A 72,089-nucleotide genomic window follows, 5' to 3' on the forward strand; every position below is an offset into this window, starting at 1 on the left:
TCTGGATCTAATTCTGTACCTCTGCTGCTTGGCCATTACTGACTTCTGCCCGGCTGACCCCCCGAGACCCTGCATCTGTCTGCTCACCAGCTTGGTTGCTGTCTGCTGTCCTGCACCTGCTGCTGTGTACCTGCACCTGCCAGTCCACCAGTCTGCCTGCTGTTCTGCACCTGTTGGTGTGTATCCGCATCTGCCAGTTCACAATCCTGCCCACTGCTTGGCACCTGCTGCAAGTACTGTCTGTCCAGGATCTCCAACCAGGCACCCGTGCCACTCTGTGCCCTGTCATATCCTGTCACCACCTTCAGGAGAAACAGGACAGGAGGTATAAGGGAAAGCCCTCCCGTAAGCTCAGCCTTAACCAGCTACATAAGGCATACCAAAGCAGGGGACAGATACAGAGAGTTCACTCATATGTATCTGTAAACCTAGAATTAAACTCCAGACAAGTGGGTATACTGCCGCCCAACTCTGCTAACAGTTTTGTTTTAGGTCTATAGACCCCAATTGGGCGAACAGCAGACAAACCTCTGCTCCACCAATGAAAATGCACTAGGTTAAGATAGATAAAAACAGTGTAGCTACTTGAATGGGACTTTCAGTCAGCATGGTAGTCTGGAATAAAAAAATAGTTAACCCTTTAAAGACCACCTTCCACAGATACACTGCGGCAGGACAGCTCTATTGCGTGAAACGACATGCCCATACATGGTTTTTGTAATAGATACTGTGGGCACAGAGCGGGAGCGGCGGCCACGATGTCTGCCGGCCACCGGCGATCGCTCGACAGAGAGATAAACAAGGCAGATCCCCGTTCTAACAGGGGAGTACAGAGAGATCATTTGTTCCTAGTAATCAGGAACAGCAATCTCTCTGTACTCCCAGTCAGTCCATCAACTACACAGTTAGAAAGCACCTCCCTAGGACACACTTAGACTGAATAAATTTAAAATTTCTCATTATTTTTATCTGGTACCAGATAGAGTGAGAAAATTCCTGCCTACTAGTTCTTCTGATTGTTGGCGCATCTCGAGCCCACAAAATTTGGACCCTATGGCTAGTGGCTAGAGCACCCGAATACTGCCATGGAAACTTCAGTGTGAGTACTCCCCATGGAACCTCCTAGCTGTTTTTTAACCACTTGCCGACCATCTGCCGCAAGTTGTACTGCGGCAGAATGGCATAGGCAGGCGAATCTCCGTCATGTTACGTCGGGCGAAACGATCGGATTCGATCAGGAGCCGATCAATTCCCAGGCCCAGACTAATGAAATCTGACATGGACCTGATGATCGGTGATCGATCCTGACGGATGAGATCCTTCCCCTGTCGTGTAAGTGTAAACACTGACAGGGGAAGTGATGTCATCTCTCCTCGTATCGGTCTTTTTGTTCCGGACCAAGAGGAGAGAGCATCTAACAGTGAGATGCACCAACACTACACTGACACCAGGTCACATAATTCACCGCTCGATCGCCACCCCAGTTAACCCCTTCACCACCTGTCACTGTGTCACCCAGTGCAGCATTCAGATTTTTTTTATCGCTGCACTGGTGTCATTAGTGACACTAATCAGTGTTAGGGTAATTAGTATTAGGCTCATATAGGTCTAGGGACCCCCCCAACCCCCCAATAAAGGTTTAACCTCTTGATTACCCCCTGTCACCTGTGATCACTGTATAAGTGTCACGGGTGATGCAGTTTAGCTATATTTTTTTTTTATAGCATCAGGGCACCCGCCGTATTTTACCGAATAAAAGTTTAACCCCCTAATCACCTGATAAAAGTTAGGTTTAGCATCAGATAGGGTCTGTGTTGCCCCAGGCAGCGTCAGATTAGTGCCAGTACCGCTAACACCCACGCACGCACCATACGCCTCCCTTAGTAGTATAGTGTCTGAACTGATCGATATCTGATCTGATCAGATCTACACTAGCATCTCCAACAGTTTAGGGTTCCCAAAAACGCAGTGTTAGCGGGATCAGCCCAGCATTTAGCCCCTCCGCCCAGCCCAGCCCACCCAAGTGCAGTATCAATCGATCACTGTCACTTACAAAACACAACACACATAACTGCAGCGTTTGCAGAGTCAGGCCTAATCCCTGCGAATGCTAACAGTTTTTTTGGTAGCGTTTGAATCAGTTGCTAACAGTCAGGAGCTTTTTTACATGTGTGTCTCACTACTGTACCAGTAAATTTAATGCCCAAAATGGCAAATCGAAGGTACACTAGTGAAGAGGCCTACACATTTCTGAGCATGACAGAGAGTGAAGAGGAAGTCACTCATCTGTCAGATTCAGGCTCAGAATAGTATCCTGTACGCCGCTCGTGTGTGGGGGGCATTACAGGCCGGCTTCCCTGGCCATTCCGCCGCCGGCGGTTTAGGGTGCCCAAACCTGCTGTCCTGCTCAAGTTGGTAAGCCCGTGGTTTATCCTTGTGCGCTGAAGGTTTCTTTGCCGCTTAGGTCTGGGACATCAAGTCTGACCCGATGCCTTTCTCTTTTTACAGTGTAGCTTTACCGTGCCTTACATACTACCTACACTGACTGCATTTCTATAGCCCCAGGTTTTTGCTAATGGCAACAACTTCATCTCTTTATATGCCCTTATTTTTCCTCCTTTTTTCCCTTTAGTCACCATTCGTCTGTGATTTTTTTCAACATGAATATCAGCGTACTGGGCACCCTTACCTGTCTCTTGTTGTTTTTAATAGGACATACACTGTGAGTATTTTTGAGGCTTTGTTAGCCCGATGTCATTGCGGTTGAACACTCAATTTCTGGGTGCTCACCAAAATTATGTTATTTATATAATTTTCCTCTATCTTGCCAGGCCCTTTTTTCGCCCCCTGCAGCCACCTATTTGCGACATGGAGCTCTGAATTCACCCCGGGCAGCTGTATATGTTCACCCTTTTGTGACTTACTGGGAGGTAATTTACCATCGTTGGGACTGAGGTCTTTGGGGCTATCTGATGGGTGGGGAGGTGTCCCCCTGGCGGGTGTGGATTGGGGCGGTCGCCTGCCCCGGCTGTTCTTTATGTGGGGAAACCTTCGGCCATGTCTGGCAGCCTTTTAATATGCATTTAATATGTGCTTAATATGTGTTTATTCATTTCATTCCATCTTATTTTACGTGTTTTTGTCTGAGATATATATTGTTACAGTTTCCTTGACTATCTATTTCTCTATCTAGAATTCAGGAAATTAACACAGGTATAACCAACTGTCCCTGAGGAAGCCAATGTTGGCGAAACATGTAGGATTCTAATACCTGTTAACAAAACCCGCCGCCACGCTACTGGCTGGTTTTTGCTATATTGCTGCATATGTTGGTTTTGCACTTTTCCCCTCAGTGTTTGTCCACACCCTTGTCGAACATATCTATTGTATACTCCTTTTAATCTGTTTGTTAATAAAATATTATATTTTTTATAGTTATGTGTCAGTATACAGTACTCTAACAATTTTTTTTTTTTTGGGGCACCGTTATAACCCACTTACTCTCCTCCTATTATTGCTACCATACACTAGTTGAGTATCAGCACTGCACAAACTAGGCACACTTTCACAGGGTCTCCCAAGATGCCATCGCATTTTGAGAGACCCGAACCTGCAACCATTACAGTTACAACAGTTACAGTTACAAAAAAAAAGTAAAAAAAAAAAAAAAAAACACAAAAAATATAAAATAAGAAAAACAAAAATAGTTGTCGTTTTATTGTTCCCGCTTTCTCTATTATCTCCCTATTGTTCTGCTCTTTTTTACTGTATTCTATTCTGCAATGTTTTATTGTTATTATGTTTTATCATGTTTGCTTTTCAGGTAAGTAATTTTTTTATACTTTACTGTTTACTGTGTTTTATTGTTAACCATTTTTTTGTTTTCAGGTACGCCAGGTACGTGTGTTTTAGTGCATTAAAATTAAAAAAGTGTGTTTCTTCCCAAGAAAAATCCCTGCGCAAATACTGTGTGAAAAAAAAATATGAAACACCCACCATTTTAATCTGTAGGGCCTTTGCTTTAAAATAATATATAATGTTTGGGGGTTCAAAGTAATTTTCTTGCAAAAAAAAATTTTTTTTCATGTAAACAAAAAGTGCCAGAAAGGGCTTTGTCTTGACAAAAAAATATAAAAAAAAAAAAAAAATAGTTCTCGTTTTATTATTCTCACTCTCGCTATTCTCTTTCTATTGTTCTGCTCTTTTTTACTGTTTTCTATTTTGCAATGTTTTATTGTTATTATGTTTTATCATGTTTGCTTTTCAGGTATGCAATTTTTTTATACTTTACTGTTTACTGTGTTTTATTGTTAACCATTTTTTTGTTTTCAGGTACGCCATTCAGCTGCAGCACGGATTTATTTATCTTGACAGCAACAGCGTTTGCTCCCACGATACATAAAGCCGTGACTCCAGTGCTGTCGGAGGTGATTTCACCACCACCGTTAAAAAAAAGAGAATATATGCCGAAGCATCGGGGCAGTAGGGGTGGAGGAGCGATTTGCTCCTAACTTTTGCAGGCGGATGCCCCCATGCTTCGACATATATATATTTTAGGCACAGATTGGGTTAAAAAATATTTTATTTTTTACTATTTTTTTTTTGTATTTGCTTTGCAGGTATGGTATGTCTTACTGTTATACTGTAATGTTACTTTGTTTTATCGTTAACCATCATTTGCTTAGCAGGTACGCCATTCAGTTCCAGCGCGGATTTATTTATCTTGATAGCAACAGCGTTTGCTCCCACGATACATAAAGCCGTGACTCCAGTGCTGTAGGAGGTGATTTCACCACCACAGTTAAAAAAAGAGCATATATGATGAAGCATAGGGGCAGCAGGGGTGGAGGAGCGACTTGCTCCTAACTTTTGGGGCGGATGCCCCAATGCTTCGGCATATATAAATGGTGCATGTATGCCCATCATTAGAAGTGGGTGGATGAAGGGAGGTATTCTAATGGTGGGCATACCCACCGATCAATCTCTTTTTTTCGTTCAGCCCACAGGCTGCATGAAAAAAAAGATTACAATATATGCCCAACAAGGACCAGCAACGTACTGGTATGTTGCTGGACTTTGAGTGGTTATATCAGAAGGATGCTTTTCAGCCAGCGGTTGGCTTTCATGTAAAAGCAATCCTAGTGGCTAATTAGCCTCTAGACTGCTTTTACAAGCAGTGGGAGGGAATTATCCCCCACTGTCTTCCATATTTTTCTCTGGCTCTTCTGTCCCAACAGGGAACCTGAGAAAGCAGTCGGTGGTTCTGCCAGCTGACCATAGAGCTGATCAGAGACCAGAATGGCTCCAATCATCTCTATGGCCTAAGAAACCGGAAGCTACGAGCATTTCATGACTTCGATTTTGCCGGATGTAAACAGCGCCATTGGGAAAGCATTTTATCACACCGATCTTGGTGTGGTCAGATGCTTTGAGGGCAGAGGAGAGATCTAGGGTCTAATAGACCCAATTTTTTTTCAAAAAAGAGTACCTGTTACTACCTATTGCTATCATAGGGGATATTTACATTCCTGAGATAACAATAAAAATGATTAAAAAAAAATAATAAAAGGAACAGTTTAAAAATAAGATATAAAAGCAAAAAAAGTAATAAAGAAAAAAAAAAAGCACCCCTGTCCCCCCCTGCTCTCGCGCAAAGGCAAATGCAAGCGTTGGTCTGGCATCAAATGTAAAAAGCAATTGCACCATGCATGTGAGCTATCACCATGAAGGTCAGATCGAGGGCAGTAATTTTAGCAGTAGACCTCCTCTGTAAATCTTAAGTGGTAACCTGTAAAGGCTTTTAAAGGCTTTTAAAAATGTATGTAGTTTGTTGCTACTGCACGTTTGTGCGCAATTTTAAAGCATGTCATGTTTGGTATCTATGTACTCGGCCTAAGATCATCTTTTTTATTTCATCAAACATTTGGGCAATATAGTGTGTTTTAGTGCATTAAAATTTAAAAAACTGTTTCTTCCCAAAAAATGCATTTGAAAAATCGCTGCGCAAATACTGTGTGAAAAAAAATGAAACACCCACCATTTTAATCTGTAGGGCCTTTGCTTTAAAAAAATATATAATGTTTGGGGCTTCAAAGTAATTTTCTTGCAAAAAAAAATTATTTTTTCATTTAAACAAAAAGTGTCAGAAAGGGCTTTGTCTTCAAGTGGTTAGAAGAGTGGGTGATGTGTGACATAAGCTTCTAAATGTTGTGCATAAAATGCCAGGACAGTTCAACCCCCCCCAAATGACCCCATTTTGGAAAGTAGACACCACAAGCTATTTGCTGAGAGGTATGTCAAGTCCATGGAATATTTTATATTGTGACACAAGTTGCCGGAAAAAAGACACATTTTTTATTTATTTATTTATTTTTTTGCACAAAGTTGTCACTAAATGATATATTGTTCGAACATGCCATGGGCAAATGTGAAATTACACCCCAAAATACATTCTTTTTGGGAGCCTAGCTGCGTATGGGACCCCGAAAACCAAACACCACCTTCAGGCTTTCTAAGGGTGTAAATTTTTGATTTCACTCCTCACTGCCACTTTCCTCACAGTTTCGGAGGCCATGGAATGCCCAGATGGCACAACCCCCCCCCCAAATGACCCCATTTTGGAAAGTAGACACCCCAAGCTATTTGCTGAGAGGTATGGTGAGTATTTTGCAGACCAAGCTTTTTGTTACAAAGTTTTCAAAATTGAAAAAAGAGAAAAAAAAATTATTTTCTTCATTTTCAAAAACAAATGAGAGCTGCAAAATACTCACCATGCCTCTCAACAAATAGCTTGGGGTGTCTACTTTCCAAAATGGGGTCATTTGGGGCGGATTGTGCTATCTTGGCATTTTATGGCCTTTGAAACTGTGATAGGTAGTGAGGAGTGAAATCAAAAATTTACGCCCTTAGAAATCCTGAAGGCGGTGCTTGGTTTTCGGGGTCCCGTATGCGGCTAGGCTCCCAAAAAGTCCCACACATGTGGTATCCCTGTACTCAGGAGAAGCGGCAAAATGTATTTTGTGGTGTAATTTCACATATAACCATGTCATGTGTGAGCAATATATCATTTAGTGACAACTTTTTGTAATTTTTTTTTTTTGTCATTATTCAATCACTTTAGACAAAAAAATGAAATATTCAATGGGCTCAACATGCCTCTCAGCAATTTCCTTGGGGTGTCTACTTTCCAAAATGGGTCATTTGGGGGGGGGGGTGGTTTGTACTGTCCTGATAGGCAGTCATAAACTAAAAGCTGTGTAAATTCCAGAAAATGTACCCTAGTTTGTAGACACTATAACTTTTGCACAAACCAATAAATATACGCTTATTGACATTTTTTTTTTTTACCAAAGACATGTGGCTGAATACATTTTGGCCTAAATGTATGACTAAAATTGAGTTTATTGAATTTTTCTTATAACAAAAAGTAGAAAATATAATTTTTTTTCAAAGTTTTCAGTCTTTTTCCAATTATATCGCAAAAAATAAAAATCACAGAGGCAATCAAATACCATCAAAAGAAAGCTCTATTTGTGGGAAAAAAAGGATGCAAATTTCTTTTGGGTACAGCATTGCATGACCGCGCAATTAGCAATTAAAACAACGCAGTGCCAAATTGTAAAAAGTGCTCTGGTCAGAAAAGGGGTAAAACTTTCCGGGGCTGAAGTGGTTAATGATGCTGGGAGTCATTTAATCTGGAAGAGGAGCAGTGGCCAGGACCAGAGGAGAATCAACAGTGCAATATTTGAGCATGGAAAAGGTGAATACTGCTTTGAAACTTTTTTCAACAGGTGGGGGAAATGAAAAGAAATAATGAAGTTAGGCTTTAAAGCGGGGTTCTCATTTAAAAAAAAAAAATTAAAAGTCAGCAGCTACAAATTCTGTAGCTGCTGACTTTTAATTGGACACTTACCTGTCCCAGGGTCCAGCGATGCAGGGGGTCGAAGCCCCGCTCACCCCCCCTCCACTCGTCAGCGCCGGCATTTCAACTGTGGGCACCCGGCTGTGGCTTCACAGCTGGGCACCCACTGCGCACGCGCGAGCCGCGCCACATGCCGTCACTGGCCCCGCAATCATCTGGGACCAGTCACGTGTCCCATATGATTGACAAGAGGGAGGGTGGAGTGGCGATCTCCCTTCCTGCGCCGTGGGAAGTGACGTCAGGAGCCCAGGCACCGAAGGAGGCAGACTACGAGGGACCCCCTAGCAACAGACGTTTAGAGGTGAGTAAAAAAAAAATTTCTCCAAATGATTTTTTTTTTTTTTTTAAGAACATTACTAATTTTTTTGGGGGGGGGTGGAACTCCACTTTAAGGTGACTGATATCAGGAGAAACTTTTCAAAAGTGTCTTTAATAAAGACACTGTAATTGTAAAGAAAAATGTAAATAGACTTCAGCACCTGTCACAGCCAGAAACCAGTCAACATAGGTATTTAAAGGCAAAAAAATTAATAAAAAATGGTAGGTAGAGTATATGCATATCTGATCACTAAAACCTCATAAGCATTATAATGTTATTAATATTTCAAAAGTCATTTTTAATATGTTTAAATCTTTACTTTTAATTACACCAATAGCTAGTTTTCCTGCCATGAAGGTTCTTTTTGGGGCATTTCCTATAATAAGATCTCCAGTTGTTCTCTTCATTGTAATTTTTTCATATACTTTCCCAATGAGACTACAAGTGATCATATCTATGCCCATTGACCAGGCATTATCCACTGTTCTCACCATAAGGAGACCCACCCTGAGAAATCCTGCAGAGTTAAACCAAGTAACAATTTCTTACAGCTTTAGGGACTTTATCGGGAAGATCTTTGTATATGAGTTCCTGGGTCTGCACACCTGCTGTGACCATTGTGGGAGGTTTCCACCAAGTTTTTAATAATTTTTTTTATTAAGTAAATTGCTGCAGGGGATGCTGGAACATGCAGTGGTGGATGGGAACACCCAAAGCTGCAGGGAGCCAGGAACAGAGTGGAGAACTATGGCAGGGAGATCTCACTTTTGGAATATCCAGCACTGCCTGCCAGGCTCTACCTAAAACAAAATTATCTAATTTTTTAGGGCTAACCCTTTGGCAGAATTGTATGTGATAAGGAAATTTGCTCTTTAAAAATAAAATAATTTGAAATGATATCCTTGTAATGTACGAACATCAGTTATAACAGAGCTATAACAGAACTTCAGAAGCATATGTTCGATCACTGTTCCATTGTGATAAAATTTGCTGAGTCCTGTGACATAATAAGAGAGAAGAGGTTTCTACTCTGAATTGATCACTGTAGATCCACATAGACATTTTGCTTGGTTGTTCTTCTCCCCATCTCTGACAACAAGGCAAATCCACTGGACCATTTGTTACTGTCGTCTGCTGTGATTCATAATGAAATGCTAAATGTTTCATGGACTCGGCAAAAGGCAGGCATATTTGTCTTGGGTTGGCTGTGTAGACACACTGGCTTTAAACTTGCATGCAAGGGGGGCTGATGGATGAAAGGGGGAACGGGTGGATACCGTTTGAATGATGATAGCCTAATATCATCATCCTCTTGTCAGGCGTAATAGGCTTTTGCTCATAGAAATAATTCATAAAACCGCTGCATTATATTCCATGGCTGACAGGTGCCATCCATCCTTCCACCCAGCTGGATCACACAACTAATAAGGAAATATGTGGTGTGATAGCCCTGAAAAATTAAACAGGTAGTTTATGAACAATTTGTTGTGTCTCTGCAGTTTATGATATTTATTAAATATTGTTACCAGTGTTTCCCTTGTGGGTTGGAACACACAATTTTAAGCCAGGAAATTAAAATAGCATCTGATTTTCCTTGTATATGACTTTGCTGTTACAGTTTGTAAGTTCCTGCCCATGCCATTTAAATCAAACAATGCAGCTCCCATGCAAACATGCAGTTTGGTCTATGTAACATACATAATTCAGATATCCTTTGTTTTCCTAAATATTCATTTTGTTTTATTTCTCATTTACAAGACTGTCATGTTTATATCATATTATAGTTATTAAAGAAAAAACAATTTACAAAAAAAGTGTCTATTTAGAATAGGCCAGTAGTATCTGTTTTGCAATTAGAAATGCATAGAAAAAAAATTATAATTGTACATACAGAATATTCGGGGCTGAAATCTTTTTTTTAAATGGTTAGGCATTTTTTAAATAACAAACAGGTTTATACTTGCTCTGTGCAGTGGTTTTGCACAGAGCAGCCCCGATCCCCCTTTCCTCAGGCTCCCCTGGAAGCGCTCCTTGCTCCTCCCCCCTGTGTCTATTGACACAGACAGCAGGACTTGGCTCCGCCCCTGCTCCCTCACAGCAGGGGCCAATGACTTTCCGCTACTGTCTTCGAGCCAATGAGGAGGGAGAGAGCAGAGAGAGCCTCTGCTCTTGTGGAAATTGCTGGATTGAGATCTTGGTATAAGGGGAAACTGCACGCAGAAGGTTTTTTCCTTAATCTGAAGAATGCATTGAGGTAAAAAACCTTAAGCCTTTAGAACAACTTAAACGTAGATGTGGAAGTGAATGACAAAGCAACGTGAATCATGAACATTTTTAATAAAAAATAAAATAAAAAGATAACATTTATTACAGCATTTAAATAGCTACCTCATGCACATATTAGGGACAATTTAGACAGGAGCCAATTGACACCCCCAAAATGCATTGGTAATGGTATGGTATCTGCATTCTCCTGTGGTGGCCGACTTCAGTGAGAGCCACCCATGTTTCCCCATAGCCGTATGTGCAGCCGTTTCTCCCAGTAGCCAGTCTTCAGTGTATTAGATTGAATGTGCTGTACCTTTCCTGTGTAGTGCAGCTGAAGCAGCTTGGTAACCCAGTTTTGCCTGTGCTGTGGCTGAACCAGTGGCGGAACTACCGCCACAGCGATCCACGAGGGCACTATGGGGCCCGCAGCCGAGTGGGGCCCAGGGAGGATGAGGAATGCATACTGTACTTGACAACTTTTTTTTTTTTCCTTGCCACCGCTAGAGGTCCGCGGCACTCGTCATTTCTGTCTCTGTCGCCGTTTTACAGAAGACCAGTTAAGGAAGAACCAAGAGACGATGAAAGCGGCTGCAATAGAAATGTAGCGCCATTTCTATTGGCCGCTTTCTTGCCACCCAGGCTTCACCTCCTGGTTCTGTGAAAGGCGTGGAGACGAGCACAGTGAGTCCTGAGCGGCACAGAGGCCCGATGGAGAGTCTTGGGTCCCGGCTCCACGCTATCCTTGTCTGACTGAGACTTAGCTGTCTCTCTCACTGGCTCTCTCTCACATCGTGCCGCCCGGAGAGTTAGTGACAGTCTGAGCAAGTAACTCTCCGGGTGGCTGCATGCCCAGGTGCATGAATGGGGGGGCGGTACTCCTGGGCAGGGGGTGAATTGTCCTGGGGGGTCTGTACTCCTGGGGGGGTCTGTACTCCTGGGGGGTGAATTGTCTTGGGGGGGTCTGAACTCCTGGGGAGGGTGAATTGTCCTGGGGGGGTCTGTACCCCTGGGGGGGTGAATTGTCCTAGGGGGCTCTGTACTCCTGGAGGGGGTCTGTACAGATGGGGCTGGTTTGTCCAGGGGGGTCTGTACTGATGGAGGAGGGTCTATACTGATGGAGGAGGGTCTGTACTGAGGGAGGACTATGGGGGGGAGGGGGGTAACGCCATGTTTTTCTGCACCAGGTGACACCAACCCTAGTGACACCACTGGTAACTGGGGACAGCTGATGTAAGGAGGGACGCTACTGGGAATGCCTGATGTAAGGAGGGACTCTACTGGGGGCATCTGATGCAAGGAGGGACTCTACTGGGGGCACCTGATGTAAGGAGGGACTCTACTGGGGGCACCTGATGTAAGGAGGGACTCTACTGGGAATGCCTGATGTAAGGAGGGACTCTACTGGGAATGCCTGATGTAAGAAGGGACTCTACTGGGGGCACCTCATGTAAGGAGGGACTCTACTGGGAATGCCTGATGTAAGGAGGGACTCTACTGGGGGCACCTTATCTAAGGAGGGACTCTACTGGGGGCACCTGATGTAAGGAGGGACTCTACTGGGGGCACCTGATGTAAGGAGGGACTCTACTGGGGGCATCTGATGTAAGGAGGGACTCTACTGGGGGTACCTGATGTAAGGAGGGACTTTACTGGGAATGCCTGATGTAAGGAGGGACTCTACTGGGAATGCATGAAGTAAGGAGGGACTCTACTGGTGGCACCTGATGTAAGGAGGGACTCTACTGGGGACAGCTGATGTAAGGAGGGACTCTACTGGGAATGCCTGATGTAAGGAGGGACTCTACTGGGGGCACCTTATCTAAGGAGGGACTCTACTGGGGGCACCTGATGTAAGGAGGGACTCTACTGGGGGCACCTGATGTAAGGAGGGACTCTACTGGGGGCATCTGATGTAAGGAGGGACTCTACTGGGGGCACCTGATGTAAGCACAGGGTTCCCCTTAATATTTATACCAGACCCTAAGGGCCTGGTAATAGACGGGGGGGGGTCCCATGCTCTTTTTTTCAAGCATCTGTATCTATATTGCCGAGACCAGACAATTCATTACAGCCGCGATCAGAATTGACAATTTTTGCTTTAGAAATGAAAAAAAAAAATTTTTGCATTGATACATGTCCCCTGTGTTGTGGAAAATTTTATTTATGTATATTGTCAGATGCCCCCCAGTGTCTGTTTTGCTGCAATACTCTCATGTGAGGGTATTCGCACATACAGATGCTGGTGGAAGACCATTGGATGTGGAAACCTTCCCGTGGACACGGCGGATCTGTTTACCTTTTTAAGGATGTCTGTTTATGTCTCTCCAAGGAACTGGCCACTCCATGGCGACTGCATTTCAACTCCTAAGTAAACAAGTTTGCGTACCTTGGGAACCATAGTATAATCATACAATATTATGGCCCACTGGGCCATGGTATAGTACGGCTCGCATCACTGGTAGCAGTGGGAGTGTGCACACGGCTGTGTTCAAAGCCATGTGCTTGCTGCATGGTTTTGCACACCACCGTCTGCACTCGTCACTACTGCTTTTATATTTGATTATATGCATGTGTGTCATTGGTTCTTTTGAATGAATACAAGTGTCTGATTGGCTGATTCTGAAGTCAGCAGCCTCTTTTGTTATCCATGTGTTTAGTATAAATAAAAGCCACTTGGCTACCTGTTCAGGATTTTAGACGGAGCTTGAAGTGATACCAACGTCTGTTTGTGTTACTTGGAGAGATAAATGAGCGCGCTTTCCCGGCATTATATAAGAGAGCTTTTTGTGCTTTTAAGCGCAAAGAAATTATATGCTTATAGGGAGAAGCTTAGATTTTCCCCGACATTAATGGCGAGCCAGAAAGGAAGCCAACAGATCTTCTAAATTCAGCGGACCTCGAGGGGGAAGAGACCTCCAGAACCAGAACCAGCAAAGGCCGGCCTATGGTAAGACAACCATACTTCAAGTTTTTTGAACATTTTTGCTGTTCTGTGTTTGGGATCTTGATTCTCTGTCCGCTGTATGAGGTAAGATCTGCCAGGCAAAGAACCTTATGTTTTTGTTTTTTTGTCGCTCTCTGTATAATGACGGGACTTTTATTGTAGGTTATACTTTTGTCATTGTAAGTAGGTCTATTATTTGGGGAAGCACCTATATTTAAATCCTCTATAGGTCCCATTTAATACAAACCTAAAGTGAATGTTGTGTATGACTGAGCAGGCTGTGTAATTGTATGCTGTGTGATATGTTTGTGATGTATATGAGAAATAGAAATGGATGAATTGTGATTTTTACCTTTGTATGGGACCAAGTCACATGTCCCCATAAGTGTAAAAATATTTTTAAAGGGTTTGGTTTTAAGTTGAAATGCCTGTCGCATATCCAAGTGCCCATGTATTGTTGGGACATCACAATAGGAGCTGTTTACACCCTGTGGGGGGTCTCAGGTTTCTAGGTAATAACATGGGGGGAGTTTCTGTTGACTTTCTAACTCTCAGAATTAAATATTGTGTTATATTTGCGACAAGAGTGTATTGTTTAAGACTTTTTTCATGTTTTATGTAACTTTGGCGTTTTGGATATATTACATAATTGCATGGTTCGTGGGGTTTGAGTGGAGACATCAGTCCATCCTGAGTGTGGGTGTGTGTCTGCTGTTGTCCCTGTGCATTGTGTCTCATTGAGATGCTCATATTAGTTTAAAGGTACCCATATAGTGCCATCGGTTTGCGCAGGGCTCCACACGTGCATCGTATGCTCATGTCGGTCCCTGCCCTCGGGGAGCCCGCAGTCCGGGGTCCCCGGTTTGCATTCATGTACTAGGGCCAATTTTGGATGGAGGCCAATTGGCCTGCCAGCAAGTCTTTGGAGTGTGGGAGGAAACCCGAGTGCCCGGAGGAGACCCACGCAGGCGCAGGGAGGACATGCAGAGACCGGGCGGGTGGTGTCATGGTTGGAATTCAAGCCAGCTGCCCTTTTTGCTGCTGGGCGATGGTGCTAACCACTACACCACTGTGCCACCCAATATTGTTTCGTTAAATATACCTATATTTCAGTATAGGCCCTAATTGACATAGCCTAAAGTGTTTGTCTAGGGATAAGTGTTAATATTGGTGACTCAATTGGTGTTTCAATTGTATAGTCAGTTTTTGTAGGAAGAAATCCTGGTTTGTCTTGTCATTTGTTAATGTCGGCCATTTTTCTGTAGTCCGGGTTTCATTCACCATTTTGCCGTGGACCATTTTTCAATTGCTGCAACTGCCTTTTTGTTTCTGCTGATTTTAGTCTCGAGCGAAATATCTCTGGTTTTGTACTGAATTCCAGTTCCAGTAGAATCATTTAGTTTTTATTCCAGTTGTTTTAAAGAAGTTTATGTTTCTAGTGAAGAAATCTCGATTTTGGCAGGATCAACAACTAAATTTCATGTGTTAATGGTGCCATTTTTTTTGTGGCTGCCGTGGAAGGAAAAAGAACTCCTTCAGCCATCTTTTTGCAGGAGTTTCAGTTTTTGGCTTTTGTTACACTGTTGTGTGGTATTTCCGTCAAAACTTTTGGTTTTCCTAGGGGATATGAGAGTCAAGGGGGATTCCCTCCCATTTGCAATATGGGGGCTTATTCCACCCACTCCGGGACAAAGAGTTTTTATCTGTTGATGTTAGCCATAGATTTTTCTAATGTCTTGATAGACAAAATATGAAGCTATTTGAGGCTTCCCCTCCCCCTCCCTCTTCCTACTCAGGTATGCAACAGGAAGTTGGTGGGAGGGGCTTGGCATCTTTTGACTTGTGTTTGGAAAGACAAAATCATTTTTATTTTTAAATTAAATGAAGGTTTATACTGTAATACAGTTTTGGGTAGAGAGCAAACAGGAGGCATCCAAGTTATTGTAATATCTAGGTACAGACGGAAGCCATAAGATTGTTTTTGTTTTGAATAGCGAAGGATTTCATGGTGTTTTTGTAGTTGTCGGACGAACACGTTTAGAGGGCTGTATATCGTGAGACTGGTCGGGCCGTGTATAATAGTCGGAATTCCAGTTCGTGATTGTATTAGCATAAACGTGAGGAGTAGTACGCTAACAGCCCCGCTCAGGCCGTGTAGAATAATCGGAATGCGGGGGTCGATTATGGTGACAAAGGCGCAAACCATAATCGCTCCAAAAATAAAGCGCAGGGTTCTCTGGACGCAGAGTTCGCCAAAAAAAGCGATTTGAATCGTCATGGGCAATAGGTCGTCCATGCACCCCAGTCAGACAGCTACATAATACATGAAATCTGAGTTCTGAGGGAAAGGCCATTAAACCCCAGAAAGATTGACATAGGTGGTCCAAGGATACTATTTTGGGTATCCCTCTGGAGTTGATGTAGCGCGACTGCGGCTTCAGAAATCTGTAATGTTGAGTGAGTTGATGGGTGCGTAGTATACATTTGTGTGATTAAAAATACACAGGCCTGTTTTTGAACTTTGTGTGGCTGGTCCATGGAAAGATTTTGAAATGCTCTCGTGCCTTTTAAATTGTATTCTTTTCTATCGCTAAAAGAATGAAGGCAGCATTCCATCAGGTCGTTTTTATTTTTTTTCGTTTTTGGGAACTATAAAATATCTCCCCCACATTTGTATCTAAATGTTTGTCTTTGTTTCATTGTTTGTATGTGGTAACAAGATGTTTGAACCTACCGTGACAGCCCTCTTGCATGTCGCGGCTGTTGTATTTTAGGAAAAAAAAACACAAAAAAAACGTGAAAGTAAGATTTACAGAGGGTTTAGTTATTATCGGTTTTGTGGAATGTCAGTGACAATTTACCAATGTACACGAATGTTGTATTGTTTACCATTCTTTGAAGGATAGAGTAATAACCTTTGTTTATAAGTATCTTTTCAGGTCCAAAGAGTTTCTGGAAGTGTGTGTACAGGTGTATAAGAAGGTAAAAGTATCATAGGCTATTTCACTGTTTTATTCTGCACCATTCTAAACCCTGCATGTCTTCCTCCAGTTTGTAATGAGGAGGGAAGAAAAGGGGGGATGAGAGTGGTGAGAATAACACATTTTCAAACCAATAATACTAACCGCTCTAATTCTAACCAAGTTTGTGCCAAGACTGTCTTTCTTTGATGGAATTTGAATCAGCAAGCAGCAGTCTGGTGAAGGAGGCTCCCATCCCAGATGCTAAGAACCTTTTTGTCACTGGTTCCAGGTATTACACCCCGGATGGTAAGCCACGCACAGGTTATGCAATGACCACAGTCCTGATGTCTGGGTTATTGTCATATGAGGTTTGTTTGAAGGTCAACCAAAAACAGAATTGTACTTTCCTCATTAGCTGTCAACTACATTCTCAGCTGATGCGGTGGGTGCAATCACTGTAACATGAACTTCAAAAGGTCCACCACAGGGTTCACGAGTCCATCCTGGACCCTGACACAATAACCAGTTTACATTCTTCCCAACCAGGTGACTGGGTCATTGTAAAGAAGCTTGAGGGATGAGACCACGCCAGACACTGCAAGAAGCGGATCAACCACAAAAGAGTAGAGGAGTATCTTTGTTCATTTATATTTTTTTGTTTAATAAATTTTGGCAAGGGTAACGATGAAAAGCATCCCAACTAGCTAAGAAAGAGAACAGGACACATGGTCGGGTCTACTAGTGCCCCAGCGATGACGGCGGTACATGCTACGTGACATTCATATTGGTGTGAGGAGTTTTGACAGACTAGTAAAATCCAAACAGACACCTGTCAAAAGAACTTAACAGAACATTCATAGAGGGTAAAATTAATTATAATTTTAACAATAGCTCTGGTTCTTGCCAGCTTTGGTATCGGGATAACTAGGTAGCCCACAAGTGTGCTACAACTGAAGTTTGGTATTAATGCGGATCTACAGCTTATAAGGTAATTTCCCGTAAGGCAAGAGGTTCATGTGTGCTGATGAAACTCGTCCCAGCATCTTATGTCATGGCCGATCGTGAGGATCTGATGGCGCGAGAGAAGGTAAGAATGGCAGGGACAGCTGGAAGGGAATTGCTTGTACACGGTGGGGGCTTGAGCTTATGAAACGCTTGAACAATTTCTCATCCATTGAGGATGGGATGTTTCATGCAACGGTTGAAGCTACAAGGAAGTTCCCACAGTCCAAGGGGGTTTCTGGGAATTCATAAGTAAAGATTGTTATATCTGGATCAGGGATAGTAGTGACAAAGTTCAGGCCCATATGGATAAGGTTTAGATCCCTACAAGGCAAAGCCAGAGCTATAGCTGGTGAAGGTTGGAATCCTTTTAAGGGTTTGGGAAACTTGGGGGATTTTTTATTTTCCATCGGATCATGGTTGAAGGAAGTAGGGGTATATATACTCATGTTGTTTTTATTTCTATTCCTTCTATATGTCGTGATGAGGTGTTCCTGTTGCCTGATTGGACGCGTGACCAGAGCCAGAGCAGATGACCACATCTTCCTCACCGAGATGAGACGCCCCGAAGCCCAGCCCACGTACGAGACACAGAGGATCCCAGATCGACCGGCGATTACTACAGCTCACCATGTCGTGTCCTCCTTATAAGTCATTCCTCCTGAAGAATAGAATCTACAAGTCAAGCCGCATTTTCCTTTTTTATGGACTCATATGGACTGTAAGGACTGATACATTTCCAGGTGTAAGAAGAAGATCAAGATTCATCGAGGGACACATGGGAGGATATGACAAAGAGGAGGAGCTGTTGTGGAAAATTTTATTTATGTATATTGTCAGATGCCCCCCAGTGTCTGTTTTGCTGCAATACTCTCATGTGAGGGTATTCGCACATACAGATGCTGGTGGAAGACCTTCGGATGTGGAAACCTTCCCGTGGACACGGCGGATCTGTTTACCTTTTTAAGGATGTCTGTTTATGTCTCTCCAAGGAACTGGCCACTCCATGGCGACTGCATTTCAACTCCTAAGTAAACAAGTTTGCGTACCTTGGGAACCATAGTATAATCATACAATATTATGGCCCACTGGGCCATGGTATAGTACGGCTCGCATCACTGGTAGCAGTGGGAGTGTGCACACGGCTGTGTTCAAAGCCATGTGCTTGCTGCATGGTTTTGCACACCACCGTCTGCACTCGTCACTACTGCTTTTATATTTGATTATATGCATGTGTGTCATTGGTTCTTTTGAATGAATACAAGTGTCTGATTGGCTGATTCTGAAGTCAGCAGCCTCTTTTGTTATCCATGTGTTTAGTATAAATAAAAGCCACTTGGCTACCTGTTCAGGATTTTAGACGGAGCTTGAAGTGATACCAACGTCTGTTTGTGTTACTTGGAGAGATAAATGAGCGCGCTTTCCCGGCATTATATAAGAGAGCTTTTTGTGCTTTTAAGCGCAAAGAAATTATATGCTTATAGGGAGAAGCTTAGATTTTCCCCGACACCTGGGACAGGACCCAAGTCCCCAAACACTTTTTATGACAATAACTTGCATATAAGCCTTTAAAATTAGCACTTTTGATTATTCATGTTTGTGTCCCATAGACTTTAACAGTGTTCATGTGTTCTGACGAATTATTTGCCTGTTCGCATGTTCTGCTGTGAACTGAACAAGAGGGTGTTCGGCTCATCCCTATTAGTCAGGTTTATTTATTTATTTATTTATTTATTTATTTATTTCAGGTACTTATATAGCGCCGTCAATTTACGCAGCGCTTTACATATATATTGTACATTCACATCAGTCCCTACCCTCAAGGAGCTTACAATCTAAGGTTGAAAAAAGACACAAGTCCATCTAGTTCAACCAAAAAAAAAAAAAACATACAATCCCATATACACAATCCTATACCCACAGTTGATCCAGAGGAAGGCAAAAAACCCCAGCAAAATATGATCCAATTTACTACAGCAGGAGAAATATTTCCTTCCTGAGCCCCCTAGATATTCCCTGGATCAACTTTACCTATAAATGTTAATACCCAGTTATATTATGTACATTTAGGAAAGAATCCAGGCCTTTTTAGCCACTTGGCTACAGGGCACTTACACCCCCTCCTGCTCAAGCCATTTTTCAGCTTTCAGCACTGTCGCACTTTGAATGACATCTGCTGATCTGCTGTTTTTTTTATTTTTTACTAAAAAAAAAGACCAAAAATTTTGAAAAAAAATGTTTTTTTACTTTTACTTTTAGTTTCTGTCAGTAAATTTTGTAACTAAGTAATTTTTCTCCTTCACTGATGTGCGCTGATGAGGCGGCAGTGATGGGCACTGATAGGCTGAACTGGTGGGCATTGATAAGGTGGTACTTATGGGCTCTGATGAGGCAGGACTTATGGGCACTGATTAGGTGGCACAGATGAGGAGGCACTAATATGCCGCACTTATGGGCACTGATAGGTGGCACTAATATGTGGTACTGATGAGCACTGTTAGATGGCACTGATGGGCACTGTTAGATGGCACTGATGGGCACTGTTAGGTGGCACTGATGGGCACTAATAGGCGTCACTGGTGGGCACTGATAGGCGGCACGGATAGGCAGTACTGATGGGTGACACTGATGGGCATTGATTGACAGCAGTGATGGGGTCCTAGCAACACGGCGCGGCCACAATCGCCGAGCTGCGCGCTGCTCTGGAACGCCGTCATATGACGTTGATCCAGAACAAGAGCCGCACCGCCCCACCATCATTTAACGGCGGGGCGGGCGGCCTACTGAGCTGGCTAGAACCACATTTGGAGGCAGTCTATTAAACATTTTCACAGCTCTTGCTGTGAAGAAACCTTTCCGTATTTGGAGATGAAATCTCTTTCTCTCTAGACGTAAATAGTGTCCTCTGTCCTCTGTGATGACCTTAAAGGGGTTGTAAAGGCTCCTGTTTTTTCAACTTAATGCATCCTATGCATTAAGGTGAAAAAAACACCTTGCAGTGACCGACCCCCTAGCCCCCTTGTTTTACTTACCTGAGCCTCGAATTTTCGTCGGCGCGTCTCGGCCATCCCTCTCTCCATGTGTTCCCGACTCTTCATTGGATAGATTGATAGCAGTGCAGCCATTGGCTCCTGCTGCTGTCAATCAAATCCAATGACGTGGACGCCGGGGGGTGGAGCCGAGTCCTGCGTTCGGCCTCTATGGACGCCGAATGCTGGACTCGGGAGCGCACCCGCAAGGTGACCCCCTCAGGAGAGCGCTTCTCCAAGGGGGTTATCTAATGCGGGGAGGATCCGCAAAAGCCGCTGAGGGACCCCAGAAATGGATGTTCGGGGCCACTCTGTGCAAAACAAGCTGCACAGTGGAGGTAAGTATGACATGTTTGTTATTTTAAAAAAAATAAAAAATGATCCTTTAGTATCACTTTAAAGGGAATAACTCAACACCAAGTTCACTATATGCACTCCTTATGTATATGTTGATCATATCCCCACTTAATCTTCTCTTCTCAAGAGAATAAATTCAGTTCCTCTAACCTTTCCTCATAGCTGAGCTCCTCCTACCAGTTTGGTTTGCCCTTCTCTGCACTCTCTCCAGTTCCCCGATATCCTTTTTAATAACTGGTGCCCAAAACTGAACTGAATGAGGTCTTACTAATGATTTGTACAGGGGCAAAATGATATCTCTCTCTCTGGAGTCCATACCTCTCTTAGGTACGTAGGTGCTAGAGTAGTGGGTTTGTTTTGTACTGTCAGGGCAGGTAAATTTAGGCCGGCCTATGCAGTGAACTAGGCCTGTTTGTTTTGATCTGGAGGCAGGGGAGTGGTTTAGCAGCAGGTGACTGACATGTGCTTCAGCTCTTGGGCGCCTCCTCTGCTTTTCAGAAGGTTCTGGAAAAGAGGCAGGGCAGAGAGCTGGAGTGACATGGGGTGTATGTGGGAGCCCTGACCAATTCCCAACTAGGATTTCCAGGGGGCAGGCCTCCTATATATACCCAAGGTCAGCCTGTGGTGGGAGGAGGAACTGAATGATGGAGTTTTAGACTGTCGGGGTCTGAGGGAACCCCCTTTCTGGCAGGGGGTCAGGGGGGGGTGAACTCAGGCCTGGAGCTCGGGAGCTGGGAGGGAGCCTCTCTCTACATGGTCATTGAGAGGTGTCCTGGAACAGGAGCAGGAAGAGGACAGTTGGGAGCACTGCCAGGAAAGTCATTCAGGAGAGATCCATGCTGAGGTTGGTGAGTGAGAAGCACAGTGTGAAGCTCTGGGAGAGAAATGCCAGGATTTGGATATGGAGCCAGAGGGAGAGACTGTGGTGTTGTTTTGTAGTCAAGTCATTGCAGCCACGAGGGCTGGCAGGATTTGCATCAGACATGCTGGGATCAGTAGTCCACCAAGTGTCAGCACATTTATTCTTCTCTGCTAAAACGGTTGCTAACTCAAAGGTGACTGCAGACCCCTGCCTGTAATGGGCTATTAGGGAAACGTTAGGACTTATTTAGAGTGAGGCCTAGCCATGTGCTACTGGAGACAGGAACCTAGATTTGGACAGTGAATTGAAGCAAGTAGTGTGCTGGAGGAGGAGATGTGCAGAGGAAGAGACTGTCAAATCTAGACTTACCCAGCATTGATTTCATTGAGAAGTATTCATTATCTGGGCATCCCATGTCCCTTTTCCCCATCCAAGTTTAATCCCCTAATAAAAACAACAAAAACAAGCAAGAGACTTTTCATTGTCTGGGAAAAGTGCGCCAAAATGGATGTCTGACCAGCAGGGTGAAATGTGTGGATGCTAGAACACGTAGTGACCCCATGAGGGCACCGCTACATTTCGGAGATCCCACCGAGATCCACCTTCACGGTTAACCTGCTGGCCATCATCCCTAGCAACGCAGAAGAGGAGAGACTTTGCTTGTCCCGTTGCATAGAAGATTCAAACAGGGAAAAAGACTGTTTGCCTGCAATTCAGCTTTTACAAGTTCCGTTGTCAATAGCAACCATCCAGGATCGTCAGTACCCATTTACCCCATTCAGTGCTAGGGTGGACACTTGTACCTATTCTGCAATTCAGCGACTGTAAAATATGTGCCGTTACCCGTAGCAACCACGGTGGGATGGATTACAAATATGTTGAGCGCTCTGCATGGCACATTTACCACTGGATTACAGAAAACTTAAACTTTATTCCAAACTCCTGCTTGACAACAGTAAAGAGTGGGGGAGAATTTCTACTGTTACCCCGGGTGATAGGAAGCAGCTTGGGGATGCCTGCGGGTGGGACTATTTTAAGTCAGTCCTTTACAGGGAGGCATTGGTAGTTGACTTTATTGTTGCCATAGGTAACCACTAGCCAATACACTTGCTATCAGTCTCTAGTTACTGTGGTGCAGTTCGCGCCGAGCAACATGTCTGGGCCAAACCTGCTAGCATCAGCATGCCTCCTAACTCCAGCTTGTTCCACCGCTACATATAAATATTTTGTTGTATAGTTCAGAGGGTGGTAACCGCTTCAGCCCGGGAAGATTTTACCCCCTTCCTGACCAGAGCACTTTTTGCGATACGGCACTGCATCGCTTTAACTGACAATTGCGCAGTCATGCGATGTTGCACCCAAACAAAATTGACATCCTTTTTTCCCCACAAATAGAGCTTTCTTTTGTTGGTATTAGATCACCTCTGTGGTTTTTATTTTTTGCGCTATAAACAAAAAAAGAGCGACAATTTTGAAAAAAATATATAAAAGAACATTTTTTTCCTCAGTTTAGGTCGACATTATAGGCCATATTCTTCTACATATTTTTGGTAAAAAAAAAAATCGCAATAAGCATATATTGATTGGTTTACGCAAAAGTTATAGCGTCTACAAAATAGGGGATAGTTTTGTGGCATTTTTATTATTCATTTTTTTAATTAGTAATGGCGGTGATCTGCAATTTTTATCATGACTGCGACATTATGACGGACACATCGGACACTTTTGACACTATTTTGGGACCATTGTCGTTTATACAGCAATCAGTGCTATAAAAATGCACTGATTACTGTGTAAATGACACTGGCAGGGAAGGGGTTAACCACTAGGGGTCTGCCGGTCCCAGGGGCACAGTCATGCTGTACATGGCGGCACGCCCGCTAGCCCCGCCAATTAAAGAGGACGTACAGGTACGCCCATTTGCCCAATGCTGCCATTGTGTCGACGTATATCGGCGTGCAATGGTTGGCAAGTGGTTAAAAAGTGATCCACCCTTGAAGTCAAATATGCAATGTCACATTTTTTATTCTTTATTTATTATATCAGTCTATATGTATTGTGGGAGATTAGCTCGTGGGGATCACCTTTTCTGAAAAAAAAAGGTCAGCGTGCAGGCAATTTCTTTAAAGCCTCGTGGGTTGCCAGGTTTATTTAGCAGAGGTTTGCAAAATAATGAAAACAAAAATAGTAAAACAAATCCTTGCCATCCGGCGCTAAGCTATACAGTAGTCTCCTCCCTATAAGGTGTGGGGCTGGTCCACACCCACAAAAAATGTGGCAAAGCAAACCTTCTTTTTAAGTCCAAACAAAGCTCTCTCTCTCAAATTCCCTTCTGAGTCTCAGGCCGGAGCTAGCCTGTGCTCTCTTCCTGCTCATTTTAAAGTCCACATGAGCATGGATTCAAGTGGACCACAACATCCGGACCGGAACCAAGTACTCGGGGCAGGTGCGATTCCCAATCTGGGCTGTGGATGACCACATCGTCCAAATAAGCAGCTGCGTATGAGCGATGTGGCCTCAAAGTTTTGTCCATCATTCGCTGGAATGATGCAGGGGCCCCATGCACACCAAAAGGCATCAGTACTGAAATGAGCCCTCAGAAGTGGAAAAGGCAGTCTTCTCCATGGCCGATTCAGTTAGGAGTATTTACCAATAGCCTTTCGTTAGGTCTAGGGTTGTTATGTAGTAGGCCTGTCCCAACCTGTCCACGATTTCTTCGACCCAAGGCATCGGCTATGCATCGAACTTGGACACACTGTTGCGTTTCCTAAAGTTGTTACAAAACCTGATAGTGCCATCGGGTTTTGGGACTAGCACTATGGGGCTCGACCAGTCATTGTGGGACTCTTCTATCATGTCCAACTCTAACATATTTTTGATTTCCTTCGTGACTGCTTCTCGCCTGGCCTCTGGGATTCTATATGGCTTTACATTTACGTGAACCCCTGGTTCTGTCACTATATCATGCTGGATCATCTTGGTCAGTCCGGGTAAGGGGGAGAAAAAGTCTCTATTTTTGTACACAAACCCCCTAATGTCACTTTGTTGTGCCACGGACAGGGAATCCGTTAGGGGAACGTCAGGTGTCACCGGTACCCGGTCTGTTGGAGGCAGAGATGCGGCCATTAACCAGGGCTTTAAGAGATTCACATGGTAAATTTGTTGTGGTTTCCTTTTCCCTGGCTGGTAAACTTTGTAGTTTACCTCCCCTACCTTTTCGACAATCTCAAAGGGACCCTGCCACTTGGCTAGGAACTTACTTTTAACCGTGGGAACCAGTACCAACACTCTATCGCCAGGGCTGAAACCTTGGCATCCCGATCATAGACCCTCCTCTGGGCCTCCTGGGCTCTCTATATATGTTCTCGTACTAGGGGCAGGACAGCTGCGATTCGATCCTGCATCAAGGAGATATGCTCTATGATGCTTCTATATGGGATGGCCTCTTCTTCCCAGGTTTCTTTGGTGACATCTAGCAGCCCCCTGGGATGTCTACAATACAAGAGCTCAAAGGGAATAGCCTGTGGATGCCTGTGGAACCTCTCATATGGCAAACATAAGATATGGTAGCAAAAAATCCCAATTTCTCCCTGTGACAGACCTAGCCGGGAGAGAGACTTTTGGAGGGGACTGAATGCTAGCCTCTTGCCAATCGATTGTGGGCCCTGGCATTTGGGGGAACGGTGCTGTTTGTGAGCTGTATGCCTGGGGACCATTGAGGTGGTACTACTGTGGATTCGGGTCCTGGTCCCCCAGGACACACAGACTCTGGGGACCCTGGATTTGCCATATTAGAAATAGTGGCTGATTCATAATGCTGACAGATACCTTTAGGAGATGCTGATGTAAATTCCAGCCACCTGTCTGTTGCCTGCTAGAATGTGTATTGTAAGTAAGTCTCTAGTATGGGATCTAAGAGTCATTAGATCCCCATTGTTGTTTGTGTTAATTAACTCTGCTATTGTGATAATGTTGTAAGACAAGGAAGAGGAGGCGCCTCTGGGTGCAGACTTTTAAAACAATTTATTAAATAACAGCAACAGCTGGTACTACACTCACATTTGAGTAGAAAGTTTCAAGCATTAAACATGTCCCAGGGCAATCCAGGGGATCCGTGGAGTCATCTCTCGGCTGGTAGGTGTTGAAAACTCTGGGCAGTCTAAGAACGCTGGATGTGGACGGCCGAGACAGCGGAGACAGGCACCAAAGAGAGGCTTGGTTAGCAGCCGATTCAGACACGGGATGATGACGTCACACGATGTGCGACGCGTTTCCTGAGCTGGCACGCTCTTGACAAAGGAGCGCCGCCGTCACACCACTCACAGCGTGCCAGCTCAGGAAATGGGTCGCACATCGTGTGATGTCATCATCCCGTGTCTGGATCGGCTGCTAAACAAGCCTCTCTTTGGTGTCTGTCTCCGCCCTGGATTGCCCTGGGACATGTTTAATGCTTGAAACTTTCTACTCAAATGTGAGTGTATTACCAGCTGTTGCTGTTATTTAATAAATTGTTTTAAAAGTCTGCACCCAGAGGCGCCTCCTCTTCCTTGTCTTACAGTGCATTGGGATAATGGCTTTTACTCTCTTCGGAAGGCTGCCTTGAATGTGGACTCTACACATTACCCCTGCCTCTTCCACCTGAAGTGTCACATCACGGACTAACCCTCCACTTATTGCTATTATGAATTGTTAACCCTTTCATTTATTATTTATGTGCATTATTGTATTACTGGATTTTGCTGTCAATCGTTGCGCCGATTACTTGTTATATTGTGATAATGTTGATTGGGTTTTTTGAGCTACAAGACGGCCAGTCTGGCCTAAAGGTCATGTCTGAGTCATCTAGGCTGTCTAAAGGGATTAGTTATTTAGCCCATGTTAATTAGGTTAATTAGGTTACAGGTGTATTGTTAGAGTAATATGAGCCGGAGGTATGCACCTCCACTTTTAGTGTATAAAAGAGCCTGTATTTTTCAATAAAGGAGATTCCTTTTTGAACTTACATACAGCCTGCCTGGTGTGTGTTCTGAGCTACACAACTGGATTAGAACGGCACATAGCTGTAGTTCTAGTCCCGGAGGATCGGATGACCGAACCATCAGATGTTGCGATCTGCAATCTGATTCTATAGCCGCAGAGGAGTGTCGGAAGAGTGGAATCGAGCGAGCAGGGGCTTGTTACACTCCCATCTTTTTGACCACCTTTTTCAGCATACTTTTCAAAGTGTTATTAAATCTTTCCACAAGACCATTCATTTGGGGGTGGTAGATAGAGGTACGGAGATGGGAGATTTTGTATAAATTACACAGTTCCTTTGTAACCCTGGACATAAATGCGGTACCCTGATCGGTAAGACCTCTTTTGGAATCCCCACTCGACTAAACACCAGGACTAAATCCTTGGTGATAGTCTTAGCGGAGGTGTCACGTAAGGGTATGGCCTCAGGATAGCGTGTTGCAAGGTCAGGATTACCATAATATGCTGGTGACCCCGGGCAGACTTCACTACCGGCCCCACCAGGTCCATGCCAATCCTCTCAAAAGGGACCTCAATTATTGGTAGTGGGACAAGGGGACTGCGAAAATGGGGCGACGGTGCTGACATTTGGCACTCGGGGCACGATTCACAGTACTCCCTGACATCTGCATACAACCCGGGCCAGAAAAATCTCTGGGTGATTCTCTCCCTGGTCTTTTCAATAATGTCCACCCATTACATGACCATGGGCCAGGTCTAGCACCACCCTTTGGAATGGTTTGGGACCCACCAGCTGTTCTACCTCGTCCTCTCTGCGTTTTACCACCTGATACAGCAAATTATTTTTAAGGGGCATGTAGGGGAGAGACACCTCCAGTTAGGATCCCCCGGTTCCCCATCCACCAACTTAATGTTTTCTCTGGCTCTAATGAGGGTGACATCTCGCAGTTGCTCTTTACAGAAATCCTCTCTCCTGACCTCTAAGTTGGGTACCACATTCTGTCGACTCTAATTATCAGGGTCAGAGATGTTCACCTGTTCATTACCCTCGGGCTGGGAGATAACTTCCAGGTCCTCCGGCTCCCCAGCCATAACAGGGAAAAGAAGAGGATCTTCAGCTTCCTTGACCCTCCCAACTGTCTCCCCTTCCCTTTGGCAAAAAGGGTCTGGTGAGAGTTCCTGTTCTTCCCCAGCAGGGGGAGCGCTATCTACGAGCCTCCCTTTGCTCTCCCATAATCTCCAAAAATGTGGAAAATCTCTCCCCACTAAAGCTTCATGATACAGTGAAGGCACCACCCCCACTGACTGTGTCACACTGCCCCAAGGGTTATCAACCTCAACCACAGCTGTCTGGTAGTCCCGAGTGTCCCCATGGATGCAAATGACCCTGATCATACTGGGGTGTAGTTTTGTGTAGTTTACACAATCACTTCTGACTAGGGTCACCACACTACCAGAGTCTAGCAGGGCTGTGAGTGGTTTTCTATCCACTGAAATAACACACATTTGTTTTTCGATGCGACTCTGACATGATGCAGTACATGGGACCTATGTAAGCATATAAGCATAATCGCATTGCATTGGTTCATCATTTAGAGGGCAGTTTGCAGCAATATGACCTAATGCATGGTAACGATAACACTGTACGTGCTCTACACCCAGTCCTCTCAACGGTCCCAAAGACCTTCCTGGCGTCTTTGGCCAGGCTCCAGATGTAGGACCCATAGTCTCATTAGCTGTAACAGTGGTCTTATCAATCTTCCCCATGCCCTTAAACCCTGGAACAGTCTTACCAGAACCGCTGGGCGATCTTGCACCCTTAGACACACCAAAATGGGGCGTACACGGGTTCACCAAGTCCTCAGTAGCAGTGTACCTTTCCACTAGGTCCACCATTGGATTGCAGTTTTGGGGTCCCCCTGTCCCACTTCACAGCAGCAGGGAGCGCACGCAGGTATCGGTCCATTACCACACGCTTCACGATCTGAGGGCCTTTCAAGGTCTCTGACTGCAACCACTTCCTGGTGAGGTACACCAGGTCAAACATTTGAGAACAGGGTGGCTTGTCACTGGAGTAGGTCCACTGATGCACGCGCTGGGCCCGGAACTGCCATGGTGACCCCCAAGCGTGCTAGTATCTATGGCTTCAGAGTCTCATAGTCCTGGGCCTTATCCAGTTCCAGATCAAAGTAGGCCTTTTGAGGTTCTCCTGTCAAAAATGGGGCCAACAGACCCACCCACTGTTCTTTTAGCCATCCTTCACAGACAGTGACTCTCTCAAAAGTACCAAGGTATGCCTCAACATCATCGTCAGGTGTTATCTTCTGTAGGTGGTACGAGGCACATACCAATTTTGGTTCCACTGGCACAGGAGGTGCGAACTCCTTTTTCAATTTCACCAGAGCCTCTGCGAACTGCCGGTTCATCTCCTGCTAGGCTGCCTGTTGTGCTGCAGCGGCCTCTGTGACTTGGCGGTTGGTTTCCTGCTGAGCTGCATTGGCCTGTAGCAGGGCCTTTAACATTTCCTCCATCTTTAGAAACTTTCCGCATTCTCCACTACGTGTGGGAGATTACCTTATGGGGATCACCTTTTCTTTAAAAAAAAAGGTCAGCGTGCAGGCAATTTTTTTAAAGTCTGGTGGGTTGCCAGGTTTATTTAGCAGAGGTTTGAAAAATAATAAAAACAAACAAAAATAATAAAACAAATCCTTGCTGTCCAGCGCTAAACTATACAGTAGTCTCCTCCCTATACAGTGTGGGACTGGTTCCCCACACCCATAAAATATGTGGCAAAGCAAACCTTCTTTTTAAGTCCAGAGTTCTCTCTCAGATTCCCTTCTGAGTCTCAGGCCAGAGCTATGCTGTGCTCTCTTCCTGCTCATTTTAAAGTCCACCTGACCATGGACTTAAGTGGACCACAACATCTGGACCGGAACGAAGCCTGCCACAGAGGCTGGAAAAACCCGGGACGGATTCCGCTTCACTCTCTTGCAACAGAACGCATGCGAGGTGAAATATATCGATTATCCCTTACCTCACCTCACATACCGTCACAGTATATACATTTATTTATATCACATCACTTAAAAAGCAAATGAAAGCAAAGAAAAAAAAAAACCTTTTTTAAAAGATAGTTGGTAGAGACGTGCACATCATTCATTTATACCTATACCCTACAAATCAATATCTTTCTATATCTACAAGGAAACAGAACAACTCCAGCCCGCACACTGATGATGCCACCTCTTTGAAAAAACTTTATTCAGGCACATACAGCATACAGAATGTCCCTGCCCAGGGACCAGACCTTATTTTTGCATTGCTCCCTGATAGGCTTATTCATTTTCTCTATATCTACAACTAATAGCCCTTTCACACTGACAGTGCGGCCACGTTAGCGGTAAAGTGTTAGTTTTTTTTTTAGTTTTAGCGGCGCTTTTCGGCCCAATAAAAGGTTTACTTTAGTACCCTGCCCATTATATTCAATGGGCAGGGTACTAAAGTGCCCCGAAGATGCTGCTTGCAGGACTTTTTTTAACGTCCTGCCAGTGCACTCAGGCTTTCACACTGGGATTGCAGATGAGGCATTTTTCAGGCAATTTACAGACGCTATTGTTAGCGCTAAATCGCCTGAAAATTGCCTACGGTGTGAAAGGGGTCTTACTGATCATGCTAATGTACCATGACCTGTAGATGTAATCATTTTCTCTGAGACCTGAATAATATTTTAGGGGTTCTTCCATGGTTAAAATGTTGGGAAAGGCTGTTCTACAATCTAGCTGTAATGCAGCACTGGCATATTTCAAAGCATTGCATAATAAAACAAGGACAGTTTTGTTCTACATATTTCAGTATACATTTTGTTTGAAAACTATGATAAGGTACTGTTCTTCTGACCCTTATTATAGTGACAACATAAAATATTCACTATCACAGTTTATATACTTTTAATATTGCTATAAAAGCTAGGAGTATTTGGAGGAGAGTAACGAGATAAAAGTTGGCTACTGACATGCTAACATAGCTTTGTGCTGGTAAGATCTACAGATCCACATGCACATACAGTATCTCACAAAAGTGAGTACACCCCTCACATTTTTGTAAATATTTTATTATATCTTTTCATGTGACAACACTGAAGAAATGACACTTTGCTACAATGTAAAGTAATGAGTGTACAGCTTGTATAACAGTGTAAATTTGCTGTCTCCTCAAAATAACTCAACACACAGCCATTAATGTCTAAAACACTGGCAACAAAAGTGAGTACACCCCTAAGTGAAAATGTCCAAATTGGGCCCAATTAGCCATTTTCCCTACCCGGTGTCATGTGACTCGTTAGTGTTACAAGGTGTCATATATGAATAGGGAGCAGGTGTGTTAAATTTGGTGTTATCGCTCTCACTCTCTCATACTGGTCACTGGAAGTTCAACATGGCACCTCATGACAAAGAACTCTCTGAGAATCTGAAAAAAAGAATTGTTGCTCTACATAAAGATGGCCTAGGCTATAAGAAGATTGACAAGACCCTGAAACTGAGCTGCAGCACAGTGGCCAAGACCATACCGCCGTTTAACAGGACAGGTTCCACACAGAACAGGCCTGGCCATGGTTGACCAAAGAAGTTGAGTGCACATGCTCAGCGTCATATCCAGAAGTTTTCTTTAGGAAATAGATGTATGAATGCTGCCAGCATTGCTGCAGAGGTTGAAGGGGTGGGGGGTCAGCCTCTCAGTACTCAGACTATACACCGCACACTGCATCAAATTGGTCTGCATGGCTGTCATCCCAGAAGGAAGCCTCTTCTAAAGATGATGCACAAGAAAGCCCGCAAACAGTTTGCTGAAGACAAGCAGACTAAGGACATGGATTACTGGAACCATGTCCTGTGGTCTGATGAGACCAAGATAAATTTATTTGGTTCAGATGGTGTCAAGCATGTCTGGAGGCAACCAGGTGAGGAGTACAAAGACAAGTGTGTCTTGCCTACAGTCAAGCATGGTGGTGGGAGTGTTGTGTTCTAGGACTGCATTAATGCTGCTGGCACTGGGGAACTACAGTTCATTGAGGGAACCATGAATGCAAACATCTACTGTGACATACTGAAGCAGAGCATGATCCCCTCCCTTCAGAGACTGGGCCGAAGGGCAGTATTCCAACATGATAACGACCCCAAACACACCTCCAAGATGATCACCCCCTTGCTATCGAAATTGAGGGTAAAGGTGATGGACTGGCCAAGCATGTCTCTAGACCTGAACCCTATTGAGCATCTGTGGGGCATCCTCAAATGGAAGTTGGGGGAGCGCAAGGTCTCTAACATCCACCATCTCCGTGATGTTGTCATGAAGGAGTGGAAGAGGCAACCCGTGAAGCTCTGGTGAATTCCATGCCCAAGAGGGTTAAGGCAGTGCTGGAAAATAATGGTGGCCACACAAAATATTGACACTTTGTGCCCAATTTGGACATTTTCACTTAGGGGTGTTCTCACTTTTGTTGCCAGCGGTTTAGACAATAATGGCTGTGTGTTGAGTTATTTTGAGGGGACAGCAAATTTACACTGTTATACAAGCTGTATACTCACTACTTTACATAGTTACATAGGTACATAATTAGTCAGTTTGAAAAAAGACACAAGTCCATCTAGTTTAACCAAAAAACAAAAAAAAAATACAATCCCATATACACAATATTTCACCCACAGTTGATCCAGAGGAAGGCGAAAAACCCCAGCAAGGCATGCTCCAATTTGCTACAGCAGGGGAAAAAATTCCTTTCTGATCCCCAGAGAGGCAAACGGATTTTCCCTGGATCAACTTTACCTATAAATGTTAGTACTCAGTTATATTATGTACATTTAGGAAAGAATCCAGGCCTTTTTTAAAGCAATCTACTGAGCTTGCCAGAACCACCTCTGGAGGGAGTCTATTCCACATTTTCACAGCTCTTACTGTGAAGAAACCTTTCCGTATTTGAAAATGAAATCTTTTTTCCTCTAGATGTAAAGAGTGCCTCCTTGTCCTCTGTGACAACCAAAAAAGGAGAACCTAGTGCTCAAAGCACGGTAATACCCCTCCGGATTTTATAGACAGACCAGGTAATATAGTAGAATTTTTTTTTTTATTATAATAAACATACAATAAAAATGCATAAGAAAAGGGGTAGAAATTACATATTACATATAAAATGTTTATATAGTAAATGACAGTATACTCAAAGTTACATTGGTATGAAGCTCAGCTGCCCTGTAGACAAAGATGGGCTAGCAAGAACGCATACTGCAAATGACGCCTAAAATGTTTCAGACCTTGTAGTCCTTCTTCGGAGGCTTATTTACACTGTTATACAAGCTGTATACTCACTACTTTACATAGTTACATAGGTACATAATTAGTCAGTTTGAAAAAAGACACAAGTCCATCTAGTTTAACCAAAAAACAAAAAAAAATACAATCCCATATACACAATATTTCACCCACAGTTGATCCAGAGGAAGGCGAAAAACCCCAGCAAGGCATTTTTTGAGAGTCATGAGTATTCTATAATATAAGTATAATAATACATTCGTAAAATAATGAACTAGTATATCAGTTTGTCATACTTACAAGGATGAGCGAATCACTGAGCTGAGCTGTATTGCCATAGATTGAGCACAAAACCGTGGTGGGCCCCAGATGGCAACCGGATAGGGGGTGGACGTGCACAGAGGGGCGGGAGAGTGAAAAGGCGGCACCTGTCCCAACTACAAGGGCCCTAGGTACATGAAGTCAAGCTCCTGCCAAAATTCTGACCAGCAATCCATAGAGTATGGATGGGTACTGCAGTAGAGTGCTGTATATGTTTTTCTGTATATGTACAAGAGAAAAAGGGGGGAGAGAGTATAAGGGGAAAAGCATACATAGTTCATTACAGAGATGCAAAATAGTAAGTGTATAAACGGTGTATAAGTTGTTATCAAAATATTTCACCCCCAGCATAGATATACTGAATAGGGTGAAACAGATGAAATAAAGTAAGTCTAAGTTTGAAAGAGTAAAGACAATGTTTTCTGATCACATACTTCTGCCCTTTGTCCTGTAATGTCTAATCCAGCCACGGCATCACTGTGGATGTCTGGGGTGCAGGCTAATATACCCCTGTTAAAGCTTTCTTGTACATATACAGAAAAACATATACAGCACTCTACTGCAATATCCATCCAGACTCTATCGATTGCTGGTCAGAATTTTGGAAGGAAATTGACTCCAATTGCCTAGGGTCCTTGTAGTTGGGACAGGTGCTGCCTTTTCATTCTCCCGCCCCTCTGTGCACGCCCCCCCTACCTGGTTGCCATCTGGGGCCCACCATGGTTTTGCGCTCTATCTATGGGAATACAGCCCTTGGCTCCCTGGTTGGTTTTATTAGTGATTCGCTCATCCTTGTAAGTATAGTCTCTTTTGCTGTCATTTTTCATCAAACGTGTTTAGATATGCATGTTTGTTTTGATTATTTTCTTGTTTAACAATTATTGACAAACTGATATACTAGTTCATTATTTTACGAATGTATTATTATACTTATATTATAGAATACTCATGACTCTCAAAAAAATGACATAAGCCTCAGAAGAAGGACTACAAGGTCCGAAACATGTTAGTCGTCATTTGCAGTATGCGTTCTTGTTAGCCCAACATTGTCTACAGGGCAGCTGAGCCAATGTAACTTTGAGTATACTGTCATTTGCTATATACACATTTTATATGTAACATGTCATTTCTACCCCTTTGCTTATGCATTTTTATTGGATGTTTATTATAATAAATAAAAAATTCTACTATGTTACCTGGTCTGTCTATAAAATCCAGGGGGGGGTATTACCGTGCTTTGAGCACTAGGTTCTCCTTTTTTGGTTGTCTTCATTGGATCAGATGGACCAGGTGTTTATACACACACTGCCAATCCCTTCCTTATAAACTTGTCCTCTGTGAAGACCTTAAAGTAAATAACTCAACACCAAGTTCACTATATGGACCACTTATGTATTTGTACATTGTAGCAAAGTGTCATTTCTACAGTGTTGTCATATGAAAAGATATAATAAAATATTCACAAAAATGTTAGGGGTGTACTCACTTTTGTGAGATACTGTAGGTCACTCCACTCTTTTACTCCTTTACTATATAGAACTTTAGATGGAGATCATGTTGGTTCATTCTAGCCTACTTTGCCATAAGATGACTGACTATCCTATTTTAGTACTTGCAAAGTCCTATTCTATGCAGTCATGCTTGTCATAATTTGTACTAATGATGGTCAAAAATCAATAGAGCTAGAAACAAGTTTTAAAGGTTTGCCTTGTTTCTTTCACTTCTTAAAATGAGCAATGAACCCCTTGCTTTTTGGATTTGAGTTATGATTGTTGACTTGAAAATACTTAAAATTCACTCAAATCCCATACATCACTTAAATTCAATATAAGCTTAAACATGTTAATGTAGTTTTAAAAGTAATTTTCAATATTTTTAAATCTGCCATATTCATTAATGAAAGAATGACAGCTAATGATGAGCTAAATTTCAGCCTGGACCTGCAGGAAACCGCCATCCCAATCTGCTATGGCTTTGTGAATTTTCTTCTTAGGAGCAGCAACCTGCTGAAGATCACAGGTCGCCCTTCAGAGTCAATCACCCCAACAACTTCAAACTTTAGCCAACATGGCTTCAGGTGGGCACTCCATGTATCTGCTGGCAGCATTCAGTCCAGCATAGTCCGGGCAGAAGAGCTCTCTGGAATGTTCTCCACTAGCAACACTTTAAATGTGTGTGTGAAGTGGCTGGCAGCATAGCGTCCTTGACATCACACAACACATATTTGTTATCCAAGGGATAATGATATACTGTATTTATTGGCGTATAACACTCATTTTTTCACCATGAAAATCGGGTGCAAATAGCATGTGCGTGTTATACGCCAATACTTAAATTTTAGCTGCCTCGGAGGGGACAGGGAGCGGGGCGGGACGAGCGCCGTCAGATTACATGCAGTGAGAATCTCCTGTTTACTTGGCGGCCTCTGTAATAGGAAGTCCCGTCTCCTGGGCCACCATTGGACCACTATTCTGTCAATCATAGGAGATTCTCACTGCATGTAATCTGTCGGCACTCATCCCGCCCCCCTCCCTGTCCCCTCTTGCTGCAGATGGGCATCGATCAGGCTGCAATGATGGCAATGGTGAAGCTGCTGCATTGAAGGCAATGGTGAGGCTGCTGCATTGAAGGCAATGGTGAGGCTGCTGCATTGAAGGCAATGGTGAGGCTGCTGCATTGAAGGCAATGGTGAGGCTGCTGCATTGAAGGCAATGGCAAGGCTGCTGCATTGATGGCAATGGCGAGGCTGTACTGATGGCACTTGTGAGGCTGCAGATGGGCATTGATCAGGCTGCATTGATGGCAATGGTGAGGCTGCAGATGGGCACTGACCCTTCTTTTGCTTCAAAGTTCCTTATTTAAAATTTAAGTTTTTTTCCTGAAATTTCCCTCTTAAAATGAATGTGCGTGTTATATGCCTGTGCGTGTTATACGCCGATAAATACGGTAATTTCAGGGATGTTTCACAAGTAGTACCCGGGGTTGGGCAGAATTATAGACTCTCCCTTCTTATTCACCATAGTGACAAAGTAATTGAGGACCCTTTGGTAAAACAGGTAACAATGGGCCCTCTAACCCCTGGTTCTCCGCTGTATTTCGATGATAACAACCCACTCATAAGATTCTTAAGGCAGTGTAGTTTTAACGGCTCCGCCAACAGTAGAACACTTCTTCCCGTAAGGTTGGGAAGTGAACAAGATGAGGTACAGATTTTTGAGGCTTGATGCATGATGGTTACTTTGCATAACAGTCACTTTATTAATTTTGTACATTATCCCTTCCCTCTTTACATACCGGCTTCAAGCACTGCCAGGGAGGGATCTGGGGACCGTTCACCTTGCTTCATCCGTGATGAGTGAATATACTGGGCCAAACGAGTAATGACCATGGCACCCGGGATAGTAGCCGAGGTAGATGCTTGAGTCTCCTTAGCAGGGAGAGAGGTTACTGGCACCACCTGTTCCGGATTATCGGTCACTGTGGGTGTCTTGGAAGGAATGATGGGTTCCTCCACTGTGGCATATCCATGAACCCAATTCGCCCTCAACACCCACGACGGTAGTGGTGGCCTAACAGCTATCAGCAGTAGTTCTCCGAACTGACAGCACTGTCTCCAAGGGCGCATAAATAGGGCAAATCCGGAACACCGCCGGCAGACGATCCCCATAACCACAGAACTTTAACTAATATACAGGGCAATTTCACCCTTCGGTGCCATCTGAATACCTGTATCAGTAATCGTGGTTTCCAGAGGCAAAGAAACGGGCGATTTCCCATAGGTCATATTCGGCCGACATGGTTGAGGGACTTCAAATCCTGGAGCACCCAGGTGTACCATATTTCCTTTCAGGCCACGAGGTCTCAGCATGAAGACCCAAGATTGTATCCCAAACAGTACTGCGTCCTCCTCTGCAGAGCGGGAACTCCTCCCATTGCTAACGGATTGGTGCAATTGTTCTCTGAAAACTGTGGCGACAGCCGCCTTCATGCTGCGGTGCACCAAAACTGTACTGGAGTCCATTTTGGAGTCTGTATTAACCCTCACATGGCGTGAAGTGTCAAAAGACCAGGCTGATTCTCTCCCTGAGCAGTGAGACTTGATGGTTCTTCCCCACATTGGTAGTACACACGACAACAGTCCATTAGAAGTGTAAAGGTTACTTGCCACCCTCCCATGGAGCCAGACGAAATCTCAATGAAGCTGAGGCCGGTTGCTAAGGGCAACGGCTGCAATGATAACGCCATAGCCCCACGTTGGGCGCCAAATGTAGCAAGGTCTCAGGCCTCCTTTGATCCAATGAGGACCCCCAGGGCCAGGGATAGCTGACATCCTTCTGTATGTAGTAGGTTGTGGGGCATGGTCGGTGTATAGTTGTTAAAGTTATTGGGCGCCAGACACTTGGATGCAAAAGAAAGTTTATTTCTCTTAACAAACCTTTTTTTGGGGGAGAGAGGGTTAGGGCCAGGACTCACTCCTTGTAGTTCTTCAGCCCACTGAGCTCCCTGTCTCTCACTAGACCCACTGATTCATGTCACTGAATCCCTTGCACTACTTCAATCTTCATGATGGTATCTTGCTCAAGTGTCACCCCCACTTCTCTGCTTGGTCCCTAGCTTGATACTCTAGGTACCTCTCAAGCTTCACCCACGCTGGCCTGCTTGGTCCCTAGCTTGACACACAAGCCTGCTCTGCATCGTCACCTCCCCTGGCTGGATCCCTGGCTTGATTCCCACTGAAGTTTCCCGAATCTTCACCATCCCCAGTTGGTGAGAATACTGCTCCGGTACTTGCTTCAGTTACTCACTGTGGTCCCTGGTAATAAGGTGGATAGTCCCTTACTGGTGACAGCTTCCTCTCTACCTCCGACCATGACAGGTTCTCCGGCCAACAGAACCTTCACTTTTGGTTGGATTGGAAGCCGCAGTCCCAATCCTGTGCTTGCTTCTGGATAGGCCCTCAGACAGCCTAGCAGTCAGATGTGCCCGGGATATGCCCCATCTCTGGCCTAGCAGCCTGGGCAATATGACACACATCCACCCAGGCAGCCGTCCAGGTGGCACAGAACATAGATTACCTGACTCCACCTGAATATAGCAGGCCAAGGGATTCAAGAAAACCCCTGCCCATCGGCTGACATACCCCATATACCCATAACCCGACCTTGCATTGCCCTTCTCGTATCTAGTACCACTAGGTACCCGACCACCTAGTGGTCGAAGAGAAAAGTGCAACAAGGCCAAACTTAGGAAAAAATCAATAGATCTCTAGCAATCAACCAGAATAACTACTCCTGGCAAGTAAATTTGTGAGGAGCAACCCTGCCTAAACTCCAGGGTGCTACATACTTATATTTCCTGCTATCTAAAGTGTCAAAATGCTGTTCTAGTTACTAGAAATCTTCCTCCGAAGTCTGCAAGAAAACCAAGCCCCCTGAAAGCATTAACCTACTGAGTCCCCAGCAGCTCTTACTGGTTCATCCCACCAAACTCTACATAATTTCTGGATACAGACAGTAGTGAGTGTGACATAGAAGTCAGTAGGTGGAACCAATGAGAACTATAAGGAAATCAACTATCCAGGACATGTCAATTTCCTAAATGATACATTTACTCTATGTGCCAATAAGCAAAGACAATGAGAAAAAAAGGGATAAGAAGTCACAGGAGAGATCCTACTAAGAGTAGTATTCACTTGAATGTATGGGAACAGTATGGCAAAAAGTGTGGTAAGTGTATACTCACATTAATAAGGTGCCCATTCAATGAAAAGATGCTTCCAAGTGGATTCTTAAAAAAGATTGGTATTTATTGATCATAAAAACAAGTTAAAACACCAACACATTTTGTGGCTCTTTAGTGGTCACTTCATCTGGGAACAGTTGATGGTGTTTTACCTGTGTAGCAATATGGACTGCCAGGAGAAAGCACCATACCTTTCAATGTTGCTAGACATTGCTCGTCCCCTTGGTAATCAGTCAAATTAGTGACCACATATCTGTGCGTCCAACAAAGTGAATTATGGGATGTATAGTTCTTCTTCAGACTGTTAGTATGCAACCATGTACCCTTAGACTACACATCCCAGGGATCTCCACGGTGACACGAAGGTTGTTGGGAGTGACCATAAAAGGAGCGAGAAGCCCGCGCAGAGTCTCTTCCTTCTGGGCCTGACGCTAGATGGACCTCTCTTTGTAACAGGGAGAGAAAGGTCGCGGCCTACCATGCAGAGCCTTACTTCCAACCTGAGGCCAAAGGGGCCTAGCTCTGTTATCTGCTGTCAGACATCCTGCTGCTACCATCACTTGGATCGCCTGCCTATCGGTGTGAGTGCATGGGGCAAGTATTACTTTCAGAAAACAGACACAGCGGATCAGCTGCCCAAGTGCTGCTACACGCGTTCCTGTCTGGAAGACCTCGGATCGATTTGGTCATTGGTGAGAGGGCAAATTGCTTGACCCTTTATCTATTCATTGCCACTATTACAGAACACTGTGCACAGACATCTTTACCCCAAGAACACTTTACTGCATTGCTTGAACACTGTGCTCAGACACCTTAGATCTTCACCACTAGGAACCTATTGCTTTATCTACAACCAAACAGATTACAGTTAATGAGCTCCATCCAACTAGCTAGTGAAGAACATCAGATCTGCAACGTGGAACTCTTTTGTCATTACTTATAGGAAAGCATATATATATATATATATATATATATATATATATATATATATATATATATCCTTCAGTAGACCTGCTCTTTCATTAGGATAGCATAGGCTGGCTAGATTACATCTTTCTCAAAGTAGCCACATAAGTAGTTAACTGAAACATCCGCTAGGAGGTGACTTCGGATCTATATATAGTGTACATATATGTATATAATACTGTTCGTTGCTAAACCATTGTTTGTGTCATTGGGAGGAATTTGTTTGCTGAGTTGGACCTGTTATCCCAGCTCAGCAGATTCATTGCCTCTGTTTGTGAAATAACTTCATCTATCTGGTTCAAGTAAAATATTTCAGAACCTAGTATTACTGAGTTGTTTGATTCTTGCTGCACAGTGTTACAAGAATGTCTGAACCCAGAGTGTCAGGTGATTGGAAGGTTCACTTGGTCATGGTCGTGCAGATATGCAGGTAATTCTCAGCAGTCCCCAAGGGGGAAGTGCTACACCTGTTTTTATGATGAATAAATACCGACCTTCTAATCCACTTGGAAGCAACTTTTTATTGAATGGGCACCTCTGCTGATCACACACTGATTCAATTTTGGGGCATTATCCTTTCTACCCTGTCGATTTCCTTGAGGGCTTCAAAGGAAGATTTCTACTGAATGCATTGGTGTTCTGGTAGTACAGGCAATGGAAAATAAGTATTCAGAGTCTAATTTTGGAGATTCATGTGTTTGGGGGAGATTGTTTCTAACAGGATTGCTTTAAGAGCTTGTTTGCACATGTGATGCACCTGTGAAGAGCAATCTACAGTGGATCACTTTTCAACGAGTGGTGTAGGCTTGGCTTATAGCCATTCAAGCGGTATTAAGCCAAAACCAAAAATTTAATATATTACCGTTTACCAATTCATAGTTTTCCTTCTACTTTTACCTGGTGATCTGGTCAGTCACACACATCCTGTATTAGAGTGCCTCCACTTTGAATTAAGGAGCACAGGGGGCACCCTTGCACAGCAGCATTATTATTCTGGGGGGGGATTGTTACATGTACTAGCAAATTTAGATATACCGAAAAAATTTAAGCTGAAATATATTAATATCCTTTGCTCTAATCAACATCAACAAACAATCAATATACAGTTCAGTGAATTACTAGAAAGTCCAACACCACTGTAACATGTGTATAAAAAATATATATTTTTATATAGTTCCAATATTAATCCTTGAAGTATTTCCTCCGTGCCAGTAATGGATCATATAGTGATGTTGCACCCAATCACCCGTGATATGCCACCACCTTCTGAAATTTACACTCACCAGATAGCGGTAAAATAATAGCCTGATCAATATATGGTTCTTTCAATTCTTTGTGTGGGTAATTTTGAAGATAACCCATCAGGTACAACGATAATCATCCTTTCATATACTCATGCAAGATAAATAGCCATCATTGCGCATTATTCCAAAAGTTTATGTAAACTTTAACCACTTGCCACCCACCCACCGTCAAATGATGGAGGGACGGTGCGGCTCTCGTTCTGGGTGTACATCATACAATGGCACACCAGAATGGCCACTCCTGCGCGCCTGCGAGGGCGCGCTGTTGCTAGGACACGGCACAACCCCGATCTCTGTCAACACAGAAGTGCCAGTAATCGGCTCTCATTGCCTCACACTGACAGAGTGTGTGGTGAGGAGAGCCGATCAGCTGCATCTCCTCATAGGGGACAGCAAGACAGGTAATCAGGGTACTGATCATCAGTGCCCTGATTACAATAAAGCGCCAACAGTGCCAGCAATCAGTGCCCACCAGTGCCAGCAATCAGTGCCCAACAGTTCTGTCTATCAGTGCTGCCCATCATTGTCAATTGGTGCTGCCCATCAATGCCCATCAGTGCCGCCTATCAGTGCCCACCAGTGCTGCCTTTCAGTGCACATCAGTGCCACCTATCAGTGCCACCCAACAGTGCTACCTATCAATGCTCATCAGTGCCACATATTAGCGTCACCTAGCAGTGCGCATAAGTGCAGCATATTGGTGCCTCCTCATCAGTACCATCTAATAAGTGCCCATAAGTGCCGCCTCATCAGTGCCCATCAGTGTAGCCTATCAGTGCCCATCAGTGCAGCCTCATCAGCGCACATCAGTGAAGGAGCAAAATTACTTATTTACAAAATTTACTGACAGAAACTAAGAAATCTTTATTTTTTTAGTAAAAAATTAAAAAACCAGCAGTGATTAAATATTACCAAAAGAAAGCTCTATTTGTATGAAGAAAATGATAAAAATTGCCCAGTATTAAGGTGGTTGAAAACATGAATGTGTATGCACTCACATTGAGGGGTGCCGTTAGACTGAGTCTATCCAGTGATCTGACATTCAGTTAGCATTCGCCGCTCCATGCTAGGAAGGCGGCGTGCGTTCCAAGCCACGATTGTGGTGCGGGTCAGGGGCTGGATGTGATGTCAGCATGGCTCCACTAGCCTCAAAGTGTTTTGCATATAATATGCATCATCAGGGAGCTTCCATTTACAAGTCCATTTGCATCCGCCACTCTTTAGAGGAGGATCGATCCTGATGTACTGACGTCCTATCTCACTTATTGATGCCCTAAAATGCCAGAACAGTACAAATATACCCTAATGCCCGTACACATGAGCGGAATTTTCGTTGGAAAAATCTTGGATGGTTTTTCCGACGGAATTCCGCTCAAGCTTGCTTTGCTTACACACAGTCACACAAAAGTTCTCTGAACTTTCGACCGTCAAGAACACGGAGACGTACAATACTACGACGAGCCGAGAAAATGAGTTTCAATGCTTCCGAGCATGCGTCAAATTGTTTCCGAGCATGCATGATTTTTTGAGTGTCCAAATTGCATACAGATGATCGCATTTTCGGATAGGAACTTTTCCCGACCGAAAAATAGAGAACATGCTCTCAATCTTTTGCTGGCTGGAATTCCAGCAAAGTTCCAGCAAAAGTCCGATGGAGCATACACACGGTCGCATTTTCCGACCAAAAGCTCTCATCTGAGTTTTGCTGGCGGCATTTCCGATCTTGTGTACGTGCCATTAATGAACCCTTTTTTGGAAAGTAAACAGTCCAAGGTATTTAGTAAGAAGCATAGCAAGTTTTTGAAGTAATCTTTTGTCACAATTTTTTGGAAGTTTTTTGAAAAACTAAAAAAAAGTTTTATTTTTCACAATATTTTTTACATACTGTCACCAGTATGCTTAAGCTTTTTTTTTTTAAGATTTTTCTTATTTTACATCTTGTCATCAGAGCAGTTCAGTGTCACCGTAATGACACTGTACTACTCTGGGGGGTTGATCAGGGATTTCATTTCACTAATATTGCTTATAATAGTGATGATCACTTTTATCAGCAAAAGTTTTAGCTGTCAAGAATGACTTTCATTCATGACAGCATGTGATCAGTGATTGGCTACAGCTAATGGTACAGGATGCTGTGATAAGTCCAGCTAACATGTGATAGCTGTGGGCCCATCACAGCATCACAATAGTAAGCAAAATAGTCATGACTGGAAGCCATTCATGACTGTTTTGTTGACATTCTAATCATGTGATCGCTATAACCAATCTTAGTGATCACATGATATCGTCCCTGTTCACAGAGGCCAGGTACCGAGCGCCGCGATCCCATCACATTACAGGATCTCGTGCATCACCCCAGGGGGGGGCACCATATGTTGATGAGCCTGCAGATGCCTGCCTGGCACAGTAAATGTACTGTGGCTGGGCGGCAAGTGTTTAATATTGCTTTCAGGAGGCAATAGTGCCCCCTCCCAAATGCCTGTTTTTTTTTGTCTGCTGAACAGGCTGTTTGAAATGCAATACCATGTTGCAACTGAGAGCCTAGTATTTGGCTCGTGGTTGCAGTGCGGCCCCAGACACCTGAATACATTGCAAATGCTGGATCATTTTTGCTGCACAGCAAAAAAATTTTGCATGGCATACGTACACCCTCCAACTAGTTGCCTTTGTTCAACTGCCTATTTTTACTACCCCCAGCCACAAGTGTAAATTTAAAGATTATCAGTGTGCAAAGAGTAATTGTATGCTTGTGTTACACACGATACACTCCTTTCGTGGTTTGTTTTTCAGGGGTTGGGCTTGGCCCCTTAGTTCCAGTGAAGGGAACCCTTAATGCGTCAGCATACCAAGACATTTTGGTCAATGTCATGCTCCCAACTTTGTGGGAACAGTTTGGGGATAGCCCCTTCCTGTTCCAACATGCCTGCACGCCAGTGCACAAAGCAAAGTCCATAAAGACATGGATGAGGGAGTTTCGGATGGAGGAACTTGAATGGCCTGCACAGAGTCCTGACCGCAACCCAATAGAACACCTGTAACGACACCCTGAGTATGAAAGGGGTTAAAGTCGTTTAGGACATTCCATACCCAAACACAAAAGCAGCTACTGAACACTCCGGTCAGCCGAACAAGAACCCCATACGAATAATTCTTCCCCCCCAAATACGAGACGAGGCTCTGTCTTGAGGGTCAAACAGGAATGAATCTTTATTCTAACACATGTTATACAGATCTCACGTCAAAACACTTCCTCCCACCCTTGGAAACAGGGTGGGTTAAACTGTCCAATGACAATGGACACACAAGTCAGATGTGCTTAACTTCTCTTCAGTAAACAGTCTTAACAGGGGGGATGCTGGAGGAATCCCCCCTCCCTCTTTCCTCACAGCAAGACACTTAGACATCCCATAATAGTTGAGGCAAACAGCCACAATAGACAATACAATACAGTCACTCCCCAACCGTCACAGCAAATAGTACACAACATAATGAAACAGCACACATTATATATACATATATACAGCATTGAGTTTGACTAGCACAGATCATAGTGGGGTCCTCATTCACCTTGTGCCCCTATTAATGACTCCCGTCACCATGGCATATCCAGGGTCCCCAAAGTCTTTGTGTCTTGGGGGACATAGACCTGAATCTAAAGTAACACCACCTCCAGGGTCTCCAGGCATACAGCTCACAATGAGCACAGTTCCCCCAAATGCCAGGGCCCATAATCGGTAGACAAGAGGCTGGCATTCAGTCCCCTCCAAAAGTCTCTGTCCCGGCTAGGTCTGTCACAAGACCTTTGGGATGAATAAGAGTGGAGACTGCAAGCCAGGCCTTCTTATCCACATCAGTGCCTGACCTCACAAATGCGCTGGTGGACAGCCTTCCCAGAAGAGTTGAAGCTGTTATAGCTGCGAAGGGTGGGCCAACTCAATATTGAACCCTACGGACTAAGACTGGAATGCCATTAAAGTTCATGTGTGTGTAAAGGCAGGTGTCCCAATACTATTGGTAATATAGTGTATATATATATATATATATACCGTATTTATCGGCGTATAACACGCACCGGCGTATAACACGCACCTCAATTTAGGAGGGAATTTTAAGGAAAAAAAACTTTTAGGAGGGAACTTGAAGGGAAAAAAACTTACATTTAAATGCCCATCATTGCAGCCTTCTCAGTGCAGCCTTCTCAGTGCAGCCTTGTCAGTGCAGCCTTGTCAGTGCAGCCATGTCAGTGCAGCCTTGCTAGTGCAGCCATGTCAGTGCAGCCTTGCCAGTGCAGCCATGTCAGTGCAGCCATGTCAGTGCAGCCTTCCCCAGTGTCCAGTGCAGCCTTGCCCCAGTCCAGCATTGCCCCAGTCCAGCCTTGCCCCAGTGCAGTCTTGCTGAAGCCCCTGAGCTTCAAAATCGCCGACCGCGATTTGAAAATGGCGCCGCCGGCGCCGAAATACACAGAGCCGGTCCTCGGCTCTTCTCGGCGGCTCTCGTTCACTTTCGGCTCCTCTCGGACGGTGAGCGGAGCTATCCGAAACTAGCCGAGTATACTCGGCTAGGTTCGGGCGGCGCTCGAGTGAAACCGAAAGCGGCCGAGAAGAGCCGAGGACCGACACTGTGTATTTCGGCGCCGGCGGCGCCATTTTCAAATCGCGGTCAGCGATTTTTTCGTTCTGACAGGTCAGGATCGCAGGGGATCGGCGTATAACACGCACCCGCGATTTTCCCCTGATTTTAAGGGGAAAAAAGTGCGTGTTATACGCCGATAAATACGGTATATATATATATATATATATATATATATATATATATATATATATATATATAGTGTATATATAAAGTATCTCTTTTTTTATTAGAAACGTTTTTATTAGAAGATCAAGTTGCATACAAGGTATGATTAATGTGCATATTGTACATAAGAAGAAAACATCCGAATATAATATTCAATTTTAAATGAAGTTTGGAAAAAAAAAAGAGTCCATCAAACTCACATACGAAATACTGTGCAATGCAATAGGAGAACCAGAATGTAAAAAAAAAAAAAAAAAAAGTAGTGGATCAACTCATAGCAAAATCTCAGTAAAAAAGTAAAAAATTCATGCCAGAGTACAAACATTACCTTATTGCACATATATCATAATGGGTTACAAAAAGAGGGGTGTTTCAATGTTCCCACCTACTGTAAAAAAGATGCCTAGTATCATACAGGGTGTGATGGATTTGTTCTGATAATTTGATTGTCTCCATTCTGGCCAACACTTGTGACCAAGAAATGTTAGAAGAACGCCAATTTAGTGCAGTAACCCAATGGATGGCTACAAAAAGAGTATGGATCACTCTCTGACACGGAACGGGAACATCAGGAATGGGGGCAAAAAAAGGCACATCTGCACTGTCAACGTAATGAGGCAACCAGTGCTTTAAATAAGGCTGTTTGTCCTGTATAGAACAGGCCAGTAGCTAAAGGGAACCTTGGGCGAAGGGCTAGCATGATTGGGGACAGCTGTGGGGTGAGCAGCAGGTGTTACAATGGGAAGTGAGGTAGGAAAAAGGGAGGGGAGTGCTGGTCATTGGTCAGGGGGAGGAGAGGTCAGAGTTAATTTTGACCCCTACAGGGGGAGGGGTTTTACTTCATTCAGGAGCAGCAGAGAAAGGAAGAAGATAGGTAGGGTTTTTTCCCACCCACCCTCCCTGTTGTTTGGTTGTGGGTTATGTTGTGAGTATTGGTTTATGTGTGCATGGGTCTCTGGTTTGGGAAGGTTGGAATGGTGGAAGGTAAACAGGATATGGTGTGGGGATGGGTTGGACCTATCTCGGTATGGGTACCCTCCCTAGATGGAAATAATGGGCTACCGGTCATCGGGCTGCAGTGGCAAGAAGGTGCCAAGAGTTCGTCCCTGTGCTAGTGGGATCACGGCTAGGGGCCAGGATGCTGAGATGGTGGTGGTGCAACCGATGTGGTAGATATACCTTCCTTCTCGAACCTTAGACAGAACAGTAGTTTAAAATTTGGTTTTATATAGGTGGTATATATAAGGTGGTATATGTGGTGTGTTTTATTTTAATAAGTAAAGTAAGGCAAGTAGTTGGAGGTATTATGGTGTAGGTACAGCACACGGGACAGCTATAAACCAGTCATGAAAAACCCTTTGAATATGTTGCTTGTTTTGCAGCGTACATAAAATGTTCTATTATATAACGCAGCTGTTTTTTTTTCTTACTGACCCCTTAATTATCAGAAAGACAAGCAGTGTATGTATTGCTGTCACCTATCATCAGTCTAAACAAAAGCTCCGAGCTGAGCTCACTTTAAGTTTGTTATGTGAAAGAGTGTGCACCAACCATTCCACACTATGAACTTTGCGTATTCTTTTGGATGAGATTATTGGCAATAATGTTGTCACACTGAGCTTATTTTGAAGCTGATTGAAGTGCAATTGCTAACCTTTATTGTTCTGTAATATTTAACTCATCACATGCTGTACAGGAAGGTTAAAAAGGGATGTGATTACAGCAATAATCCACCGCAGGCTGTGTATTTAGCCCATACAATTGCTTCAGGTGCAGAATGTGTGATTGTACGGCAGCAATTTGCACCCCGCTGAGCTTTATTGAAATACAAGAAAGATTCTGTATCATTAAACAGGTTTCTTTAGTTGGTCTGAATCAGTGTTGTGCCAGTTTAGCTTTTAGTCTGTGGCAGTATCAGGATGTAGTGTTGCCAATCTTAAAAGTTAATTCCAGGGAAAACTTCTGATGGCAAGAAAAACAGCACTTTGTGTGGTTTACAGGGGGAAGCCTTGTTACGTTTATTACAAAACAGCCGTGGAGCACTGCTGTTAGGAGAACAGCAAAAGAATTCTTAGCTTCTTGGCTTATAATTCAAGGATTCTGCTGGGACTTTTAGTTAAAGGTAGGTCTTAAACAAAAACATTTATTGAAGGAGGTCAACACACCAAGCTCAGCTGGATTCTATCCTAAGTTCTCCTCTTGGAAATGGATCATTTTTATTATTATTATTATACAGGATTTTTATAGCGCCAACACTTTGCACAGCGCTTTACAAAATTAAGGCAGACATTACAGATAGAGTAAATATAATGTGTTATATCTTTCACTTAAATGTTATAAGTTGCACTAGTAAATACAGCTGGATAAAACAAATTTTGTGTCTATCTTCATTTCAGGCTGCAAAGTGATTCTTTTCTATACCAACTGTATTTTTCTCATATTAATGCCATTTAAAATATGGGGGAAATGTTAATAGAACAGCCTTGGTGTATTACTTTACTTTTTTCAGCATTACATTTAATTTGCCATCTAGCTGCTCATGTTACCATTTTATATAAAAAAAAAATGTTTAAATATATTGCACTTAAATGATAAGTTCACCTTCCAGATCATGGTACATCTTACACCTATATTTATTATGTAAAGTGTAACATGTTCCAGATTTGCTCCCCGAAACTCGATGTGCTGATTAAGAAGTAGTTGAATCAAACTAAAGTTGGCCAAACATGGATCAAACGCTGGACAGTTCCGCAGGGACTGGCTGAATTTCGATGCATGGGCAGGGTGGTTGTACAGAAGTTGGTCTACTGATCAACTTCTGTACAACCACCCTGTCAGATTTTTGCTGCTTGAAAAGTGCTGCCATAATGCGGCTATAGCCTGCAACACTGATCAGCGTATTTTTAGGGCTGGGAAGTCAATAGCTCAGCGGGGAGGCTTTCCCCATCCACCTCGACTGTGTGGATGGGGAAATCAAGTCAGTTTTTTTTCGTTCAACCTGCTGGTTGAATGAAAAAAACTATTCATGTATGGGCTGCCTAATTTTTGTTGAGGAAAAAAAACAATACCCTGTGGGTGATTGATGTACATTGCAATGATTTTAACAAATTTTGTTGAAGATTCCTACCTGTTTCTGCTCTGAAGAAAAATCTGTTTGTTCCACTAAGTCCTTTGGAAACTGATTTTGAATGGAAGGGTCTAGTTCATTATAATCAGCTGGTGCACTCTGTTTATTCTGATGGGAAAAACTGCACCCCTTTAGAAGTATTAAACCCTAGTATCTCACCAAAGTTAAATTTCTCTCTGGTAATCGATGCCTAAACTTTGACTTGTATCTTAGTGCAGCCTTCTGAGAAAATCAGCGAGCCAGTCACACAAGCAGGAAACTGCATTTCTGGAGGCATTCTGTACACCAACAGCTTATGGGATGCCTACATGTTGCCATATTGCATTGAATTTTACAGAACATTACAGCTGCTGTAGATTGAAAGGGAAAGGTAATTACCTTTAAATTACAAGGTTGCTTATGTAGCTATGTTACATTTGATTTATTTCCTATAATTGTTTCACCAAAGTGGAGTTGCCCTTTAACTACTTGCCGACCAGCGGCCACGGCAGGTTGGCTCCCCTGTGCAAATTGCCGTAGCTGTACGGCGGACGCTTTAAGGGCTATAGGGGGCGTGCGCTGCCGGCGCTACCCTGGAGCCGATGCACGTGGCCGGCAGCTGCAATGTCCGCTGGCAACCCGTGATCGCTCCTCAGAGAGCCAGAACAGGCATCTGTCAATGTAAACAGATAGATCCCAGTTCTGACAGGGAAGTAGAGAGATATCTGCTGTTCCTAGCGATCAGGAACAGCGATCTCTCTTTACTCCCTATCAGTACACTGCCCCCACAATTAGAAACACATCCCTAGGGAGAGCTTAACCCCTTGATTGCCCCCTTGTGTTAACCCCTTCCCTGCCAGTGACATTTTTAGCTCTGATCGCTGTATATATGTCAGTGGTCCCAAAAAAGTGTCAAAAGTCTCTGATCTGTCCGCTGCAATGTCTCAGTCCCGCTAAAAATCACTGATCATCACCATTGCTAATGAAAAAATAAATAAATAATAAAAATGCTATAAATCTATCCTCTATTTTGTAGACACTATAACTTTTGCACAAACCAATCAATATACGCTTATTGCGACTATTTTTTACCAAAAATATGTAGAAGAATACATACTGGCCTAAACTGATGAAGAAATTTGTTTTTGTTTTTTGGATATTTATTATAGCAAAAGGTAAAAAATATTGATTTTCTTTCAAAATTGTCTCTCTTTTTTTGTTTATAGCACAAAAAATAAAAACCGCAGAGGTAATCAAATACCACCAAAAGAAAGCTCTATTTGTGAGAAAAAAAAGGACATCAATTTTGTTTGGGTACAACATTACACGACTGCGCAATTGTCAGTTAAAGCGACGTAGTGTCACATCGCAAAAAATGGCCTGGTCATTAAGGGGGCAAATGCTTCCGATCCTTAAGTGCTTAAAGTATATATATAAACCCAAACAATGAACTTCTCTTATTAATTATGCCATATTCCTATACTCAGACTAGTATTAAATAGTACCACATCCCAATAATCTGCACAAAAGCAAGCCACAAGGGAAAAAGGGGGAGGCTGGGATGTTGGGGTACCAGAAAACTACATAGATAGACAAAGTATAACTGTATAAAACTTTATTAATGTTAACACATTAAAAAAGCTCAGATGAGCTCAAGAAATATTACATACAGAACAAAATCTTAAAAACATGTAAGCATAATACTGTGTGCTAACTGTATAGTTTGGAAACCATATACTGTATGTTGTTCTTAACAATAAGAGTACATAAGGAAACTCCAACACGTTTCAACTTGTAAGTCTTCCTCAGGGGGTTATACGTTGGTTTTCAGAGGTACTTTCTGCAATAGATACATGTGTCAATATATTTCATAACTGAATAGTGAAAACACAATAAAGAATCATTGACACAACCAGATGACAAAAACATTTGTGTAAATTCACATCCAAAATTCAGTATAGACAAAAAGCAGCAAATCACAAATATAGTTGAATTCTTCCAAAACACACTCTTCCAAGCATCCACAGAAAGCACAAGGAATAAAAGAGGTCCTTGATAGGGGTCTAGTATGTCTGTTGTGAGTTGAATAGGTAAAAAAAGAACAATAATTATAGTAGGTAGGGTTGTCCCAATACCAATACTAGTATCAGTATCGGTACCAATATTAGTATCAGTATCGGTACCAATATTAGTATCAGTATCGGTCCGGATACCTAGTATTTGCACGAGTCCGATACCTGGACACTCAGGAACATTCAGTGTGGCGGCGGGGAAGTTATAATCACTGATCTCCCTGTGTGGCTTTCAATAAATCAGATGAAAGTTGCGGAGGGGAGAGGAGGAGAAGCACACTGGGAGATTGGTGATTATAACTTCCCCCACTGCTGCACCAATTGGTCCTGAGTGTTCCCTGTTTCCTTTTCTGGCTCCCCTCTGTGTTCCTCTATGCGCTCCTCTGTTTCCCCCCATCCTCTTCCAGTCCACTCCCCCTCCATGCTCTCTCTGGTCCCCCCGTCCTCATCTGCCCCCCCACAGATCTTTCAGGATAGAGAGCGACGGAAGGAGCCGGTAAATATGTAATTTACCGGCTCCTTCCTTTTCCGAATGAACAGAGTCAGTGATCACTGACTGTCCTTTTAAAACTGAGCATAGTAAACTGTGTTTACGATGCTTCCGTTTATCAATGGAGAGGAACCACTCAGTGCAGCTGAGGCTGCTGAGAAAGGGACTGGGGAAGGAAGGGACCGGTAAATATGTCATTTAATGACCCCTTCCTTTTCTGAATTGGACCCAGCTACCGCTCGCTCCTGTGTCCTGTGAAAACTGTGTGTTACTCTGCTTCAGTTTATGAATGGACAGGAGCCTCTGTCTCCTCTCCATTCATCTTCAGTCCTGAGAAAGGGACTAGGGAATCTGTGTCCTCAGTCCCTTTCTCTCTCTGGAGAAAAAAAAAATGTATATATATATATATATATATATATATATATATTGTAAAAAGTAATTTAAAAAATAAATTGTAAAAAATAAAATTGTACTACTGACTGGGCTGCATATTAGTGGCACTAATGACATTTAAAAAAGTATCAGTAATCCATATTGGAGAGTACTTGAAAAAAAGTATCGCTACTTGTTCTCTGTCTTCAAAAAGTGGTATTGGGACAACCCTAATAGTGGGTATAACAAAATAGAAGAAAAATGACCTGGAGTGTAAGGAACATGATCCCAGGGCATACTAAATACCACTCAATTGCGTGAAATTACATCAAAATCTCTGATTCCTTGATGGCGGGGACTAAAACATAGAAACCATAGAGAAAGGGGAAAATAACATAAGCCATATGTGTAAAAAAAAAAAAAAAAATACCGATCAGTGGCATATATAAAATAACCCCAAAGCAGTCCAATCTTAACCGCAAACGGGACACTCAAGGCAATCTGTCTGGAAAGACCCAGACTAGTAATCAAGGCATACAAAATGGAAGAGGAGGTAACAAAACATTGATTGGTATAAATAAGTCTACCTGCAGGTCACGTGTAACTGATTACCCAATTATTGTGAGGACTCAAGCGTCAAAATCAGTGAGCCCAGGTGTTCGCCCGAAGGAGAACCAATCTCCTGTGTATCCCCCACTGTTATTCTGCATCGCGGGCGATTCCGCCTGTGACATCACTTCTTGTGTACCCCACTGTAGGGCAGTGACGCTACTTTTGGATGTTTACGAAGCCTGCCATGGCCATGTTGGAAGGGAACAAAGGAGAATAGACAGCGCCAACACACTAGAAGTCCCAGGGAGATATCATAGACTGAATGCCATCATACCAACCCCTGGGCAGAGGAACAAGAAATCGTTTTCCCCACCGCCCCCTTGGAAAATCCAAGGCTGCCGCACGTGCCAGGTGCAAGGGGACAATATGAAAAAGGAGGCGAGAAGCGCTGACATACAACATTCAACCATTCACAAATACAAAATACATAAAGTCGTCATAACATATATCATAAGCATGTAAAGCAAAAAGGAACAGGAAAGGGGGGGGGCAAGAGAAAGGGGCCCACCACAAATAACAGCATCCATATCTCATTTACATGAGCTGCTCAGACCTTCCTGATGTAAACCCCTCATAAATGGGCTTGAAACTAATAGTCTAATTTATGCCTGGGGACGCAGCGGCTTTAAGTGTGTAAATCCAGCGAGTTTCTTTTCTAATAAAACTTGATTCTAATCCCACCTCTACTATCTGGGGTGCTGGCTTCTAAAGCCCTAAATAAAAGTCCGGGAACATTATAATTGTGTGCATGGACAATGTGCCTACCGGTTGAAGAGCAGATGTTACCTGATGACGTAGCTACCTGCATATGTTCTTTAATACGGTGCAAAAACTCCCTTTTGGTTTTCCCAATATAAAAAGCTCCACAAGGACAGTTCAATAAGTAAATTACCCCTTGTGTAAGACAATTTACCGAATGTCTGGGACGAAGTTTTTGGTCAATGGGTAGGATAAGGGATCTAGACACCCATAGGTATTGACACCAGTTCAATTTTCCTCAGGCATACTTCCCCAAAGGGGTTCACCTGTGGCAATCGAAGGTGTTTGAAACATACTGGAAACCAATTCATCGTTTACCAAAGGGGCTCTACTTGTGAATCACAACAGACATACTAGACCCCTCCCAAGGACCTCTTGTATCCTTGTGCTTTCTGTGAACGCTTGGAGGAGTGCCTTTTGGAAACATTGGACCATATTTATGCTTTGTGGCTTTTTGTCTATGTTGAATTTTGTATGTAAGTTTATACAAATGTTTTGTCATCTGGTTTTGCAAATGATTCTTTATTGTGTTTTCGCTCTTCGTTTATGAGTAGGGATGAGCTTCGTGTTCGAGTCGAACCCATGTTCGACTCGAACATCGGCTGTTCGATCGTTCGCCGAATTGCGAACGTTATGGGCCGTTCGCGCTAAATTCGTGTGGCGCGTCACGGCCCATAATTCACTGCGGCATCGCAGTGCATTGCTGGCTGATGATTGGCCAAGCATGCACTATGACCCGCATGCTTGGCCAATCACAGCGCTGTCAGTAGAGAGAGCTGTAATTGGCCAAAGCCAGGGTGGCTTTGGCCAATTACGGCTCAGGGCATTTAGTACACACCCCACACTATATAAGGCCGCCTGCACGGCGGCCCTGTGTAGTGTGTGTTCCGGTGTGCTGAGAGATAGAGAGAGAGAGAGACAGTGTCATTTGATTTGAGTTAGATAGATTAGGCAGAACAGTCCGTCAGTTAGCTGCACTTACAGTGTATTGTGTATATATATGCATCCCAGGTGTTGCATATATATATATACACTGTATTCAGTTTAGCTAGATCCGTTCCTGTTATCTTCTATCTAGACTATTTACATTTAATGCAGTGCGTCCTGCTCACAGTGTTCAGCTAGATCCGTTCCTGTTATCTTCTAGACTATTTACATTTAGTGCAGTGCGTCCTGCTCACAGTGTTCAGCTAGATCCGTTCCTGCTATTTACATTTAGTGCAGTGCGTCCTGCTCACAGTGTTCAGCTAGATCCGTTCCTGTTAAATTCCTACTGACCGGCAGGCTTGTCTGGTTACAGTATATAAAGCTACCTGAAGAAAATTACAGGTGTTCTATTTGATCCTATTAGTACCACGGTCAGGCAGCTAGACTATTTACATTTAGTACAGTGCGTCCTGCTCACAGTGTTCAGCTAGATCCGTTCCTGTTATCTTCCTACTGACAGGCAGGCTTGTCTGGTTACAGTATATAAAGCTACCTGAAGAAAATTACAGGTGTTCTATTTGATCCTATTAGTACCACGGTCAGGCAGCTAGACTATTTACATTTAGTACAGTGCGTCCTGCTCACAGTGTACAGCTAGATCCGTTCCTGTTATCTTCCTACTGACAGGCAGGCTTGTCTGGTTACAGTATATAAAGCTACCTGAAGAAAATTACAGGTGTTCTATTTGATCCTATTAGTACCACGGTCAGGCAGCTAGACTATTTACATTTAGTACAGTGCGTCCTGCTCACAGTGTACAGCTAGATCCGTTCCTGTTATCTTCCTACTGACAGGCAGGCTTGTCTGGTTACAGTATATAAAGCTACCTGAAGAAAATTACAGGTGTTCTATTTGATCCTATTAGTACCACGGTCAGGCAGCTAGACTATTTACATTTAGTACAGTGCGTCCTGCTCACAGTGTTCAGCTAGATCCGTTCCTGTTATCTTCCTACTGACAGGCAGGCTTGTCTGGTTACAGTATATAAAGCTACTTGAAGAAAATTACAGGTGTTCTATCCCAGCTTAGTGCAGCTACAGGCCATTAGTATGTCTGGAAGGCCAAGAAGGAGAGGCAGACAGTCACAAGCCAATAAGAGAGGGCAAGCAGGCTCTGTGTCTAGTGCTGGTCGTGGAGACGGTGCATCCTCATCAGCACGTGGCCATGGGACACGCTTGGCCTTTTTTTCGGCAGCTGGCCATGTTGAGCCGCAACATGCGGAAGACTTGGTCGAGTGGATGACCAAGCCGTCCTCATCCTCCTCATCCTCTCTCACCCATGCCCAGGGTGCTTTGTCTGGCAAAGCAGCGGCCTCTTCCCTCAGCTCAATGTCATCAGTGACTCCTTCCCTAGCTCCACCATGTCCTCATGAGGATTCCCTCGAACTGTTTGACCACAGTGTTGGGTACATGCTCCAGGAGGATGCCCAGCGTTTGGAAGGCTCTGATGACGATACTGAGCTCGATGAAGGCAGTAACATGAGCGCGGACAGAGGGGGTGCCCAAGAAGGACAGCAATCTGGCAGTCATGCTCCCCCTGCTGCAGCATACTGCCAGGTTTGCTCCAGTGATGAGGAGGGAGGGGATGATGAGGTCACTGACTCAACGTGGGTGCCTGATAGGAGAGAGGAGGAGGAGGAGGAGGAGGAGGAGGAGGAGGAGGAGGAGGCGGCAGCACATCACCAACGAGGCAGGATGCCCTCCAGGGGCCAGCCTAAGGGCAACACATTGACTGCATCACACCCCAAAGCTCCACATGTGCAGGGCGCTGCAGTCTCTGCGCGTTATTCAAAAAGTTCTTTGGTGTGGGCCTTTTTTGAGACGAGTGCATCAGATCGCACCGCTGCTATTTGCAACATATGTCTCAAGCGTATCTCGCGTGGCCAAAATATCTCCCGCTTGGGTACCACATGCTTGACCAGACATATGTTGACCTGCCATGCAGTTCGTTGGCAAGCGTATCTAAAAGACCCACACCAAAGAACAAAGAGGATCTCTCCTTGCTCCTCATCAGCTGAGATTTCCAACCCCACTAGACCTTCAGTCCTCTCTGAGACCTGCAGTGAGAGGAATGAAGGTGTAGAATTAGGTGTGTCACAGCCAAGTACTTGTGGGCAATCTGCTTTTGGTACACCGACGTCAGATTGTACCAGGCAAATTTCCCTGCCCCAGCTGCTGCACCGCCAAAAGAAGTTTGCTCCCAGCCATCCACATGCCCAGCGGTTGAATGCTAGCTTGGCAAAATTGCTAGCACTTCAACTGCTGCCTTTTCAGTTGGTAGACTCTGCCCCCTTCCGTGAGTTTGTGGAATGTGCGGTTCCTCAGTGGCAGGTACCCAAACGCCACTTTTTCTCACGGAAGGCGATTCCGGCTCTCTACCGGCATGTGGAAGGCAATGTCCATGCCTCGCTGGACAGGGCGGTCAGCGGTAAGGTGCATATTACCGCTGACTCATGGTCCAGCAGGCATGGACAGGGACGTTACCTAAGTTTCACGGCGCATTGGGTGACTCTGCTGGCAGCTGGGAAGGATGCAGGACAAGGTGCAGTAGTGTTGGAGGTTGTTCTGCCACCACGCCTCCAAAATGCTGATTGTGACACACCTCTCTCCTCCACCCCCTCCTCTTCTTCTTCCTCCATGGCCTCTTCCTCGGAACCAGCGGTGCTCCGTAGGCGTTCAAGGGGCTACGCAAGTACGCAGGCCAAAAGATGCCATGCGGTGCTTGAGCTGGTGTGCTTGGGGGACAGGAGCCACACTGGGGCAGAGGTTCTGTCAGCTCTGCAGGGGCAGGTTCAGAGGTGGTTGACGCCACGCCAACTTAAGGCAGGAATGGTGGTTTGCGACAATGGCACCAACCTCCTCTCTGCCCTCCGACAGGGACAAATGACCCATGTGCCCTGTTTGGCTCACGTCCTTAACTTGGTGGTGCAGCGGTTCTTGGGCAGGTACCCGGGCTTACAGGATGTCCTGAGGCAGGCCAGGAAAGTCTGTGTGCATTTCCGCCGGTCATATAATGCCAGTGCTCGGCTGACGGACCTCCAAAAGGAGTTTAACCTGCCCAAGAACCGCCTAATCTGTGACATGCCCACCAGGTGGAACTCAACGTTGGCCATGCTGCAGCGGCTGCACACGCAGCAGAGGGCCATCAATGAGTACCTGTGCGACTATGGCACCAGGACAGGGTCAGGGGAGCTTGGTTTTTTTTCCCCACGCCAGTGGGCCATGATCAGGGATGCATGCACTGTCCTGTCACCATTCGAGGAGGCCACGAGGATGGTGAGCAGTGACAGTGCATGCATCAGTGACACTGTCCCCCTTGTCCACCTGTTGGAGCACACGCTGCGTGGAATAATGGACAGGGCACTTGAGGCAGAACAGAGGCAGGAAGAGGAGGACTTCCTTAGCTCTCAAGGCCCCCTTTATCCAGACAGTGTTCCTGCGTGCCCGCCGATCACACAGGAAGAGGACGAGGAGGAAGAGGAGGAGGAGGAAGATTGTGTCAGTATGGAGGTGGAGCCTGGCACTCAGCATCAGCAGCAGTCTTTAAGGGATCAGTCCCAAGAAACACATGGACTTGTACGTGGCTGGGAGGAGGTGGCTGCGGACCATGTCGTTCTTAGTGACCCAGAGGACTCCGGACCGAATGCCTCAGCAAACCTACGCTGCATGGCCTCCCTGATCCTGCAAAGCCTGCGTAAGGATCCTCGTATTCGTGGTATCAAGGAGAAGGACCAATACTGGCTGGCAACCCTCCTTGATCCACGTTACAAGGGTAAGGTTGCGGACCTTATCTTGCCATCGCAGAGGGAGCAGAGGATGAAACATCTTCGGGAGGCCTTGCAGAAAGGTCTGTGCAACGCGTTCCCAGAGACTGGGAGGTTACAAACTCCTGTTTCTGGACAACGTGTTGCTGAGGCTTCGGTCAGTCAAAGAAGGAGCGGTGGAGAAGGTGGCCGTCTGACCGATGCGTTCAGACAATTTTTTGGTCCGCAGCCCCAAGGTATGATCGGTTCCAGCAACCATCGCCAGCGTCTGTTTTACATGGTGCAGGAATACCTAGGGGCAAGATCAGACTTGGACACCTTTCCCACCGAAAATCCTCTGGGTTACTGGGTCTTGAGGATGGATCACTGGCCAGAGCTTGCACAGTATGCAATTGAGCTACTGGCCTGTCCTGCATCCAGCGTTCTTTCGGAACGCACATTCAGTGCTGCTGGAGGCGTGGTAACCGATCACAGGGTGCGTCTGTCCACCGACTCGGTCGATCGGCTGACCTTCATAAAAATGAATGAGTCTTGGATCACCACCAGCTACCAAGCACCTGATGCTGATGTAACCGAATAATTTTTTTTGAAATCTCAGATCCCTTCAAAGACTGCCTATGCTGATGCTGAGTGACTATCCCTGAGTAATTATCCTCTTCCTCCTCAATCATCACGCTGATAGCTTGTAAGAACATTTTTGGTTCTGGGCGCCACCACCAGTGCCTAAGGCACAATTTTTCAGCCCCTGTTTAACAGGGGCGTGTAATTACAATTTTTGATGTAATACTTTGCAGCAGGGCTCGTTCCTGCATTCCAACTAGAGTGTCTGTGAGGGGTTGCAGTGTTGTGGCACCAGCACCAGTGCCTAGGGCCCAATTTTTCTGCCCCTGTCTAACAGGGGCGTGTAATTACAATTTTTGATGCAATACTTTGCAGCAGGGCTCGTTCCTGCGTTCCAACTAGAGTGTCTGTGAGGGGTTGCAGTGTTGTGGCACCAGCACCAGTGCCTAAGGCCCAATTTTTCTGCCCCTGTCTAACAGGGGCGTGTAATTACAATTTTTGATGCAATACTTTGCAGCAGGGCTCGTTCCTGCGTTCCAACTAGAGTGTCTGTGAGGGGTTGCAGTGTTGTGGCACCAGCACCAGTGCCTAAGGCCCAATTTTTCTGCCCCTGTCTAACAGGGGCGTGTAATTACAATTTTTGAAGCAATAATTTGCAGCAGGGCTCGTTCCTGCGTTCCAACTAGAGTGTCTGTGAGGGGTTGCAGTGTTGTGGCACCAGCACCAGTGCCTAAGGCCTAATTTTTCAGCTCCTGTTCAACAGGGGCATGTAATTACAATTCTTGATCTAATATTTCACAGCAGGGCCCTGTGAGGGCTTACAGTGTTGTGGCCACAGCAACACCTAAGGCCCAAATTTCTGCTGAGTATATAGGGCAGGACCCTACTTTCAAACATCTAACTTACAAACGACTCCTACTTGCAAACGGAAGGAGACAACAGGAAGTGAGATGAAATCTACCCCTAGGAAGGGAAATTCTCTCCTGTAAGAGTTAATATGGGAAAACAATTTCTCCTTTCCACTGATGCTTTCCAATCCTTGTTCCACAAAAAAACCCAAATTTTCAAAAAACATTTTTCATTGGGACAAAAAAGTGAGGTGAAATCTTCTGAAGAGGAGGAAAGACAGCAAAACAAATGTCACAGGGGTGATAACCCTTCCCTATGTTTTCCAAAAAGCTTAGAAAAGATTTTTTGGCTGGAGCTAAACACGTTAAAAATGTTCAAAATTACAAACAGATTCTACTTAACAACAAACCTACAGTCCCTGTCTTGTTTGCACCGCCTGTATACTGCTGTTCAGAGTATATAGGGCCTGGTGGCCCCACACCTTTCCTTATTTTAATTTGGGTGCGGGGTTCCCCTTAATATCCATACAAGACCCAAAGGGCCTGGTAATGGACTGGGGGGTACCCATGCCGTTTGTCTCACTGATTTTCATCCATATTGCCATGACCCGACATGACATTAAACCCGCAAGCAGTTTTAAATGAGATTTTTTCCTTTAAAAATGACATTTGGTGCAGGGACTGTTCTAAACATGGGAAACACGCGTCACTTTACAGGCATACTATAGACACCCCCCAGGTACGATATTTAAAGGAATATTTCACTTTTTTTTTTTTACTTTAAGCATCATTAAAATCACTGCTCCCGAAAAAACGGCCGTTTTTAAAAGTTTTTTTGGCATTGATACATGTCCCCTGGGGTAGGACCCGGGTCCCCAAACCCTTTTTAGGACAATACCATGCAAATTAGCCTTTAAAATGAGCACTTTTGATTTCGAACGTTCGAGTCCCATAGACGTCAATGGGGTTCTAACGTTCGTGCGAACTTTCGGTCCGTTCGCGGGTTCTGGTGCGAACCGAACCGGGGGGTGTTCGGCTCATCCCTATTTATGAGATATGTTGACATATGTATCTATTGCAGAAAGTACCTCAGAGAACCAACCGTATAACCCCGTGAGGAAGACTTACAAGTTGAAACATGTTGTGGTTTCCTTATGCACTGTTATCGTTAAAAACAACATACAGTATATGCTTTCCAAACTGCACAGCAGTATTATGCACTGCACACAGTATTATGCTTACATGTTTTTAAGATTTTGTTCTGTATGCAATATCTCTTGAGCTCATCTGAGCTTTTTTAATGTGTTAACATTAATAAGGTTTTGTATTATCTTTTTTTATACAGTTATACTATGTAGTTTTCTGGTACCCCACAGTCCTAGTAACCCCCTTTTGTCCTAGTGGCTTGCTTTTGAATGAACTTCTCTCATTTAATCTATTTTGGTTTGTTAAATATATCAATAAAATGTTCTGTTACATCTATTCAATATGTCAAAATCTTGAGAGTTGATTATTTCCTATGCTTCTGTGCTAGCTTTCGTTGACTGTTATCAGTTACATTGTTCTCAAATATCTCTGAAGATTGCAAATTTTTTTCCTCTATGTCATGGAAAAAGGAGGCTATTGTAGCCCTGCCTAAGGTGACAAAGCTGCATTTTCATAGTAGAGTAAGCATTGTTGCCCTAGAACAGGATGTGTGTTACTCACTGGATCAGAAGGAGAAAAAAAAAAAGAAGCCTAATGCTGCAACCACATCTAAGGACTGGTAAGCTGCAATATAATGCAATTTTGTTCTTGGGTTTAGTGACACTTTAAGAACAGCACACACTGAACTTCTCTATAAAATGCTGTAAGTATGGGTCAAAGAATGGAATAGTAGCTCATTGGACACTATGGACAGCACTTACAATTTTTATTTCAGACAGTCTTATACCTAGTTCCAGTGTAACATATACCATTTTAAATGACTTATATACCAACTGTAGTGGTATGCATGATATGTTCATTCACAGCTCTCAGAACGGCTTCAATGTAGCTTGTTGTTCTGAAAAATGATACAGAAATTATTTCTGGAATTTTTCCCAACTATCGACATTGTATATTAAGACTGAATATTATTCATGTCTCCATCATCTTCCATTTCATGACGTGTGTTGGTGGCAGCTAATAAAATCTTGCTGCGGTGTACAGCCAATTAGAAGCCGATTGGCTGTCTATTGAAAGCAATTAATTGGCCATGGAGAACAATGCACAGCTGCCGTGCAAAGAGCAGAAATCAGTGCTAATTGGCTTTGCACTGCCCAAGGAATGAGCATTATTAACGACAGCTCTTGTCAAAGTCATTTTAAATTGCACCCTTTTAAAATAACAAAAAAAGAGACAGTCCCCCAAACTACATCAACCCACCAAGGCTGTCCAGAGCAGTATATAGTTTCCAAAATCTGTTTCCTCGGTGTGGTGATTGACAAACTTATTCCCAGTTGCTGCACTAAGCGTGAGAAAATGTTCATTAAAACCTGCTTTGAAAATTCCACTTCTTTGGCGCCACTTCTGCTTGTTCTTTTGGTCAAAATTCCAGACTGAAGTCTGTAGAGATTGAGGTTAATGCATGCCCACAATCTGTTTTAATTCATTAGAATGCAAGTGCGATCTGATATTGTTTGCCATACTGCATATTTGTGTATGGTGATTTGGAATTTTGATATTTAAGTGTTTCTTTTCAGTTATTCAAATTTGCTCTAGGCTATTTATTCTAAAAATGTACCTAAAGATTTCTTTTGGTATTTTCTCACATAATAATTATTATAATAGAGGTGTATGTTAATTCCGTGTATGGCCATAGTTCTTTTTTTAGTTTTGGATAGAGTAAGTAATTGTTAAACCCCTATTTTTTACTCTGTGTTCAGTTGGGGAGATTTCCCTTCACTTTCTGGTTTAGAAACGCAACAGGAAGTGAGAGAAAAGCTCTGATAAGTGAAAAGCCTCATACACGATAGGACTTTGTACAAACTGGATTTTTGTACAAAGGGCGTTGGCCATAAGTTTGTATTGCATACACACAGCAGAACTTTTTCAGCCAACTTTCACCAAATCACGTGGTTTTTCAGCTCTTTACCACCACCCTTTGGTCAACTTCTGTATTGTCTGAGATTGTGTCAATCTCGCCGCTTTTATCGAGATTGACACCTTGCGAGCCGGGTTCACACCGGACATCGGCAGAAGAACCGGACACCGGGAATGAGGCCGGAGAGACCCCCGAAGTCGGAAGAAGACCCCCGGAGCTGCCTAATTATTTTAAAAACCTGTGTAGTGTGTTTTTTTATTGACACTTTTTTCCCTAGGTGAATGGGTAGGGGTACAATGTATCCCATACTCATTCACATAGGGTGGGGGGCCAGGATCTGGGGGTCCCCTTATTAAAGGGGGCTCCCGGATTCCGATAAGCCCCCCGCCCGCAGACCCCGACAACCAACGGCCAGGGTTGTCGGGAAGAGGTCCTTGTCCTCATCAACATGGGGACAAGGTGACAAAGCACCCACCCCCCATGTTGAGGGCATGCAGCCTGGTACGGTTCAGGAGGGGGGCACTCGCTCGTCCCCACCCCCTTTCCTGACCGGGCTGCGTGCTCGGATAAGGGTCTGGGATGGATTTTGGGGGGACTCCCATGCCATTTTTTTGGTGTGGGGGGTTCCCCTTAAGATCCATACCAGACCTAAGGGCCTGGTATGCTCCCAGAGGGGAATTCTCTCTCGCGCTCGCTGCAATAGGAAAATGTGTTTTTCCTATTGCAGCCAGAGCGAGATGTACAGTACCCTGTCACCAAGAACCAGCGCGATGGGATCGCGCTGGAAACATTCTCGTGGCTGCGTACTGTAGTTTGTACAAAAGTCCCATGGTTTTGTGTACACATGATCGGACTTTGCTCCATCAGACTTTTGTTGCCGGAAAGTTTGTGCGTTCGCACAGCCAACAAAAGTCCGATGAAAACAAAAAAGTTTGTCCGATGGAGTGTGCACACGGTTGGATGTTGCTCCAAAACAGCTAATTTGCATGTTTGTTGTCAAAAAGTCCGATTGTGTGTATGGGCCTAAAGAATTCCTTTCTAATGCCCTATACACACGATCGGATTTTCTGACAACAAATGTTGGATGTGAGCTAGTTGGCAGAAAGTCCAACCATGTGTATGCTCCATCGGACATTTGTTGGCGGACTTTCCGCCAACAAATGTTGGCTAGCATGTTCTCAAATTTTCCGCCAACAAATTTGTGTTGTCGGACTTTCCGATCGCGTGTACACAAGTCCATCGGACAAAAGTCCAAAGTACAAAAACGCATGCTCGGAATCAATGCTCACCAAACACCACATTAGCAGAAGGAGCCCAAAGGGTGGCACATGGCTATTAAACTTCCTTTTTATCGGCTCAACGTACATCTTGTACGTCACTACGTTCGTAATTGTTGGCCAACTTTTGTGTGACCGTGTGTATGCAAGACAAGTTTGGAGCCAACAACCTTCGAACAAATTTCCACGGTTTTGTCGTCGGAAAGTCCGATCGTGTGTACGGGGCATTAGACAGTTGTCACTAAAACAAGTGTTCCTTTTTTTCAGACGTCTCACCACAGATACAAATTACATTGTGATTACAAGGCAACCGAAAAGGTGGTATAGGTATTACAGCATTATGATTATGGCAACAAATAGGGGGAACTGAGCAGAAGAAAGCATCTTCTATTATATTTAGTAACTTGCTGGAATAAACATTGTCTGGTCTTATATGTGAGGTGTCCATTTTCATTAGAGGAGCAGAAGTTGAAGTGACCCAAGAAAAATAGATGACTTCAACTGTATCATATGCGAGAAATTTGGGTTATATTGGTTTACAGGGGAGGAAGGGCAGGGGATAAAATGGAAAGTCAGACATATCAGAAAGGAACAAGGGAGGGGTAGGAGTGACCATCAAGTCAAAAATGGGGGCCCCACATATGTCCCATGCAAAAGAGAAGTTCACTATAAAAAACGAACTTTGCGGGCTCCAGCATGTCAACTTCAAACAGACCTCAAGAGCATAGTGCAGTTGAACCCACAAACCAAATTAAATTGTAGAAAGGGTAACAATTGTTGTTATTAACCAATTGCCATTCTCCTTTGTTTCTGGTGACAACTTTAAAATTTTGGATTTTCCATCACTTTTTATTCAGGGGATAAAGGTCATCATAAGAAAAAGAGAAGAATGATGTACCTAGTGGTGACACAGATAGCAGTAAAAACAACAGGGATTCTCTTTTTTCCTTACACTAGCCAAAGCTAAAATGAAAGGTTTTAGTTATACGTACACTTTAACTTAACATGTTATTCATGTTTTCTATACTGTCCTAGTATGTATTTAATGAAGTAAGAAAATAGTTTACACTTTCACCTTGCATTCTGATAATCTAACACTCATAGCAAAGCATGTCAATATTTTTTTTGGCTTTAACAATGTAAAACAATACATGGTGAGTGCAAACCATTGTTATACCAGTTGAACCATCAATAAATAGTATAAGGTACAAAATAAGCAGTATGGCATTACTATTCATATACAGTTAAAGTGGAAATATAGGCAAAACTTTTTATTTTCATTTTGGCTAGAGTGAGAAAGGTTTATAACCCCTGTAATGTTTATTTGTGCCCTCTTTGTCCCATTGAGGAGATTTACCCCCACTTCTTGTCCCATAGCCAAAACAGGAAGTGAGAGGAAATCCCTGCAAATTAAGAGAAACTCTTGGGGACCCATGGGTCACCATAACTAGTGTCCCCATTGGAGGATTTCCCCTGTATGACTTTTCCGGGGACAGCCCAAAATTTGGGATTTTTTTTTTTTTACTTTCCCTTTCAGTGATAATGGTAAACAGAACAAATAGAGAGGGTGAATCTCCCTAACGGGGGCACAGATAGCAATACAAAATGACAGGGGTTCTAATCTATCTACACTCCATCCAAAACTAAAAAGCAATTGCCTTTAGTTATACTTTAAAGCAGCTCTTTTTTTCATTTTTTTTAAACTTTTCATCTATTAAATCTTTTGCCCTTGTTGTTTTAACTTTGGATAATAAAAGATTGTTTTTCTGCCAGTAAATACCTGATACAACCCACTTCCTCTTTCTTTTCTGGTCATTAGTAGGGATGAGCCGAACACCCCCCGGTTCGGTTCGCACCAGAACCCGCGAACGGACCGAAAGTTCGCACGAACGTTAGAACCCCATTGACGTCTATGGGACTCGAACGTTCGAAATCAAAAGTGCTCATTTTAAAGGCTAATTTGCATGGTATTGTCCTAAAAAGGGTTTGGGGACCCGGGTCCTACCCCAGGGGACATGTATCAATGCAAAAAAAACTTTTAAAAACGGCCGTTTTTTCGGGAGCAGTGATTTTAATGATGCTTAAAGTAAAAAAAAAAAAGTGAAATATTCCTTTAAATATCGTACCTGGGGGGTGTCTATAGTATGCCTGTAAAGTGACGCATGTTTCCCATGTTTAGAACAGTCCCTGCACCAAATGTCATTTTTAAAGGAAAAAATCTCATTTAAAACTGCTTGCGGGTTTAATGTCATGTCGGGTCATGGCAATATGGATGAAAATCAGTGAGACAAACGGCATGGGTACCCCCCAGTCCATTACCAGGCCCTTTGGGTCTTGTATGGATATTAAGGGGAACCCCGCACCCAAATTAAAATAAGGAAAGGTGTGGGGCCACCAGGCCCTATATACTCTGAACAGCAGTATACAGGCGGTGCAAACAAGACAGGGACTGTAGGTTTGTTGTTAAGTAGAATCTGTTTGTAATTTTGAACATTTTTAACGTGTTTAGCTCCAGCCAAAAAATCTTTTCTAAGCTTTTTGGAAAACATAGGGAAGGGTTATCACCCCTGTGACATTTGTTTTGCTGTCTTTCCTCCTCTTCAGAAGATTTCACCTCACTTTTTTGTCCCAATGAAAAATGTTTTTTGAAAATTTGGGTTTTTTTGTGGAACAAGGATTGGAAAGCATCAGTGGAAAGGAGAAATTGTTTTCCCATATTAACTCTTACAGGAGAGAATTTCCCTTCCTAGGGGTAGATTTCATCTCACTTCCTGTTGTCTCCTTCCGTTTGCAAGTAGGAGTCGTTTGTAAGTTAGATGTTTGAAAGTAGGGTCCTGCCCTATATACTCAGCAGAAATTTGGGCCTTAGGTGTTGCTGTGGCCACAACACTGTAAGCCCTCACAGGGCCCTGCTGTGAAATATTAGATCAAGAATTGTAATTACATGCCCCTGTTGAACAGGAGCTGAAAAATTAGGCCTTAGGCACTGGTGCTGGTGCCACAACACTGCAACCCCTCACAGACACTCTAGTTGGAACGCAGGAACGAGCCCTGCTGCAAATTATTGCTTCAAAAATTGTAATTACACGCCCCTGTTAAACAGGGGCAGAAAAATTGGGCCTTAGGCACTGGTGCTGGTGCCACAACACTGCAACCCCTCACAGACACTCTAGTTGGAACGCAGGAACGAGCCCTGCTGCAAAGTATTGCATCAAAAATTGTAATTACACGCCCCTGTTAGACAGGGGCAGAAAAATTGGGCCCTAGGCACTGGTGCTGGTGCCACAACACTGCAACCCCTCACAGACACTCTAGTTGGAATGCAGGAACGAGCCCTGCTGCAAAGTATTACATCAAAAATTGTAATTACACGCCCCTGTTAAACAGGGGCTGAAAAATTGTGCCTTAGGCACTGGTGGTGGCGCCCAGAACCAAAAATGTTCTTACAAGCTATCAGCGTGATGATTGAGGAGGAAGAGGATAATTACTCAGGGATAGTCACTCAGCATCAGCATAGGCAGTCTTTGAAGGGATCTGAGATTTCAAAAAAAATTATTCGGTTACATCAGCATCAGGTGCTTGGTAGCTGGTGGTGATCCAAGACTCATTCATTTTTATGAAGGTCAGCCGATCGACCGAGTCGGTGGACAGACGCACCCTGTGATCGGTTACCACGCCTCCAGCAGCACTGAATGTGCGTTCCGAAAGAACGCTGGATGCAGGACAGGCCAGTAGCTCAATTGCATACTGTGCAAGCTCTGGCCAGTGATCCATCCTCAAGACCCAGTAACCCAGAGGATTTTCGGTGGGAAAGGTGTCCAAGTCTGATCTTGCCCCTAGGTATTCCTGCACCATGTAAAACAGACGCTGGCGATGGTTGCTGGAACCGATCATACCTTGGGGCTGCGGACCAAAAAATTGTCTGAACGCATCGGTCAGACGGCCACCTTCTCCACCGCTCCTTCTTTGACTGACCGAAGCCTCAGCAACACGTTGTCCAGAAACAGGAGTTTGTAACCTCCCAGTCTCTGGGAACGCGTTGCACAGACCTTTCTGCAAGGCCTCCCGAAGATGTTTCATCCTCTGCTCCCTCTGCGATGGCAAGATAAGGTCCGCAACCTTACCCTTGTAACGTGGATCAAGGAGGGTTGCCAGCCAGTATTGGTCCTTCTCCTTGATACCACGAATACGAGGATCCTTACGCAGGCTTTGCAGGATCAGGGAGGCCATGCAGCGTAGGTTTGCTGAGGCATTCGGTCCGGAGTCCTCTGGGTCACTAAGAACGACATGGTCCGCAGCCACCTCCTCCCAGCCACGTACAAGTCCATGTGTTTCTTGGGACTGATCCCTTAAAGACTGCTGCTGATGCTGAGTGCCAGGCTCCACCTCCATACTGACACAATCTTCCTCCTCCTCCTCTTCCTCCTCGTCCTCTTCCTGTGTGATCGGCGGGCACGCAGGAACACTGTCTGGATAAAGGGGGCCTTGAGAGCTAAGGAAGTCCTCCTCTTCCTGCCTCTGTTCTGCCTCAAGTGCCCTGTCCATTATTCCACGCAGCGTGTGCTCCAACAGGTGGACAAGGGGGACAGTGTCACTGATGCATGCACTGTCACTGCTCACCATCCTCGTGGCCTCCTCGAATGGTGACAGGACAGTGCATGCATCCCTGATCATGGCCCACTGGCGTGGGGAAAAAAAACCAAGCTCCCCTGACCCTGTCCTGGTGCCATAGTCGCACAGGTACTCATTGATGGCCCTCTGCTGCGTGTGCAGCCGCTGCAGCATGGCCAACGTTGAGTTCCACCTGGTGGGCATGTCACAGATTAGGCGGTTCTTGGGCAGGTTAAACTCCTTTTGGAGGTCCGTCAGCCGAGCACTGGCATTATATGACCGGCGGAAATGCACACAGACTTTCCTGGCCTGCCTCAGGACATCCTGTAAGCCCGGGTACCTGCCCAAGAACCGCTGCACCACCAAGTTAAGGACGTGAGCCAAACAGGGCACATGGGTCATTTGTCCCTGTCGGAGGGCAGAGAGGAGGTTGGTGCCATTGTCACAAACCACCATTCCTGCCTTAAGTTGGCGTGGCGTCAACCACCTCTGAACCTGCCCCTGCAGAGCTGACAGAACCTCTGCCCCAGTGTGGCTCCTGTCCCCCAAGCACACCAGCTCAAGCACCGCATGGCATCTTTTGGCCTGCGTACTTGCGTAGCCCCTTGAACGCCTACGGAGCACCGCTGGTTCCGAGGAAGAGGCCATGGAGGAAGAAGAAGAGGAGGGGGTGGAGGAGAGAGGTGTGTCACAATCAGCATTTTGGAGGCGTGGTGGCGGAACAACCTCCAACACTACTGCACCTTGTCCTGCATCCTTCCCAGCTGCCAGCAGAGTCACCCAATGCGCCGTGAAACTTAGGTAACGTCCCTGTCCATGCCTGCTGGACCATGAGTCAGCGGTAATATGCACCTTACCGCTGACCGCCCTGTCCAGCGAGGCATGGACATTGCCTTCCACATGCCGGTAGAGAGCCGGAATCGCCTTCCGTGAGAAAAAGTGGCGTTTGGGTACCTGCCACTGAGGAACCGCACATTCCACAAACTCACGGAAGGGGGCAGAGTCTACCAACTGAAAAGGCAGCAGTTGAAGTGCTAGCAATTTTGCCAAGCTAGCATTCAACCGCTGGGCATGTGGATGGCTGGGAGCAAACTTCTTTCGGCGGTGCAGCAGCTGGGGCAGGGAAATTTGCCTGGTACAATCTGACGTCGGTGTACCAAAAGCAGATTGCCCACAAGTACTTGGCTGTGACACACCTAATTCTACACCTTCATTCCTCTCACTGCAGGTCTCAGAGAGGACTGAAGGTCTAGTGGGGTTGGAAATCTCAGCTGATGAGGAGCAAGGAGAGATCCTCTTTGTTCTTTGGTGTGGGTCTTTTAGATACGCTTGCCAACGAACTGCATGGCAGGTCAACATATGTCTGGTCAAGCATGTGGTACCCAAGCGGGAGATGTTTTGGCCACGCGAGATACGCTTGAGACATATGTTGCAAATAGCAGCGGTGCGATCTGATGCACTCGTCTCAAAAAAGGCCCACACCAAAGAACTTTTTGAATAACGCGCAGAGACTGCAGCGCCCTGCACATGTGGAGCTTTGGGGTGTGATGCAGTCAATGTGCTGCCCTTAGGCTGGCCCCTGGAGGGCATCCTGCCTCGTTGGTGATGTGCTGCCGCCTCCTCCTCCTCCTCCTCCTCCTCCTCCTCCTCTCTCCTATCAGGCACCCACGTTGAGTCAGTGACCTCATCATCCCCTCCCTCCTCATCACTGGAGCAAACCTGGCAGTATGCTGCAGCAGGGGGAGCATGACTGCCAGATTGCTGTCCTTCTTGGGCACCCCCTCTGTCCGCGCTCATGTTACTGCCTTCATCGAGCTCAGTATCGTCATCAGAGCCTTCCAAACGCTGGGCATCCTCCTGGAGCATGTACCCAACACTGTGGTCAAACAGTTCGAGGGAATCCTCATGAGGACATGGTGGAGCTAGGGAAGGAGTCACTGATGACATTGAGCTGAGGGAAGAGGCCGCTGCTTTGCCAGACAAAGCACCCTGGGCATGGGTGAGAGAGGATGAGGAGGATGAGGACGGCTTGGTCATCCACTCGACCAAGTCTTCCGCATGTTGCGGCTCAACACGGCCAGCTGCCGAAAAAAAGGCCAAGCGTGTCCCATGGCCACGTGCTGATGAGGATGCACCGTCTCCACGACCAGCACTAGACACAGAGCCTGCTTGCCCTCTCTTATTGGCTTGTGACTGTCTGCCTCTCCTTCTTGGCCTTCCAGACATACTAATGGCCTGTAGCTGCACTAAGCTGGGATAGAACACCTGTAATTTTCTTCAAGTAGCTTTATATACTGTAACCAGACAAGCCTGCCTGTCAGTAGGAAGATAACAGGAACGGATCTAGCTGAACACTGTGAGCAGGACGCACTGTACTAAATGTAAATAGTCTAGCTGCCTGACCGTGGTACTAATAGGATCAAATAGAACACCTGTAATTTTCTTCAGGTAGCTTTATATACTGTAACCAGACAAGCCTGCCTGTCAGTAGGAAGATAACAGGAACGGATCTAGCTGTACACTGTGAGCAGGACGCACTGTACTAAATGTAAATAGTCTAGCTGCCTGACCGTGGTACTAATAGGATCAAATAGAACACCTGTAATTTTCTTCAGGTAGCTTTATATACTGTAACCAGACAAGCCTGCCTGTCAGTAGGAAGATAACAGGAACGGATCTAGCTGAACACTGTGAGCAGGACGCACTGTACTAAATGTAAATAGTCTAGCTGCCTGACCGTGGTACTAATAGGATCAAATAGAACACCTGTAATTTTCTTCAGGTAGCTTTATATACTGTAACCAGACAAGCCTGCCTGTCAGTAGGAAGATAACAGGAACGGATCTAGCTGTACACTGTGAGCAGGACGCACTGTACTAAATGTAAATAGTCTAGCTGCCTGACCGTGGTACTAATAGGATCAAATAGAACACCTGTAATTTTCTTCAGGTAGCTTTATATACTGTAACCAGACAAGCCTGCCTGTCAGTAGGAAGATAACAGGAACGGATCTAGCTGAACACTGTGAGCAGGACGCACTGTACTAAATGTAAATAGTCTAGCTGCCTGACCGTGGTACTAATAGGATCAAATAGAACACCTGTAATTTTCTTCAGGTAGCTTTATATACTGTAACCAGACAAGCCTGCCTGTCAGTAGGAATTTAACAGGAACGGATCTAGCTGAACACTGTGAGCAGGACGCACTGCACTAAATGTAAATAGTCTAGAAGATAACAGGAACGGATCTAGCTGAACACTGTGAGCAGGACGCACTGCACTAAATGTAAATAGTCTAGAAGATAACAGGAACGGATCTAGCTGAACACTGTGAGCAGGACGCACTGCACTAAATGTAAATAGTCTAGAAGATAACAGGAACGGATCTAGCTGAACACTGTGAGCAGGACGCACTGCACTAAATGTAAATAGTCTAGAAGATAACAGGAACGGATCTAGCTGAACACTGTGAGCAGGACGCACTGCACTA

The sequence above is a fragment of the Aquarana catesbeiana genome, linkage group LG13 (assembly GCF_042186555.1).
Source record: "Aquarana catesbeiana isolate 2022-GZ linkage group LG13, ASM4218655v1, whole genome shotgun sequence".
Lineage (NCBI taxonomy): Eukaryota > Metazoa > Chordata > Amphibia > Anura > Ranidae > Aquarana > Aquarana catesbeiana.